The sequence below is a fragment of the Lacerta agilis genome, chromosome Z, assembly GCF_009819535.1.
Source record: "Lacerta agilis isolate rLacAgi1 chromosome Z, rLacAgi1.pri, whole genome shotgun sequence".
Classification (NCBI taxonomy): Eukaryota; Metazoa; Chordata; class Lepidosauria; order Squamata; family Lacertidae; genus Lacerta; species Lacerta agilis.
The window spans coordinates 3007243-3068349 of record NC_046331.1 but is presented as its reverse complement, the minus strand read 5'-3'; the positions used below and the strand labels follow the sequence as shown (position 1 = coordinate 3068349).

The following is a 61107-nucleotide window of genomic DNA, read 5'->3' as shown; positions in this document are numbered from 1 at the left end:
TCCAGTGCCAAATGAGAACAGGTTGGGCTTCAACTCTCCTGCAACTTAGACTTTTTGTGTTTTGGTATCTCCCTGTCTCTCTGTGAATCTGACCTGCAGAATGCAAAGGGTATTCAGTGTAATGGTATTTGTGGTGGGTAGTGAATGAGGCACCTTTTCCCTGTGGGTAATACATTGAGCCTTTGTGAATCGTGCTAATCTCCTGCTGCACTGATGATGGAGATGGGCTCAGTAGAGACCCTGAAGGCTAGAATGGTGGTGAAAGGGATCGGGTAACTGAATTTCACAGTTTGCTCAACACTTTGGGAGGGGCAAAAAGTAGTTATGTACTAAATTCACTTGGCTGTCCCTGGCTGGTTGAGAAGATTTATTTCCTTATTTTAAAAGGCATGGTTTGTTCCTTTGTAAAGAAAGCCCAAGACACCAATGAGTGGTGATTTAAGGTATTGAACATGAGGCTGTGTTTATATTTCATTTTGTGTATTCTTGCCCCCCACCCCACCCCTGCTTAACAACAAAAAACAAACTTTGTGCAGCTGGACTGTGCCCATAATGTGAACCTCTGGAAGGCCCCATACCTGGTACGCATCGCATTAAAGCGCCCATGTTAAATGCACCTCTCCTGGAGAGGGGGAACCACAAGGAGAAGAGCAGATCTCTCCCTTGTAGCTTGGATCTCAGGAGCTGCTAAATGAAACCACTTTTCCTGCTCCCCTCCCTCAAGCTAGCTAAAGAAATATGTGCCATTGTTTCTTTGCCCTGTGGACAGGGCTGCTCTTGATGGGGCCTGATCCACAAACTCTCTGATTAGTAGCAAGTGTTTGTAGGATCTTTAGCCCTCCACATCCCAAGGGCCTTATTCTGCAGATTCCCCTTTGTGGGCTGACTGCATCAGGCCATCCTTTGTCAGGATTGGGAAACATGTGGCCCTCTCAATATTGGTGGACTACAGTTCCCATCAGTCCCGACCAGTGTGGCAAAGGAAGCCACTTTTGTCCTACCCTTTCCCCTTCCCTCTTTGGCTAGTGGAGGGAGATATATTCCCCTTCCCCTGGAGAAGTAAAAGGAACTTGGAACTTAAGAGTAGAGCCTCTGATTCTTTTACTTTGCTTCAAGAGAAAATGTTTGCTAGTTTTGTTTTTTAAGCCCATATTTTTGAGAGGGTTAGAAAAAAAAATGAGAGAGATCATGTTTATTTTCTTGGAAAAGTTATTGAGGCTCAGAAGAGAGCTGCGCTCAGTTTATATTCAGATAATTCTATAGAGAGAAAGAGAGCGCATAGATATTTTTGGAAAGGGAAAATGGGACTATGCAAACTTTTAAAAAAAATGCTTGAAGAGATAGTTTTAACACTTTCTAAACCAGGCATAGGCAAACTCAGCCCTCCAGATGTTTTGGGACTACAACTCCCATCATCCTTGACCACTGGTCCTGTTAGCTAGGGATCATGGGAGTTGTATTCCCAAAACATCTGGAGGGCCGAGTTTGCCTATGCCTGTTCTAAACTAAACACAGATTTAAGTAAAATCTAAAGATTCCATTATCATTAAAAGCAAGTATAGAAGATATGTTAGTTCCACTGCTCTGTTCTTTCAATTATTCTTGTTCAGATTTTGTGGGGCTAGAGGAGAATGGTTTATGAATGTGTCTTTCCCCCCACCCACACCATTTCTAACTTGCTCCACTAGTGTGTTCTGGTTTTTTTGTTTTCTAATGGAATGCTGTGCCGTCTCTGGTTCAACCAATCGTGTTTGTGTTCTCTGATTTTTGCTTCCTAATGTAGAGAAGCCACAAGTATAAATGAGAAAATCACTATAATGTCAAATGTCATTACGGTTTTGGGGGTAATAAAGGTGATCTTCATTCTTTTTCTTTTTGGTACTTCACATCTGATGTGTCTTGACTGTTCTTTTGTGTGGGTTTCCTTTTTGTCTTCAGCCTTTTTCCTGGGCTGCAAAAACCTCTAAATACAGCACTCTGGACTTGCTGAGAATACAAGAGCCCTACTGGATCAGACCATAGGCCCATCTAGTCCAGCTTCCTGTTTCCTACAGTAACCAGACAGATGTCTCCAGGACGCCCATCCAGGAAGCTTATTAAAACCATGTGATTTGCACTTTCTGGCATACCGCCTTGACTCATGGATGTCTATAAACAAACACCACTGTGTCCTCCCTTTCTGTGTAGCATGTAGTAGTTGCAACCTTCACCAACCTATTTTGGGGCTGATGGCAATGGCACTACAAAGAATCTGGAGGGTGCCAAGTTTGAGAAGGCAGTGTATTGAATTCCATATACCACATGGACATTTTTAGAAGGTAGCCGTGTTTCAGCTTCCTGCACCTTTAAAATATGAAACAAAGCTGGCACCTTTAAAATATGAAACAAATTTGTTATGGCATAAGCCCATTTCATCGAAATGTATGAAGTGACATATTAGTGGGCCGGTACATCAATAAGAAAATAGCAATGTGGGAGTTGAATAGCAATGAGATATAAATATTAAGCTAATGATAGTTTTTGAAACAGTGGGCACATTCTGAATTTTGAGAGTGTTTTCGGTCCAGTCACAAAATGGCTGCCATGGGGGTTTGGCATAACAGCAAAACGCCACCATGGGCACCATAACTATGGAGCACAGTCCTGATTGTGGAGATACAGCTGTTAAGAAAGTACAAGAAACCCCCCCCCCCCATGGCAGTCCTAAACCAAAGACTGGGCTGCTTACCTGGGAGAACCACTATTTAAATACAAACATACGTGCTTCTAAAGTAGGCATATATACTATTCCACTGTAAGTGGGATTCTTAATGTACAATGAGTTACAGAATTGTAGAGTTGAAGAATTGAAAGGGAAAAAGAAGAAGAGTTTGAATTTGATATCCCGCTTTGTCACCACGCAAAGGAGTCTCAAAGCAGCTAACATTCTCCTTTCCCTTCCTCCCCCACAACAAACACTCTGCAAGGTGAGTGGGGCTGAGAGACTTCAAAGAAGTGTGACTAGCCCAAGGTCACCCCGGCAGTTGCATGTGGAGGAGCAGAGACGCAAACCCGGTTCCCCAGATTACGAGTACCGCTCTTAACCACTACACCACTGCTGGCTCTCAGGGACCCTGAGGGTCATATAATCCAACCCCTGCAATGTAGGAATCTTAACTAAAGCATTCATGGCAGATGCCCATCTTATTGAGTGTCTGCACATCAACACTTGCATAGCTGGAGACAAGCCTAAGTCCCTCTACAAAGTTTCTGCAGTTGCCTTTTGGGGCTAGGATTCTGTGACATCCATCCACACTTATGTAATACTCAGAAGAGCCCAATACAGTAAAGATATATCCTGGTGCTAGGGGGGAAATGTCAAACTGGAGATCTCAAATTATATTAGTGCACTTTTCCTGCTTCTGCCTTATTTTCTAAGAGGGAGAGGAAAGGTATGTATCCCTGTCTTGGAGTGGTGAGAGACTCCAGGAGTTCCCCCACTTACCCAGGGTGTGGTTACCTTTAGATGGTCAATGGAGTCTGGCTTCTTAACAATACACGGTTTTGTTTACACATATATTCAGCCTGAGCATACGATGGAAGGGCCTTCTGCATTAACACTTCAACAGATACTGGTTTCCCCCTTGGGTTTCTAGGGAAGCCCTAAGCCACAGTTTTGGCGCCAGCACAGAGCAAAATGAGTCTTTGTATCCGTATCCCCAGCATCAGCCAAAACACACCAAACTGACAATAGTACTTCAACCTTGGAAGATGTTGCTTCCAATTGGGGTGGGGGAGGATCACCCCCATTTGTCTTTGGATGTGTAAATGGTGGCACTTAACTGGCCAACTAAGGTCATTATCTTATGAAGAAGAAACTGATCTGACTGTTCAACTGCTGCTACTTGATTCTAAACCTTACTGGATGAAGAACTATAGGCCTAGAAGGGACCACAGATATCATCAAGACTAATACTCCAAACCTATAACACCTATAAATACAGAAAGTGGATGGAGAGTTGTTTTTAAATATGCCTGGGTGGATTGAATATTGTGTTACTTGGTTTGAAAAGAGGGATTTCTGACAATGCAATTTTTATTAAATTGAATTTGTTGCACATTGTTACCAAGGTAACTGAAAGATCTTTACAATATAGAAACAAATACATTTTAAAGTGGCACAAAAGAAGAACAAAAATCTAAAAGGCAATCCTATTTTTAAAGGACAGGAGTGAAACATTCCACCTACTCAAGGAGGCCACAAATAATAACCAAAGACCTGGCGAGAAAAATGATTTTGCCTTGTGCCTAATGCTATGTAGTGCTGGTGGCAGGCAAGCCTCCTGGGGGAGAACATTCTGCAAGAAGGGAGCCACCAGGGTGGGGAACTACTTTCAGCAAAATAGCTGCATACAGGGGCGTAGCGGGGGGGGGGGACATGCCGCCCCGGGCAGCGCCCTGGGGTGGGGGGTGACACTTGGGGTGGGGGGCACAACCCCCCATCCGCTGGCACCTGCTTTCCTTTTTTTTTCTCGCCGCTGCTGGGGCGGAGCTGCCAGGGCAACCAGCGAGGAGGAGGGGTGTCACGCTTGTCACAAGGGTGACGCCCCTTTCTCGCTGGCCCGCCCCGCCCCGCCCCTTGCACCTGTGGGCGGCTGCCCGGCAGCAGGGATAAAAGCCCTTTAAAAAAAGAAAAGGCAAGGCAAGCACCCATGTGTCCTCTCCATCACCAAACACATGGTAGCAAAGAGAGGAGCTTTCTGCTCTGATCCAGGTGTTGCTCAAGTAAAATAGGGGTTGGCAACCTGCAGCCCTACGGTGCAATTAAGGCCTTGTCTTAATTTAATGTAGGTAGCAAGTAGGAAAAATGGAGGAAAAAGTGATTGAATGAGAAAGAAAATGGGGTGGGGGGGGTTAACCCTGAGAAAATGCGGCCCTCAACAGAAAAAGTTGCCCACCTTTCATCAATATACATCCTGTGCAAATTCCGTTGTTTTTGTTTAATTTATATACAACACCATTCAGGTCCAAAATAAGGCTCCTACATGAGGTTTACAGGGGACAAAAATCAGCAACATAAACATCCATAATGAAAATTGCATATTGGAGAAGCCTGGGTCCAGGGGACAGTGGCTGATGACAGCTTTGCCGTGCAGGTCTTCCTGGATATATTACATTGGGCATTGGGCTGAGACAACCCTACAGTGTAGTCTAGTTGTATTACACACTAGTTACAAGTTGGCTGAAGCAGAGAGGGGGGTGCAGGGAGTGGCAGGGAAGAGAGGAGGGGGAACGGATGAACTCAGCAATGTGTTCCAGTGCTCAAATCAGGAAGAGAAGTGGTGCGCACAATATATCTGCAATAGCGTCCAGGGTTGTTGTTAGCAGGTTGGCTGCATTCCCAGAGGAAATGGGTCATAACTCAGGTCACATTCACACCATACGCTTAAAAGCACTGTTATGCTACTTTAACGGTCATGTCAGCCGTGTGATCTGTGTTTGCTAGTGGGGAAAAAGCCTGAGAGCAAAGTGTGGCTGAAGTCAAAATGGAGGGAGAAAACAAAAAGTACTGATGGAGCAGCAAAGCCAGTGGCTTGACCAAATGGAGCAGCAACAGGGCTAGCAGTTTGCTGAAGGGAAGCACCTGCAAGCAGAGTGCATGGGAACCTTCCTTGGGGAGAAAAGTGACTCCATGCGAGGCAGGAGCCCTGCCTGGCAAGATGCTACAACCACTAGGAGTGACCCAGGAGTCCATCTGGAGGCCTAGAGCATGGGTGAGCAACTGGAGGGGAAGATAATTCCTTGAGGAAGGATGAGCTGGCTGGTTGGAGTCATTGGAATCCTGGGAACTTTAGTTTGTTAAGGGTGCTGAACATGTGGAGTTTAAATTCCCAGCAACCTGAAGAATTTACAGTTCCTGGTAGACTCCACCACCATCTGTGAAAGCAGCATTAAGAGTTATTTAAATGTATTGGGTGTGAGTGAGACATTGGTGGTGATAGAACATCTGCTTTGAATGCAGAACATTATTATTATTATTATTATTATTATTATTATTATTATTATTATTATTATTATTATTATTATTATTATTATTTGTTTATTGTTTATACCCTGCCCATCTGGCTGGGTTTCCCAGCCACTTTGGGCGGCTTCCAACAAAATATTAAAAATACAACCAAACATCAATCAAACATTAAAAACTTCCCTAAACAGGGCTACCTTCCTAAACAGGGATATCTTCTAAAAGTCAGATAGTTGTTTATTTCCTTGACATCTGAAGGGAGGATGTTCCGCAGGGCGGGCACCACTACCAAGAAGGACCTCTGCCTGGTTCCCTGTAACCTCACTTCTCGCAGTGAGGGAACTGTCAGAAGGCCCTCTGCGCTGGATCTCAGTGTCCAGGCTGAACGATGGGGGTGGAGACACTCCTTCAGGTATACTGGGCCGAGGCTGCTGAGGGCTTTAAAGGTCAGCACCAACACTTTGAATTGTTTTTGGAAATGTACTGGGAGCCACTGTAGGTCTTTCACGACTGGTGTTATGCGGTCTCAGCAGCCACTCCCAGTCACCAGTCTAGCTGCCACATTCTGGATTAGTTGTAGTTTCCGGGTCACCTTCAAAGGTAGCCCCATGTACAGTGCATTGCAGTAGTCCAAGCGCGAGATAACCAGAGCATGCACCACTCTGACGAGAAAGTCTGTGGGCAGGGAGGGTCTCAGCCTGCGTACCAGATGGAGCTGGTAGACAGCCGCCCTGGACACAGAGTTAACCTGCGCCTCCATGGACAGCTGTGAGTCCAAAATGTCTCCCAGGCTGCGCACCTGGTCCTTCAGGGGCACAGTTACCCCATTCAGGACCAGGGAGTCCTCCACACCAGCCCAACCCCTGTCCCCCCAAAACAGTACTTCTGTCTTGTCAGGATTCAACCTCAATCCGTTAGCTGCCATCCATCCTCCAACCGCATCCAGGCACTCACACAGGACCTTCACCGCCTTCACTGGTTCCGATTTGAAAGAGAGGTAGACCTGACTGGGTGTAAGGAAGCTCCCTAAGATCCAGACTCACTTACAGGGCAGAAAGCCCCATTCCAATAATCAGCGTTTTACTTCTGGGAAGACATTTGCAGGACTGCACTGCAAATGGCCAGCAAGACTTAACATTTCACACAAAAACAGCATGTGGTTGGGAAAAGGCTTTTTCTTTGGTGGTCCCTCTTCTTGATGCTTTTTTGGGGGAGGGGGAGGGACACTTGCCCCCTCCTCCCCAGTTACAGCTACCTCCACTGGTTAGTGTGAACAGCCTGTCAGTTAGAATGAAATAAATATTATTTCGAAAAATAAAAAATATATATACACACATATAGTGTCCGTGGTTCCGTCTGTTTATTTAGTAACTCTATGGTGGAGTTTCGACGTTCCCGAAAGTCGAGCTGCAGACGCACTCGCTAGTGTAGTCTTTTCCTCCTTCTCCTATCTCTATGGTTGGGTGGCTCCCGGATGCTTTTTTACGTCCTGAGTTCTGGTTGGACAGCCTGGCCGGAAGTGAACCCTTTCAACCCGCCTTGGAGAGGGAGAGGCAGGACTGGCCGCGCTTACTATGGTGAGTCCGTTCCCCCAGCTGGTTGAGGGTCTCGCTGCAGGGAAAAGGGCGTTTTGGTGCCTCTCTTTCGCTGGGACTCAGATTGGAGGGGCTGGGCGTTGCTGGGGCTGCCGCCTCCCTACAGCCCCAGGTCACCCGGGAGCTTATTTGTTTCCTTGTTTAGAACAGGCATGGCCAAACTCGGCCCTCCAGATGTTTTGAGACTACAACTCCCATCATCCCTGACCACTGGTCCTGTTAGCCAGGGATGATGGGAGTTGTAGTTCCAGAACATCTGGAGGGCCGAGTTTGCCCATGCCTAGTTTAGAACCACCTGTAGATCGGCCAGAGAGCAGCGTTCTCGTACGGACCTTTTCTCAGGACCTCTCCGAAGCATGGTTGTCACACGATGATAGGGCACATAAGTTTTATGAATAAGCTGGCGAAGAGAACCCCAAACTGCCTTTGGGGTGGGTGGGGTGGGGTGGGGGGTGTTGGACCTTGTTATACGACATGGGTCGGTTCTCATGGGCAACTGTGGAACGATACATTGGTTTGATCTGTTTTCTCTGTACAGCATAACGTCAAGTATTGGGTTTCAATATATTATTCTTTGATGCTATCTACTCTTTTTTTTTGAAAATCGTTTACTTAAAGAAAGAAGAAGCAAGGGTGTAAAAAAAGGTCCTCTGGGTTGTTCGCACTGAGCTAAAATAATATGCAATTACAAACAAAAACAACCTAGCACATATAGCATAACATTTAAATCCTGGCTCTCTAAATGGAATGAGAGACTTTCCGCATGGTCCACTACCACCTGAGCAGAGAGTATATGAGTGCGGACTCGGCCTCCATACCCAAGAGATTATCCTCCAGGCCATCCACAGCTACCTCTGCAAGGATTAAGGGACTACTCCCCTCCTCCTGCCAGAGACTTGCCACCTTCAGGACCCAATAACTACCTAGGAAGTCCTTTCGGTCCCCTATCCCCAGCTAGATCACAGGACTCGGCACATCATGCTGAAGAGAAAACATGACTTTGGATTTCTGGACTGATTTCCATCATGTTTCATGTGGGGAGGATTCCAGTGGCTTCAGAACCAACTTTTCTTTCTTTCTCTGGACTTGGTTTCTATGTAGTTTTCTTTTCTTTTTCTTTTTGCTTTCTTTCTTTCTCCTTTGCAGAAATAATTTCTCTAGCAACGTGCACTCAATCACCTTTAAAGAGGACTTGTTCATCCTCTTGGGATGCACATATAATTTTTCGGTGATGAACCTGAAGCCTGCTTTTACAGCAGTGGCTGACCAGCTCTCAATGTGCAATATATGAAAATACCTGTGTGGTTAGTTTTTAACTAATGTATCCTATGTAATATGTTGGTGAATGATTTCTTAATAAAGTAATAAATAAAAAAAGAAAGAAAGAAGAAGCAAGTGTGTAAAAAAAAGTCCTCTGGGTTGTTTGCACTGAGCTAAAATAATATACAATTCTAACAGTATAACAGTAATTTTGAACATTTCTATCAGTAAAAAAAATCAACCATTTCAATGCCCTGCCAAAAAAACCCTAGCACATATAGCATAACATTTAAATTTCTGATTTTGTTCATATTTTTGTAACGTTTTATGTGAGCTTGTCTTTAATGTTTGCTTCTTATCTCTATTTTGTTAACAAATGTTTTACATTGTGTTCTGTAAACCACTTGGAAGTTTTATGTTGAGTAAACAGTATACTGTATATGCTGGTGTATGTTATATCTTGACTGCCTTTCATTGAGATGACCCTAATTTTTCTAATACCTCTGGCTTTGTTTTAGGCCACTGCTACTGACCAGTTGGTTGGGTATGGCTTGGTAGCCTTCAGTCTCATTCTCTTTGCTTACTATACTGTCTGGATTATCATTCTGGTATGTTATTTATTATTATTATTATTTAAAAAAATCTTATTTTAGTACATTTATACCCAACCTTTCCTCCAAGGCAAGGGTAGGAAAACTGAGGCCTGGGGGTGGAATGTGGCCCTTAAGGCCTTTCTATTTGGCCCTCAGAACTGCCCCCCAGAGCTCACCCGTCACCTGCCTGAATGGAAGGTAGAGAGGTGTGTGGGCAGAAATTAGCCTGTTGTACAAGGTTGGGATGCGGGTGGCACTGTGGGTTAAACCACAGAGCCTAGGGCTTGCCGATCAGAAGGTCGGCAGTTCGAATCCCCGCAACTGGGTGAGCTCCCGTTGCTCTGTCCCTGCTCCTGCCAACCTAGCAGTTCAAAAGCACATCAAAGTGCAAGTAGATAAATAGGTAGCACTCTGGTGGGAAGGTAAACAGCATTTCCGTGCACAGCTCTGGTTCGCCAGAAGCGGCTTAGTCATGCTGCCCACATGACCCAGAAGTTGTGCACCAGCTCCCTTGGCCAGTAAAGCGAGATGAGTGCCCCAAATTCGTCTGCGACTGGACCTAATGGTCAGGGGTCCCTTTACCTTACAAGGGTGAAATGTTACATTCCTTGATTGGCCCACTTTTGCTTCTGGCCCCACCCGCCATTAGCATGTGCACAACACCGGTTCTTGCAAATTCAATTGCGGCACAATCGTGATAGCAGCTCTCCCAAGGTTTTGGACAGGGATTTCCCCCTGTCTTACCAAGAGGTGCTGGAGATTGAACCTGGGACCTTCTGCATGCCAAGCAGATGCTCAACACTGAGCCACAGACCTTCCCAAAGAGGAACATGAGAAGCTGCCTTATTCAAAGTCACACAAATAGCCCATCTAGCTCAGTATTGTTAACACAGACCAGCAGTGGGTCCCCAGGTTTTAGATTGGGGACTTTTCCAGCCCTACGAGGAGATGCTGACGATTGAACCTGTGGCCTTCTGCATTTCAAGCAGATGCTCTGCCACTTAGCTACAGGACTTCTGTAGGAAAGTCTTTCCCATCACCTGCTCTGCAATCCTATTTACTGGAGGTTTCAGGGGTTAAATCCAGGAAATTCCAGATGCAAAGTGTGAGCTCCCTAACCATTGAGTTTGTGGTCCCTTTGACCTTCACAAACTCTCTGTGCAAAAAAGGTGGTGGGGTGTTGGAATCTGGTCTACTGCTGAGGGTACAAGCAGAAACCTTTCCCCATTTCCACTCACTGATATATGCACCTGTTCCTTCAGCCCTTCATTGAAATTGACCATCTGATTCACAAGTATTTTTTGCCACGAGAGTATTCGGTGATCATCCCTGTGGTTGCGGGGCTTGTGTTGCTGCTCTTCATAGGTAAGTCAAATCTCCATGTCTTCATGTTGTGTTATTTTTTTTACAGATGGAAACTTGTGATAATTATGTAGCAAGGAATCTCTGTATTGATTCATAATATGGGTGTAAAGGTAAAGGTAAAGGGGCAGGTAGAGACATGGCTGCAGAAAGCAGGATTGAATAGCACATCAACTGGTGACCAGAGAGTGAAATCCTGCCTGTTTCAGGCATGCCAGCAAGTTCTTACTAGAAACTGACTGGTGTAGCCAAACCCTGAAGAAAGCAGGACCAAACCCCCCATGCATCAGCTGATGTATATGGGGGGTGGTAATCCTGCTTGGGCAGTATTTCCCCACAACTGACTGGAATGGGAAACTGTTCAAGGAAAGGAGTCAGAAATTGCTGATCTCTTTGCAGAGCCAATGGAGTAGCCCTGCTTACCTTCTTTCCCTCTGCTGCAGCCTGATGGAATAGCTGCTGGAAGATGACAGTCGCGCGAGGGAGGTGCCTGATAGAACTGGCTTCTCAGCAGAACCTGTCTTATTTGTGTTGCCTGTTCTTCCTTTGCACATAACCTGAAATGCGAAATGTAAAGCCTAGGGGGTGAGGCAAAGAGGTTTCTTCCTCACTTCGATATATAGAGAAGAGTTCTTCCAATGCACTAATGGTTCTATTGCCGTAGAACAGCTTTGTTTCTTGAATAACTTAATGGCCGAGAGTCTGACGTTGCTCAGGGCAGCACAGCAGTGCCTTAAAACAGATTTCCCTCCCTTTGTGTTTCGCTAGGAATGTTCATAGCCACCATCACATGGAAGAATCGGAGGACTGGGAAGAAATCTGCATGAAGGTGGCAAGAAGGAAGGAGGACACAGGAAATCCTGCAGGCACTTTTGACAGCAACAACGTGTGTGGGTTTTTTCAACCAAAACATTTTTATTGAACAGCAACACATTTTCTGGGGCAGCCCAGCCCACAATAACTAGCAGACACCAGCAGCAGATGCTAGGAAGGGCACAGGGACTTGGCTGCTACTCTCATCAACTATGTCCCAATCTGGGTATGGACCAAAGGGACTCAAAGCCAGATGCACCACAAACAATGCTGCTCTGTGCCATCCTTTTGGAATGCATAGATCAGCGCCCCAATGTCCTCTTGGCTACCCCACTAAAGAGCCTAAATCTGGGGTAGCCAGAAAGACGCTCTCCAGATGTTGTCACACTCACCCCCCATCATCCCATAACCATTGGCCATCCAATGGTTGCAACTCTACCCCAAAGTGAAGGGCACCAGGTTCCCTATCCCTTTTCAGATAGGGAGGCCTTGTCCAAACAGAGGTCTTCCTCCATCTCTCAAATGCTGTAGGGGATGTCTTGGAGTACAGATGGAGAACCTGTGGCCCTTCCAGATGTTGTTAGGCTACATCTCCTGCCATCCCTGAACCATTGGAGGCTGATGGGAGCTAGAGTCCAACAGCATCTGCAAGGTGCCATATTGGCTACCTCTGGTTGCACCGCAACCTCTTTTTGTTGACACACTTTATCCTCTTCCCCTGCTTCCCCCCTCCTTCAATTCCATCTCCCTGTCGCCGCCACCAATCTCACTCCCCTTTCAGCTCTTTGGACCATGTTTTCCTTCAGTTCAGCCTCCCCTAGTACAGTGCCCTGCAGTCGCTGTGGATTACTACTCCCAGAAGCCCCAGCCAGCTCTGCTCCATCCTGTGAGCCCCTTTGCTTGTCAAAATTGCAAAAGAGGTCCTAGGAACACTTTCACATGTTCACTGGCAGCATTTGGACAGCATGGCTTTTGAAGCAGGGTCATATAGCTGAAACCGGCACTCTTACTGCTGTGCTGACCCAGAGTTGTCTGATGAGTAAACAGGCCCCACATGAGAGCAGAGCTTTGATTACAGCTGTGGCATGTTTGTATGTGTGCAGTTATGGCCCTGCCAGTGTTGCTGTTCGACTCCTTATTTCCATCATCCCTAAGCATTGGCTGTGCTGACTGAGGCTGATGGGAGTTGGAGTCTTCCAATGGTGGGAGGGCCACAAATTCCTCACCCCGGCTTAGAGCTTGTCTGAGGCTGCCTGGCTGGCCTGGTTTTTCAAGGAGTTCAAGAATCGTACAAGTGCCCACTTTTGTTGTCCTGGAGTATTAATTCAGTTTTGTAATTTTATTAACCCAGAGGCGGGGGAAGTTAACCCACTAGCTGGGCTTGGCATTTGCTCTGGGGCTCAAGACTGCACATCTGTTAAATGGAGGTATAAACACCAAGGGGGGTTGGTGGTTCCACTCACAGCATGGGGATTCGCAAGTAGGAATAACCTTTTTTTGAAACCACCCTGTCTTTTGAATGTTAAAAAGAGAAAGAGGAGAGGAAAACCTGGAAGCAGTGCCCAAAAAGCAGTGCAAAAGAATATCCAAGCCAGTCCTACTCAGAGTAGACCCATTGAAATGATTGGGCATGACTAACTTAGCCCCATTCATTTTAGTGGGTCTACTGTGAAATAGGACTAGCACTGGACAACCCTCTGTATGGCTCTTTGAGCTGAAAACAGGTTTCCTGCTCAAAGTGTATTGAGCTTATCAGAATAAACGGTTAAGGGCCCCTCTTCTTCTAGTTTTGGTTATTGCTCTTATTTCCTCTGTCTATGTATGTATTGGAGGCTCTGCTCCTCAGAATTGTCTCCCCAGCCTCTTGCCCTGTAATCCCAGCAGCTCTGGTAATAAAGCATGTGCTGGTTTCTTCCATGGGTACAGTTTTGCAGGCTCCATCTCTTTTCTTTATTTTTTTCAGCTTTATAGAGCCATATTTTGGCAGGGGTGAGGCGGCACCTTCCTGTTTTGCCTCAGGTAGCATCTTCCCATTTTACCTCAGGCAGCAAAATGGGACGCACCACCCCTGCCTTCCTCAAACAAAGAACCATTGTGGTTGGTGGCGAGTGAGGAGTGGGGAAGAGGTTCTGAATCTGGTGTCTCCAATTAAAAGAAGCAGGGGATGGTCTCTCTCTGAAGTCCTGAAGAGGCGCTGCCAGGCAGAAGAGAGAAGACTGGGCTGGTTATAGACAGTGACCTGGCATAAGACAGATTATGTTCCAGTCCGGATGTTCCTCCAGAAGCCCTGTTAATTCAGCCTTCATCCTGATTTGCTTGAATGAAGCTTATGTGGTGATTGGATTGTGGGGTCATGTCCACATCTTACATTTAAAACCATATATTAAGCACGTGGCTTCCCTCAGAGAACAGTAGTTCATCCACCACAGAGCTGCAAGTCATAGCATCCTTAACAAACTGCAATTCCTAGGATTCCGGGGGGGGGGGTGTCACATGTTTTGAATGTATGGTGTGAATGTGACCCAAAACGTGGTCTTTATCGAGCATTAATTTTTGTTCGTTTACAGGGCAGTTATATGACATAGAGGATTCATCCTGTTATTAACCCACCTTTGATTGCAGTGTGTTTACATGTCTTCCCATTATTTGTTCCACACTTTCCAATGCATTTCCCATCAGTTTTTTAGCTGCAAAAAGTCAGATTCTTTTTTTTAAAGTGGATGTGTTGTGCTAGGCCAACAGAATGGTTTAATTGACTCTGATTGTGCCATCCTAAAGTCCTGATGACACAACCGTGATGGCAGAAAGTGAGGAGGAATTAAAGAACCTTTTAATGAGGGTGAAAGAGGAGAGCATAAAATATGGTCTGAAGCTCAACATCAAAAAAACTAAGATCATGGCCACTGGTCCCATCACCTCCTGGCAAATAGAAGGGGAAGAAATGGAGGCAGTGAGAGATTTTACTTTTTTGGGTTCCATGATCACTGCAGACGGTGACAGCAGTCATGAAATTAGAAGACGCCTGCTTCTTGGGAGAAAAGCAATGACAAACCTAGACAGCATCTTAAAAAGCAGAGACATCACCTTGCCGACAAAGGTCCGTATAGTTAAAGCCATGGTTTTCCCAGTAGTGATGTATGGAAGGGAGAGCTGGACCATAAAGAAGACTGAATCTGGTGAACCGGGTTCGCGTCTCCGCTCCTCCACATGCAGCTGCTGAGTGACCTTGGGCTAGTCACGTTTCTTTGAAGTCTCTCAGCCCCACTCACCTCACAGAGTGTTTGTTGTGGGGGGAGGAAGGGAAAGGAGAATGTTAGCCGCTTTGAGACTCTTTCGGGTAGTGAAAAGCAGGATATCAAATCCAAAGTTGTCTTCTACTACTACTACTACTACTACTACTACTACTACGGTAACTTCAAACTGCAACAATTGTTCTTATTTCTTTATTTTCCGAATAGATCTTGTGATACTTGCTTTCCCATTCTAAAGCTTCCATCTCCTTTTCTTGTACCTCTCTATGGCTGCTGCTGCCAATCTCCTCCCTTGGGCAGCTCATATCAGCTGCTGGAGAGGAGAGCAGGTGAGGAGGAGGAGGAGAGGCTGTTGCTACCCCCGTGTGACACACCAGCTCTGAGGGGAGAAAGGGGGAGTGGAGTGAAAGTAGTTTTTTATGCTTTCTCATCTGATCTTTCCCCTTTGTAAAATTTATTTATTGGGGTGTGCATTCTTTTTCGTAAATCTACCAAAAAATAAAATCTGGATTAAGGGGTTTTCTCAAGACTTTGGAGGGCATGTGTTCTGTGTCCCATAGGAGTAGTGGCGGTGGCACTTGCCCTTCTTCTGGTAGGAAATGCTCAGTGTGGGTGGGATGAAATATTGGGGGGGGGCACGGTCGGGGGGGGAGTGAGAAATGTCCCTATTTTCATCTGTGGAATGTTGGAGGATATGTCGGTGCCCATGATGGCCAGACGGCTGGCTGAGGGCAGAGTGCGGTTGGTGGAGGCAGTGCCACAGTCACCCGTATGGACCGGCCTCCTCTGTCATTTGGCCCAAGAACCCGATCCAATTTCTCCTCATGCAATGGAACTCCCACGTGGCCCTCTGAAAGGCCACAAGACAAGGTGACTGAACTGCCATTCTTGGAAAGGAACCTCCAAGTGGTTCTGTGGTTTCTAGGGAGATTAGAACCCACCTGGTCGTCACCAGCTTGTTTCTCTCAGAAGTGGTTGTGCGACCCATCCGTTTATCATGAGTACCAAAAGTCAGGTATGTAGGAAACTTGCCCCCCACTTGCTTTGTGATCCTTCCTCGTACCCCTTGCTCCAGCTCACAAAGTTGGCATTTATTGGAGCATTAGGAAGGCTAGGCTGCCCCACATCATAAACCATCCCAATAATGGACTCGTATTCAGACACCCTTCCTTGGAATGAGACCTCACGGCAATGCCATTTTTTTATCCAACCTGGATGGCTGTGTGGCTGGGGAGTAGACCTCCCTAGATGTGCGTATGGTATTTATTTGATGGCACAGGTAAAGGGAAAGGACTCCTGGACAGTTAAGTCCAGTTGAAGGTGACTATGGGGTGTGGTACCCTTCCCCAATCTGGTACCCTCCAGGTATGTCCCAGTTTCAAACAAACAAACACAAACTAACTAACTAACTAACTAACTAACTAATATCAAGATAGCACAGAAGCTAAAACTAAGGGATGTACGCATTAGTTTTCAAGGCAGGACCCACTGAAATAAAATACTGTGGGGCTAAGTTAGTCATGGCCACTATTTTTAATGTGCCTGAGTTGAACTAAAACTGGAGCCAACCCAGGCATTTCCTATAAGAGCCACTTTTCTGTGAGATAAACTCATTTACAACAATTGGCAAAATATTTCCCTTTTTAATGGGGTTTAACCATTCACACTGTTCACAACTTAGCAACTTAGAGGTTTTTGTTTTTAAATGAAAATGGCATCTCGGATTCACACATTTCATGAGCAAGTGTAGATGCCTTTGAAGACTTATGGTATGCTATCCCACTGATAAAGAATATCCACAATTTTATCGGCCACTGTTGCTTCCTTACATTTCCAGTGATTGGTCTTGCATTTAGTCCTTCTGAGGACTGAATCTGGGATAAAATCAAGACAGACAATAGAATTCTGCATTGATCTACAGAGCTGCCACTTACAGGTGCCCCAGAATATTCACTCTGCGCTTGTGAGTAACAGACCTTGTAATGTGGCAACAGCTGCACTTTGGAACTCCCTGCCTGTCGACACCTGACAGGTTCTTTCGCTATACACTTTTCGGCACCTGCTTAAAACATTTTTGTTTAGGCAAGCTGATCCAGACATCTTGATGTGCTTAATCCCTTATACCATTAAATATATATTTTAAATTTAAATTTTTTAATTGATAAATTTAATATTTAAAAAAAACTGCGTAGAGGTTTTACTGCATTCAAGTGGTATATAGATATTGTTAAATTAATAAATTCATTGCTACGTTAACATTAGCAAAGGATGTTACATCTTAGACTATCATTTGGAATCCATTCAACAACATATGCAGTAGAAATTACTGGCCAACAGTCTTACAAAAAAAAATCAGATAATTGGCAAACCATGAAGACAGTTGTGATGTGGTGAATCAGATATTTCCAAGGAATTTATTCTTACCTTATATACCTTTCAAGCCCCAGAAAAATAATGTTTGGAGATCCATAGATTGGAGAAAGCTGTAGTGGATTTTCTTCAATTTATGATGTTTAAGACAGCTTTAGTTTGTTCAGAACAAGAGCGGCCACTGAGGAACTCACAAAAGCAGATTCCACAGGCCTAAAAGTTACACACGCTTATATAAAGGCAAAACCCCACCTAAGTTTTATACATGCAGGGGCATAACTAGGGATTGGCTAGGTTGCCCCCCACCAACAGCACAGACCCAGGGGATGCAAAAATTGTACAGGAAGAGCCAGTGATTGCCAAGGGTGTAAGGGACTGGGGGGGGGCACTGTTAAATCGCCTTGCCAATGGCACAAGGGAGTCTAGGTATGCTTCTGTACACATGCATATAAATTCACATTATCAGAGGAAAAGCACGCCTGCATTATCAGAGCTGGTTGCCTGATTTAGCAGCAATAATTCAGTGTCTACCTTCTACAAAACTGGTCCAAGGTTGCATTCTTTTCCTGCACAAACATTCTTGACACATACACTGAGCAGATTATCCTAACAATATCCTTTCACACAGACTTTTTTTTTTTTTGCACCTCTTCACATGTAGGCTACCTGCCAATGTATACATCAATACGATCACAGATTCTGGACCTGGGCCATTTGATAGAAACGAATTTCCAGCCCTTTTCTCCAAGCACTGAGCAACACTCAGCTGCATCATACTCTGTCAGACATCACCCAGTGAATACCAGCAGTGGGGGAGAAATCTGTTTCAGTTTGCATTTAAACCATGCACTTTCTGAAACTATGCAAAACACAAAATTGCTTACAAAAATACATATACTGGTAGAAATTCACACTAAAAAGCTGGTGACCCTTCAGGATTAATTCATTTTGCATTACTTTCTATGGGAAACCACGCCTTGGTTTTGGAACTGACTTCCAGAATGGATTGCTGTAAGTATGAGAACTAAGGCACCACTGTACATTGATTTTGCTGTGTCTGCTCTGAGTGCAACTTATTCTGATTCCACCCGCTGTGCCTCTCCCCACCCACTCCCTCCTTCCTTCCTTCCTTCCTTCCTTCCTTCCTTCCTTCCTTCCTTCCTTCCTTCCTTCCTCTGCCTTCCCTTTTAGCATGGCGAGATTCCACCTAAACGTCTTCGAAGTCGGAGGATTAACCCATTCGTGTATCGGATCCTCTGGAGAATCCGCCAGCAGTGGAACCTTTTGGGCTTCTTTGAGATCAACGAGGATCACCCGCTCTATGAGTTCACCACTATGATAAAGAAGGGGCTCAGGGCTTCTGTCCACCATGCTATCAATAACCCAGTAACCTCAGTGAGTTTGGGCTGCAGGATGTGGGGGGCAGGTTCTACTCCCACCTTTGTTGCCTCCTTGGCCACTGTGAAACAGGAGCCTTCTGGGGACAGGGATGGGCCGACTTTGTGTTTGGGGAATCAACTTTTCCTCCCACTTCCCCCTTGAATCCCAAGGTTGACCACCTGGAGCCAGGTGTAGAAGAGTAAGAGGAGGCAGTAGTGTAGTGGGGGGGGGGGGACCAGGTGCAGAATCCTGAAAGGGATTCAACCCAGGGGTCAGCAAACTTTTTCAGCAGGGGGCTGGTCCACTGTCCCTCAGACCTTGTGGGGGGTCGGACTATATTTTGAAAAAAAATATATGAATGAATTCCTATGCCCCACAAATAACCCAGAGATTCATTTTAAATAAAAGCACACATTCTACTCATGTAAAAACACGCTGATTCCCAGACTGTCCACAGGCCAGATTGAGAAGACGATTGGGCCAGATCCGGCCCCTGGGCCTTAGTTTGCCTACCCATCAACTAGGTGCTCCCATGACAGGCTCTCTGCTGAGCTACCTGCTACCTTCTGGAGACGCAGGGAAGGAAGTCGCGCCCAGGCTGGGGCACTGCTTCCTCCTCCTCAGATGCCCCCCCGCACACGGCTCCTGCACTGGCCAAGAGGTGAGGGCTAGCTCGCTTGGCCTGCAAGGTGTCGAGGGTGGAGGTGGCAGGGCCAGGGGAGCGCAAGGCACAAGTGGAAGCAGTGGTTGAGACCCAGTCCAAGGAGTACTCTGCTTCCACTGAGGGCGAGAGGGAGGCTACGGCAGAGGCTGAGTTGGGGTTGTTGTGTGCAGAGCGGTGGCACCTCCATTCAGTGGTCGTGGCGTTGGCCTTGCTGGCGGTGGGAGGCCATGGTTGGCAGGCAACAGCAGAGTGCATGAGGACAGCAGCCCTCAGTTCTCCTACTGCCACCCACATGCTGCTTGGCCTGGCTGAGAGGGATGGAGTGGGAGGGTGGCGGCGCCACCCACCAAGGAGGGAGAAAGCCTCTTCCCTCAGGTGCACACCTCCACTCCAGCTGCCCAGTCCACGGGAGGGTGGGGACAACTCTTGTCCTGACCCAGGCGCTGGCAACCCAACGCTATGCCATGGGCAGGAGGAAGGAGAGGGCAGAGAGACCCACATCAGGGATGGAGAAGCTGTGGCCCCTCAGGTGTTGTTGGATTCCCAAGGTCCATCGGCCCTGGCCAATTGAGTTACAGTTACAAGGATGGTGAGAGTTACAAATAGTAGTAGTAGTAGTAGTAATAATAATAATAATAATAATAATAATAATAATAATAATAATAATATTTATACCCCGCCCATCTGGCTGGGTTTCCCTAAACAGGGCTGCCTTCAGGTGTTTTCTAAAGGTCAGATAGTTGTTTATTTCCTTGACATCTGATGGGAGGGTGTTCCACAGGGCAGGTGCCACTATTAAGAAGGCCCTCTGCCTGGTCCCCTTTAATCCCACTTCTCGTAGTGAGGGAACCGCCAGAAGGCCCTCAGCGCTGGACCCCAGTGTTCAGGCTGAACAATGGGGGTGGAGATGCTCCTTTAGATATATAGGGCCAGGTCCGTTTAGGGCTTTAAAGGTCAGCACCAACACTTTGAATTGTTCTCGGAAACGTACTGGGAGCCAATGTACGGTAGGTCTTTCACGACTGGTGTTATGTGGTCTTGGCAGCCGCTCCCAGGCACCAGTCTAGCTGCCGCATTCTGGATTTGCTGTAGTTTCCAGGTCACCTTCAAAAGTAGCCCCACATTGCAGTAGTCAAAGCGGGAGATAACCAGAGCATACACCACTCTGGCGAGACAAGAGCTCAAGAGTGGCACCACACCTTCTGAGGGTCACTGACATAAATCATAAGATCCAAAATAGAGACACATAAAACCAACGGCAACAACCCAGCATGCAATACCCCCTAACAACAACCCAGTGCAAGAGTCTGTTCAGCGGCCTCAGCATTTGAGAAATACCTGAGAGTTTCAAGTTTTTTATTGCATGTAAAGAGATGTATTTTATTGGTGACAAGCACATGAGGAATTTGCTGGGAAATTCTGAGGAATTTGCTGGGAGTTCTGAGGACAAGAAGGGGGAAAGGCTGGGTGTTTTGACTCTCTTTCTCTCTGCAGGACGTCCGGAGGGAGGATCAGGTTAAGGCAGTGCTTAGGCAGATGCACGAGGTAGGCATCCTGGCGTCCTGTGGGTGGGGGTCCCCAAAGGGAACTTCCCAAGCACAAGTTGGATTTGGGCAGGGCAGATCTGTACAACAATTCCAGATTCTCTCCGCTTCTCCTTTTTCCAGCATTTCTCCTTATTTATTTATTATTTCATAACGTTTGTTGTGAAACCACCCTGAGACCTACGGGTATAGGGAGGAATGCAAATTAGCAGTAAAAAAACAACACAGTTTTAGAAAGCTATTTATAACATTAAAAATCAGCAGTAAGGTAAACACAAATTGAAGCACATGTCAGCATTATGCATATCTGGGTAAGCAAGAATATATTTAGAAGGCACCAAAAAGAGTACAGCGAAGGTGTCTGCCTGGTGTCAATAGGCAGGGAGTTCCAAAGTGTGAGTTCTGCTAGACTAAAAGAAAGATTTCTTACAAATGCTGAATGAATATTATGTGGCCCATGTAACACTGCCAATTCCAGAGACTGAAGTAGACTGAAGTGAGCACATATGTGTCTATGTATGTAATTTCCCCTAATAAACACATTTTATGCTAAGCAATTTCCTCCTAAAATAATGTATGTTGTGTCTATTATCACTAATATGTGCATTTTAAGCGCACTTTTAGTGCCCATTTTTTCACACGTTACTTGGCTGGAGAACTTAGCAATGGACGATTTGGATGAGTACACATTTTGAAGGCCTCCTGTGTTTCAGCTCCCATATATTGCTTTGAAAAGTGCTAAGCAGATATATTTGCCTTGAAATGGGAACTGAATTGAAGCATTCCATCCCTATCAGGGACTTTGCTCAGCTGTAAAGTTTCTCCACCAGAGGGGCAGCATTTTGGCCCCCTGAGCATTCTGGTTGCCCCTTTCTCTGCCTCTGCACTGACCTCAGTTCTGCTTCCCGGCAGGGCTTTGAGATGAGGACATACGCTGCTCCTGCTTTTACCCGGTTCCGAAAATTTCTTGGCATGGTGGATGTCGATTACCAACAGTCACTGACTTGTGACAGCTCATACTTGCAGTTCATCAGCAACTCCAAAAGCACGGCTGACTTCTTCCTCAGGTCAGAGAACTACCTTGTCCCCAGCAAGAAAAGACACAAGTGAGACCTGCAACGAAGAGCTGCAGTGTGTCCTGCTGCTGTTCAGCATATCTCCAGTGTGGTGTAGTGGTTAAGAGCAGTGGACTTATAATCTGGTGAACCAGGTTTGCGTCTCCGCTCCTCCACATGCAGCTGCTGGGGTGACCTTGGGCTAGTCACACTTCTTTGAAGTCTCTCAACCCCACTCACCTCACAGAGTGTTTGTTGTGGGAGAGGAAGGGAAAGGAGAATGTTAGCTGCTTTGAGGCTACTTCGGGTAGTGATAAAGCGGGATATCAAATCCAAACGCTTCTTCTTCTTCCCCTGCCCTGCTTCCCTGGCTTTTGGTTGCCCCTCCGTACAACAATCAGTGAGCCTTCCATGCACTCTGAGCATGCTCAGTTCTCACTGGACTACTTTGAGTTCGTCTCTTCACTACCCTCACCCTCATTTAGGCTTCTCCCCCCCCCCAAAAAAAGCATTTTTTGGTACATCAGCAAACTTTGGGATTCTCCCAAACCTGCTTGTGAATGGGTGGTTCTGTTCTAGATACATAAGCATCAGCACACAGCCTTAAATACATGGAAATACAGGGAATAATGTGAATATATTCATATGAACCCGCTTTGTACTGTGTCCAGCCTAGCATTATCCTGACTGCATTCAATAGTGCAAATCAATAGTACAAACAGCTCATTTGTATAAAAAATGTTGCATTAATACATGGCTGTTGTTGGCATCCAGATCTGTCTCAGGTGACAATGGAGGAGTGTGTCTTTGGGGTTGAAGTCAAACCATTGGAGAGTTTCAGCGCATGCTGTGGAGACTGATATGGGAGAGACATGTTTTGTTGCCTCTAGGGCAGAGGAAGGCATCCAGCTGTGCTGCTGCAGGTGCACCCGGGCATCTCTTCTCTCTGTGCTCCTCCCAGTGATCATTCCTCCTCTGGTCACTGCTATGGAAGCACACATGACCCGTGTGCCTCCAGGCACTGCAGTCGCCTGCAAGGAATTCCCACATGGGGCGGGGTTAATGTTGCCAGCCTTCATGTCCAGTGTTTGCACACATCTTTGCAATGAGGAGTTGGTCTGCCAATAGGCCTGGTGCCTTAAGCCAGCTCCCTGTAAATCAGTATCAGTTCATTTCCCTTCTGGCACACCCTCCCTCTCAGCATCTGGGTTCTCATCTGGGTAAGTGTTCCAGTTTGCAAAAAAAAAAAAAAAAAAAAAATCGGGAGCTGAACGTCCGGCGTGGCTTCTGCTTGAGTGCAGGAAGCTCCTGCAGCCAATCAGAAGCCGTGCCTTGGTTTTCGAACGGTTCCGGGAGTCGAACAGACTCCTGGAACGGATTAAGTTCCAGAACCTCTGCTCCTTTGCAGCTTGTTAGCTGGAGTAGGAACAATGTGCTACCCAATATGTATTTCTTATAATAAACTAAGTTTTCCACACTCAGTGCGATTGTTTTACCACTAGATCGTGTTCAGCAACATGTATTCAGTATACAGCCAGCTTCCAAGTTGTGTGCTAACTCTACTAAAAATTGCATGCATTCTAAATTTTTAGCCTCTCTACATACGCTGGCTAAGAATCACTGTTTATGAATGATATATATTGCAAATAAAGAAAAGCAAAAGAACAAAAATTTATGGACTTTGTTAATTTTTCTACCATTCAATACAGTTCTTGCCAGGCATTTACTGCTGGTTATATTACCATTGGCATGCAATCACATTGGAATGTTAATTACATTTTGCATTAATTGTTCTATTTTAATGGCTGATAGTTTGCTAGATGATGACTTTGAAATGTTATGGTGTTCATATAAACAACCTGAGTTATTTGTTGCATTGTTTGGGGGGGGGTTGGGGGAGTTCTTTTTACCTCATTGAACTGTAGAGTTGGAAGTCACCCTAAGGGTCATCTAGTCCAACCCCCTTTGTTGTAATGATGTATTGATTTGCAGTTTCATTCTGTTGAAAGCTGATTACATGGGAAAGTGGCATGTAAATTTAAACAAATAAGTGAATTCCTGCTTCCCTCCCTGTCTTAAACAGCAATGATAAGCGCTTCTTCCTGAAGACTCAGAGTAAGCAAGAAATCCAGTTCCTTCTCACAAACCTCCTCAAGTATCTTGAGCACATGGAGAGATACCCTCATTCCATCCTTGTCAAATTCCTGGGTAAGACATGCTTGTAGCACATGAATGAAAACAAGCCTTGAAAGCCAGCAGCAGTAATAGGTTTCTTACGATCAGGTCTGTGATGTGTTTTTTCTCCCTCCCTCCCAACAGGTGTTCACAGTATTGTCGTCCCTCGGGAAAAGAAGGTAAGGTTTTACGTGAGCTATTGCTATTAGTAGTTAATGCACAGTACCTGCGAGGAGATTTTGCAGGGCTTCAAAGCTCCCTTACTGGGATATTTCTGTCTGGGCTCCAGCCTTGCCATCCTCCAGGGTGCAAGAAGCTAGTTAGGGGGCTCAAACAGGGCAGTTCACTCTTCACCCCCCCTCCCCAGGGCATTTTGTGGAGGTTGGGAAGAAATGGTTCACCTCTTGCTTTCAGCTAACCCTGTTACCCTACACTCCAACATTTCTCTGATGAAAATAGGGACATCCCATTCCATGATGATATTTTTACTATTATAGGCCAACCCCACATATCTTAATGGGTCGCCCCAGCCCGCTCTGGGCAGCTTCCAACATAATAAAACATTAAACATTAAAAAAAAAAAACTTCCCTGTACAGAATTCCCTTCAGAAGGCTCGGGGGTCTGGTAACTCCATACCCCCCCCCAACATTTCTCCAATGAAAATAGGGACATCCTAAGGAAAAGCAGGACATTCCGGGATCACATCAGAAGCTGGGATGGCTTCTCTAAATCAGGGACGTCCATGGGACACTTGGAGGGTCTGTGTTGCAGCTTCTGCACACCTACAAATACCTTCCCTCTTGTTCCTCAATATCCCTGTTTTGGAGACAATCCTGTTGGCACTCAAACACTTGAGTTTGCTGTTAGAGGGAATGTTAGATAATTTCCACAACAGAAACATCTATAAATAAGGCCTGGAAGGGGGGGGCGTCTATATCATCACCCCTCCTCTCCTAGCACCTTCATTTTTATTTTGAAAAGCTTGAGGGGTTGTACCCAGTGTTAGCCCTGCTCAGAGTAGACCCATCAAAACTGGCAAGCATGGCTTACGTAGGCCCATTAATTCCACTGGTTCTACTCTGAATATATTTGGCTACAAGCCATTACTGTATGTTTATTATCTAATTTGGGAAGAACTGACACCTACATTTGCTTGTTTTCTTGTCCCCAACTCACTTTTTGCAGGGCCTGTCTTGCTTTTGGGGGGGGGGGGAGTTTAAATGTTATCCAGAGATTTTCAGGTGCTGTACAAAAATAACAATAATAATAATAATATAATTTTTTTAACTGAACACATTTTTAGGGGCCTTGTTTACATCTCAGCATCACAGCAGGAAACCCTGAAAATGAGGGGTGGGAAATAGTTTTTTTTAAATGGACAAATTTTGAAAGCTTTGTGGGGCACAAAAAAGACTTTGGCATCACAGTTGGGGTGGTCAATTATTTTTTTATTACCAAAAGGGGGGAACACTTTTTAAAAACTCATTTTTCGTCTTAGAAATGACAAATTTGGGGAGTCTTTGGGAACTCACAATTTTTTGGGGGGGCGGGCTGAATATGACCCACCACCCATGGCTTAACACCCCCCCCTCTACTGTAGGTGCTTTATTAAAAATAACAACAGTGCTGAGTAGCATTCAGAAGTTGTTCTTGTTGTTTACCCACCGTTCACCCTCTGATCCCAGAGCAAGGTTAAAATGATTAAAACACAATATTAAAAATAGTTTACAACAAGTTGAAATTACAGAAGTAAAGTGGGTCCTAAAAATATACACCTTGAGTGTCAAAAGCCAGGGTAAAGAGGTGTGTTCTTAGGGGTCTTTCCCTTCCCCACCCATTGAGGAAGGCCCTTCCACACATCTTTCTGTCTCAGCATTAAGCATCCTGAAAATGTCCTATGGGAGGATTGCCATGAGTGCTGCATGCTTGAACGGTCTTAGCCCTGGACTGACCTGCTGCTGTTTTATGCTTGTGCCTCTAGAGATACTTCATCATCATGCAGAGTATCTTCTACCCTCACGATAAGATTGTCGAGCGGTGAGTTCCTTGCATGGTTTTTTTTAAAGTATATAAAAGGAGTTTACTCACATCATCAGTTCACAGCTGGATCCCTGAAGGCAGGCTTAGTTACAAAGAGAGGAATGGCACCATTTTTAGCTGGGGAGTGGGGGTGGATCTGAGTTGACGATAGAGGCCTTCCTCCACTCCTGGGACTAGGCTTCCATATGCCCCTGGGAGTAAGCGCCGTTGAACAAAGGGGGGGGGGGGTTACTTCTGAAAGAACGTGCACAGGCTTGTGCTGTGGAGGAAGACCTTATTCCCTATCAAATACTGTCTACTGACTGGGCTGTTTGAAGCAAGGCTTACCATCCATCTCCCTGACATGCTATGTTTCTGTGTGCAGGGATTTATTATTTTTGTTTCTAGCATGTGTGAATTGCCACAGCTTAGATGCAGGTACCTGGCCTCAGCAAGACCTGGCCCCAACTGCACACACCCCGGGACATGTCTGGTGCGCGCACACACACACACACACACCCCTGAAGTTGTGTGTTGCCAGGGAATGAGAGGAGGTCTAGCAGTGGGCAAGAGAAGCTTGTCCACTGTCACCAAATTTTATTGAGTCTCCCTCATAAACCTCTGAAGGGAACCTAGCATTGCTTGGACTGCAGATTGGAAGCCACTGTTCTCACCAGAAAAAAATTGTTCTCTGGCCTGCTACTCTAAAGGGAAGTGGGTTGCTGAAAGAACAAAAGAACCCTGAAAGGCCACTTTGGTGCAGCAAGTTGGGAGTGTTGATCCAGCAGGCCCAGGTTCGAATCCCTGCTCAGCCAGGAAGCTCACTGGGGTGGTCTTAGGTGTCACCCTCTCTTGTGTCTGACCTACCTCATGGGGATGTTGTTGCTGAGATGCCCCAGGCCTTCTTGGGCGACAGGTGGGGGTATGAAGACCACCCCTCTGGCACTTACCTGCCCTCCTTTTCCCTCACAGGTATGATATTAAAGGGTGTGATGTGGGCCGCTGGACAGATCCGGCCCCGAAGGGCAGCGAAATCATTGTGGTTTTTAAGGATCAAAACTTTGCTGATAAGACCATCTGCCTTGGTAGGTCTTCCCAACCCCACCCCACCCCACCCTGAGCAGGACCTGAAGGAGATGCTCACATTCCTGGCCCATCCCTACAAAGGTCACACTTTGTGCTAAAGCAGGGGAGGCAGTCCAGGGGTGTGTGTCATTCACTCTTTATTTATTTATAAATAAATTGACTGCTTAATGTTTATTTTTCCACTAGAAAACAGCATCAGTGCAAGAAGCAGGATGTATGAACCAGATGTTTTGGTCAGATAACAGCAAATTTGCTGCTCCTTACATTCCTAGGCACCACCTAACCACAATACTGTGCACTCATCTTTGTGCATTAACCAATTCAAGTCCTTTGTACACTGTTGTGTTGGACCACCCTTTCCAGAATTCTGCTCCCAACGGTGACTATTTCGTTGGCATCCACTTCTTCCTTAAATGCGGGGTCAGGGATATATGTGTGCTGTGCATGTACAGGCAACATTTCAGTGCAAGTGACCCAAGGAATCTCTGGGGGATCTACACTTTCCGCAAAAATGAAACCAAACCAAAGTACTGAAAATCTGTTCTCTCCCACATTGTTCAGGCATTCTACAGAGTGGCAGTGTGTGTGAAACAACGGGTGTCTTAGGCGGAAAGTGCAAATATCAGGGGTTCTATAGCGCACCTGTGCATCCCCCAAAGGGTTGTCATTGCAGCCTGTTGCCACAGAGCAATTAGTTATTTTAGAATGCTGCAGCACGATTGCTTATAGGAGTGGGACCTTGTCAGCATATATAACACCTCTTCTCAGAGATCTGCACTGGTTGCTGATCTGCTATCATGCCCAGTTCAAGGGGCTGCTATTAGGATACAAAGCCCTTCACCACTTGGTACCAGTTTACCTACTAGATCGCCTACCCCACATGTGCCCACTTGGCTGCTTAAATTGACAGAACTGGTACTGCTACAGATGCCACATGGTACTCATTCCACACATGTAAGAACTCCAGTGTGGCAGCACCTGCACTTTGGAACTCCCTGCCTATTGATAGCAATCATGTGCCTTCATTGAACTCTTTCTGATGCCTGCTAAAATAATTCATATTTAGACAAGATACTTAGATGTGCTGGAGTGAGTTTTAATCTATTCTGCTATTCACTTCTTCAACGTTTAATGTATTGTAAGTTTTTTCCTGATTTCATGGATTTATCTTTCTGTAAACAGCTTTGATGTTCCTTACAATCTGGTAGCATATAAATTTTATGAAATAAGTAAATAATTTTAAATAAATAATAGCAACACGTAAAGCCACAACCTCTGAAATGAAAGCTACTGTCCCTCCAGACTGATGTTTTTGTGTGGAGGAGGGCCATATCCTGCAATATGCTACAGATGCAATAATTCTAATGGACTGTCCACACAAACATCATTCTGCTTTATCAGTTGCTCTGCAATGCTTCCCTGGGGTTACCACATTATTGCCACCTGGGGGTGCGCTCTTGTGTTGTAGCTCAGCAAAAGCAGGACAAAATTCCTCTAACGAGGGCTGCTCAGAGTTGGGAGAGATCTCGGAGGCCAAATAGTTTGCTTTTCTGTTCAGGACAGGAGATATTGCAACCTCTTCACCCCTGGCTGGCAGCCTCCTGGCCGAATATGCCCATCTCTCTTACATGCAGGTCCACAGCGTGCCTGGATGCTGACTCAGATGGAGCTGGACACACAATTCCTGAAGGATTTGGGCGTGATAGACTACAGCCTTCTGGTGGGCTTGCAGCCCCTTCATGAGGATGAGAGGCTCCTGAGCCACGCACTTGCCAACATCATTGCCAACAGCATGTGAGGCCCTATGGTGGGGTTGTTGGTATTGTTGGTGGGGGGTATCTGTCATAGGGGAAGCCAGTCCAGCAGGGCCCTTATGTTCTCCCTACCCTCTGCTAGCCAACTCAACCTTCTACAAGCCCTGAAAGCTCCCAGGTACTTCTCACACCACCTTCACACACACACACACACACAGTTTTTATTCTGAAGTCAGAATGATGCTTGGTAATTTGGGAGAGTTTGTATTTATTGGAAAAATAAAGAAATTATTTATGTGGTGGAACAAAACCATTTGAGCACTTTTTCAGAACAACAACAACAACAACAACAACAACAACAACAACAACAACAACAACAACATGATAATGCATCAAGACTGTTCAGTCCACATATTTTCCAAGAATATCTCTAAATATGAACAACTAGTCCTTGCCATCCAGTCCAACTATTTCTCCATCATTGTCCAGTAGCAGAAACTTCTCACCAACTTTTAAACTAACCGGATGAGTATCTTCCTCCTTGCCTTTAGAGCCTGTTCCAATTGCCATAACAGTGGCTTGTAGAGTCACAATACCTGCTTTGTTACAGTCTCAGCTGCACACACCTTTCAACCAATACACGGTCAAAGAGGGGAAGAATTTTTTTTAATGCCTGCCTCGCCATGGTACACACTTACAAGGCCACCTGTTCTGGCTACCTGCTCCCACTGCAAGGACTTGAGATTTTTTTAAAAAATAAATAAATAAAACATTTTCTTTTAATTTACAAACTTGTATACCCCTACATACAAGTTTGCATGTCCTCCTGTGCGTGTGTGTGGAGGAGAACATATGCAGTACTGTATACTATAATAAATATGAATTATTTATTCTATACTATCTTATTTTTGGATGGCCCCAAAAGTTCCTCCCAGTTGCTCCGTGTGTGAAAGACATTTTGTTGTTGTTCAGTCATTCAGTCGTGTCCGACTCTTCGTGACCCCATGGACCATGAAAGACATGTTGTTGTTGTTGTTGTTCAGTCGTTCAGTCGTGTCCGACTCTTCGTGACCCCGTGGACCAGAGTACGCCAGGCACGCCTATCCTTCACTGCCTCTCGCAGTTTGGCCAAACTCATGTTAGTAGCTTCAAGAAAGACATAGCAGGGCACTATTACTGCAGTCAGTGACTTGTTGCAGACTTTTTTTTTGCAGGTCACTGATGCAATAATATTGCAATTGTGGTGGACCATCCACATGTCATTTTGCTTTGTAAGTTGTTCTGTGATGTGCTACTGTATTATTGTTGGCCAGAGGGGCTCTCTTGAGCTATAAAGTGCAAGTTAAGGGGGACAACTCCCCCTCCCCATAACATTTAGATGGAATTAGGCGAGTGCAACTGGTTTGGTCACACTAGTGTGAAGCCTTACGGGCCCCGCAGGGGACACCGCAGCTATGATGTTGAATGGACATCTAGAGGCGTGGGGGCACTGAATTTTGGCATCGTACAGGGCTCCCCTGAAATTTGAGACACCATGGTCCACCAGTAAATAACACTTGTCATATTAAAAAGTTACCTGGTTTCACCTGGAAGTTAGGGGGCACTGGTTGGAAGTGTAGGAGTATGTCTGCCTCGACAGCTTTGCAGGCACAAACAATACTGAATACAGTATTGCATATAACTGCCCCCCTACTATCATGAATCGCCCAAAAAGGGCATCTGGAAGGAACCACTATGCAAACAGGATGTTGGACTGAATGGGCCTTGGCCTGACCCAGCAAGGCTCTTCAAATGTGCTTATGTTCCCCTGACAGGTCGATTGACACTGACAGTGATCACCATAACCAGAATGTGGGGGCTGCCTTGCAGGAGTCTCACATGTCTCATGGCTATACTTCTAGTGTGGACCAGTTCTACAAGCTCTCTCCCGAAAGCAGGTACACCATCCAGAACATGCTGGCACTGTACCTGAAGAGGAAAGTGAACTCAGACAAGGAGGCAGAGACTTCTAGGGGAAGTGAGACCTTCATGCGGGAAGTCTTGGCTCCTTACATGCTCCACGGGATCAGCTTCGACCCGACCGCCCAGTCTTCTCTTGCAACAGAGGACGATGGGCATTCCTCCACCTTCAGCCATCTGGCGGAGTCGCTCTTCCACCTGGCCCAGAACAGGCGGTTCCTTCCCAACACGCGGAATGCATTGCACGTGATTGATGGGCCTGACTATCGCTATTACATAGGTATCGTTGACCTGTTCACGGTCTACAACTTCCGCAAGAAGATGGAGCATTTCTGGAAGACCCTTCGGTTCCGGGATAAAAGTTTCTCCACAGTTGGCCCCGTCTATTATGCCAGGAGGCTTTGCAAATGGGTGCAAGACCATACCGCATGAACGCAGGGAGGGGAGCAGTTGCAGGAGGGTTGAGGGAAACACCCCCCGAGTGTCCCCAGAGTCTTGTCCCCTACATGCCTTGCAGAGAAAACAACAAGTACACAAGAACAAGCTTTGAAGTGACTGCTCCGGGGAGTTGAAGTCATTGTGGGAACTTTTTGGTGTCCAGGGACGGGGACAGCATCTGCAGGAAACTGAAATTCCCCTGTATCCTGGTAGCTGGGTTATGCCATAGGGCCAGAAGGGAAAGCAGGTTTTTTCTGCAGGAGTGGAGTGTATTTTTGTGGGGGGTGGGGAGACTTGTGTCCTGAAAAGCTGAGACACTGCAACTGCTGGGATTTAGATCTGAATCTTGGACATTGTAAACAGCATTGCTGCATCCTGGAGATGAGGGTGTTGACAATACAGGAATCTACAAACGTGTTTGTGTGTGTTTCTGCATCCCAGCTTGTTACTGAGCATAGTTATATACAAAGGCATTAATGAGGCCAGGTGGAGTTAAAGGTGAGGGGAGAAGAGACATCAGACATGCAGTGACAGCAACCCACTGCTGGCAAACAATTAAAAAAACAAATAGCTATAAGCATACTTTGTTTCCCCTTCAGGAAGCTGACAAGAAGGTTGCACTGATATTCATTAAAATTGGGAATATTTTTTGGCACTTTCAGTAATACGGAATAAAGCATTCCTTTAAAAAAAAATATTAGCAGAATTCCCAGGAGTTCTTAACAAGGGAAGAATCAACTTCTCCCCCACTCATAATGCACAAACACCCCAATCTCTGAGCAGTGCGAAATTCCAGGGGTTCTTGGTGTTCACCCAGGGCTCATGTTTCTTTTTGGAAACAAGGCACAGCGGAGACGGTGCTGCCTTTAGGATATATGGTTTATTTGTACATATGTACAACCTAAGCCTATGATGGAGGGGTTCATAGAGTTAAAACCCCAAAAGGGTCTTGCTTCTCTCATAAGTGCAGTCTTGGATCCAAACAGATACCAACCATTGCTCTGTCTCTCTGGCTTTCCAGTTTGCTGCTTTTCTTCTTTGTGACACCCCATCACTTTCAACACTAAATCCTGGCTTTATCTTTCATCAGAAAGCTAGCCTGGCTTATATTTTAACACATGCTGGATCCAGGGATTAGAGGGATCTGGAAGCCCTTGTTAACACCCCAAACTCATAATACAAACTGGAATGCAAAAGGTCAAGATCAACAGGCTCTATTGCTCCAGCTCCACACAGAGAGCTGGATATTGCATATCATTTGCATATTGTCCTCTGGCAGTACAGAAGGCATTGCACTGAAATGGGTGGGCACAAATGCTCTCTCTCTCTCTCTCTCTCTCTCTCTCTCTCTCTCTCTCTCTCACACACACACACACACACACACACATATATATATCTGTAGGTAAAGGGACCCCTGACCATTAGGTCCAGTCATGGACGACTCTGGGGTTGTGGCACTCATCTCACTTTACTGGTCAAGGGAGCTGGCATACAGCTTCCGGGTCATGTGGCCAGCATGACTAAGCCGCTTCTGGCGAACCAGAGCAGCGCACAGAAACGCCGTTTACCTTCCCGCCGGAGTGGTACCTATTTATCTACTTGCACTTTGACGTGCTTTCGAACTGCTAGGTTGGCAGGAGCTGGGAGCGAGCAACAGGAGCTTACCCCGTTGCGGGGATTCGAACTGCCGACCTTCTGATCGGCAAGCCCTAGGCTCTGTGGTTTAACCCAGTGTTTTTCAACCTTTTTTGGGCAAAGGCACACTTGTTTCATGAAAAAAATCACGAGGCACACCACCATTAGAAAATGTTAAAAAAATTAACTCTGTGCCTATATTGACTATATATAAAGTAATTTTTCAATTTTTCCCACGGCACACCAGGCAACATCTCGCGGCACACTAGTGTGCCGCGGAACAGTGGTTGAAAAACACTGGTTTAACCCACAGCGCCACCTGTGTCCCTATATACTGTGTCTGTGTGCGTGTGTGTGTACACACATATAATTTTTATTAAATTTTTCTGTTTTACAATTTAAAAAAAAACTCCTTTTACATCCTTAAGATAGCAATGAATTCCCTTCTTGTCTTTCCATGGTTCATTTTACATATCGTAAATCCCTGCAAATTCTACAGAAACTATACCAATCAGTATTCCATTATTGCAGCCACCAAACCTTATTTACACTGTTGAATTTATCTTAACTCTGCCAGCGTTTTCAGCTGTACACAATTATTTCCCATATATTTAATAAATATATGCTCTCCTATATTTGAAGACAGTTAATGCATGCAACAATAGTTATCCAACTATTCCATAATTCTGAGAACTGCTAAGGCAGTGGTTCTCAAAAGTGTGCGCTGCACCACCCTGGTGTGACAAAAGAGGATGGCAACTGTAGCAGGAAGGTTCAATCAAAGAAACATTTAAACATTTCAGTGTATTTTGATAACAAAGTTTATATATATTTATTCACAGAATATGGATGGATATCTTTTCAAAATGAAAGCAAGAGCTCCAAGTAATACTGAATACAATCCTGGTTGTATTTCCAAGGTTATTATCAATAAAAACTTTGCGCAAGCAAATTTTAATCTGAAAGTGTGGGCCAAAGGAAAAAGTTTGAGAAACCACTGTATTAAGGAGAAATTGAGAAAAGAAGTTCTCAGTGACAGTTCTCAGAAGGTTCAGTTTACAGAGGTGAGGAATCTGTGACCCTCCAGATCAGGGGTCAGCAAACTTTTTTCAGCAGAGGGCCGGTCCACTGTCCCTCAGACCTTTTGGGGAGCCGGACTATATTTTGAAAAATAAATAAATGAATGAATTCCTATACCCCACAAATAACCCAGAGATGCATTTTAAATAAAGGGATACATTCTACTCATGTAAAAACACGCTGATTCCTGGACCGTCCATGGGCTGGATTGAGAAGGTGATTGGGCCGCATCCAGCCCCCGGGCCTTAGTTTGGGGACCCCTGCTCCAGATGATGATGGACTACAATTCTCTTCATCCTTGGCTCATTGGCCATTCTGGCTGGGGCTGATGGGATAGCAGGTTTTTGAGCTGGGAAAGAATGTTGGATGGGGAAAGGGAGAACAGGGACAGGAGAACAAGCAGTGCAGTTGTTTGAAACAAGACTTAATGGGAACATCTGTGGCCCTCCATATAATGTTTGACTCCAGCTCCCAGCAAGGCCGTCTTAAGTAAATCTGGCGCCCTGGCGTGAAGATCCCTCCGGCGCCCCTCACGCTCCGCCGGGCAGGGCCAGGCACAGTGGGCAGCCGGAGGGCGCGGCGCGGCAGGCAGGTACGTCGAACTTGCATTCTGCCGGGCAGGCCCAGGTGCAGTGGGTAGCCAGAGGGCATGGAGGGACGGGTGGAGACGCTGCCAGCTGTGCTCCACCTCTGCCTCTGCCTGCTCGGCCGAAGTGGTGGCGCAGTGCTGCCGTCCAGGAAGCCCTGGCTGCAGCGCCAATGGGAGGCTCGCCAATGGCCTCCCAGCATCCGCAGCCCGAGAAGAGGTGGGCGAGAGCGGTGCTGCTGTCGGGGCTGGAGGGTGCAAGTACCCTCCTCAGACCGTGGCGCCTTGCACCAGTAGCCTCAGTGGCTAAGACGTCCCTGGCTCCCAGCCCCAGCCAGTGGGGCCAAAGGCTAGAGATGATGGGAACTGGAATCACAACTACATGGCAAGGGCTACAGGTTTCCCATCCCTGCTGTATATCTAAGTCATGTGTAGGCAAACTAAGGCTTGGGGGCCGGATCCAGCCCAATCGCCTTCTAAATATCCGGTCCGTGGACGGTCCAGGAATCAACGTGTTTTTACATGAGTAGAATGTTTCCTTTCATTTAAAACGCATCTCTGGATTATTTGTGGCCTGCCTGGTGTTTTTACATGAGTAGAATGTGTGCTTTTATTTAAAATGCACCTCTGGGTTATTTGTGGGGCATAGGAATTCGATATTTTTTTTCCCTTTCAAAATATAATCCGACCCCCCAATAAGGGCTGAGGTACGGTGGACCGGCCCCCTGCTGAAAAAGTTTGCTGACCCCTGATCTAAGTCTAGTAAACAGATTTGGGCCTTCTTTAAACAAACAAACAAACAAACTGCCTAAAATTTCAGGAAATAAACCCAGCCTAAAAGTCTTAAGAAGCTGCCTTATAATTGAGTCAGACCTTTGGTTCATCTTTCCTGAGGCTGATAGGCAGCAGCTCTCCGGGGCAGCAGTGAGGGAATCTTTCCCAGCCCTACCCATAGATGCCGGTGGCTGAACCTGGAATCTTCTGTGTGCAAAGCAGATCCTCTAACAATGACCTCAAAATCGCTCTCTCCATCTCCTTCTCCATCTGTCTCCAGTCTCTAGAGCAGATGGGGAACCTGTGACCCACCCACCATATGCTGTTGGACTCTAAGTTCTAAGTAGGAAGCCCGACAGGAAGCCACTGGTTCTAATGGACCAGCAGCCGCTGTTCTTAGTATGCCACAGCGCCAAATGACCCGCGGGTCTGGAAGGCAAGAGATGTACAGTATAGACAAGGCTTGCTGAAGGTTGCCCTTGATCTTGGGTCAGGGCTCTGCAATGCGCAGCCTCGAGGGCAGGGTTTTCCGAGGGCAAATTCCCAATTGTAAGTTGCGCTTTGGATCGCAGCCCCTAGGAAGGGGCGCTAAAGCACAAGATTTCCCCCTTCAATTTTTCTTTTATTTTGTTCCCCCCTACCCCAAAGGTCCGAGGTGGAGCATCTCTAGCTAGGCATGGGAAGAACCCACTTTGCCTGAAACCCTAGAGCAGGCTTCCTCAACCTCGGCCCTCCAGATGTTTTGAGACTACAATTCCCATCATCCCTGACAGCTGGTCCTGCTAACTAGGGATCATGGGAGTTGTAGGCCAAAAACATCTGGAGGACCGAGTTAAAGGAAGCCTGCACAAGGGAACCTATCTATCATTCAGGGAGCCGGCGGCCCGGGCCTGAGGCTGAGCTGAAAGGAGAGGTGGTGCTGTTGGGCACAAGGCAGCTGGCCTGGAATCGTTACCCGCGCACTGCGAAAGGGGACAGCGGCGGTCGCGCGAACCCTCGGGCGGTGGGAGGGGATAGGGAGGAGTCGTAGTCTGTTAAGGAAGGCCGAGCGGTTGCGCGCCTCGTTGCGCTTTTGGAAAGCGGGCGGCGGCTAGATGATGAGCGCAGACCTCGGCTGAGGCTGCGAAACGCCGGGCGAGGCCCGTCCCTCGGAACCCGCAAGCAAACAGCTAGGCTGGGAAGTCCCAGTCCCAGTCCCAGTCGCCGCCTCCGCCTCCCGCCGCGCCTTTTGGCACGTCAAAGTCTAGTTGCGGAGCGCCCCTTGGGAAGGATCCCTCCTCGCCAAGCGGCCGCCCTCGGGGGCCATGCGCGCCTCTCCTCCCGGCCCTCTGCAGCGCTGTGGGAGTCGCGCACGTCTCCTCTTCCCAGACCGAGTCGCCGAGAGAGCAGCGGTGGCCCCAATTCCTCTTGCGCCTGCACTCTCGTCGAGCTTCGTGAAGTCAGCGGTCTGAATTTGAGCCGGGGAGGTTGGAGCAGCAAACGGGCTCTCACCACCTCGCTCTCAGCCCAGTCTTGTTTTTACGTGTGGAAGGAAGAACACCCATCGCCTCCGCCCCCTGCTTGAGTTCAGGTACAGAGCAGGTATGATGAATGTTCTGTTGAGCATGTGCAGAACGCCCTCCTCCTCTTTGATCAACTGTGCCCCCGCCCTAGGCTCTGTGGTTTAACCCACAGTGCCACTCACGACCCTTGTATATATACATACATATGTGCATATACTACACCTCTCTAGAATCTTCTGCAAGCAGAGCCTGTGCTTCCCACACTCCTCCTGGGGGCTGGAAAGGGGTTAGTTTAACCTCCAGTTTGCTAGTAAAACTAAATTTAACTGTCTAAAAAGTGTGTCAGCAACATGACAAGTTTGAAAGTTCTGACTTAGTTTTGATTTGGGGCAAAGCAGAGACACAGACTATTTTACTGCTATTTTGGGGGATGGGTGGCTACACTGCCTCCCTCCTTAGTCTCAGCAGGGAGGTGGATGGGGACAAAAGCAGAATTAGCTGGCTCTGTCTGCACATATTATTTGGACCCCTTCCACCCTACGAGTCTCAGTGGCATTTCCCCGTCTCCTGAATCTAGTTGCATAGGTCTTCCTGGATATTTGTTCTCCCTCTTCCCACCTGAAGAGGATGGGATACTAGCTTGCCTCATCAGGGATGATGAGGAATTGTGGTCCAACATAATATGGAGGGCCATAAGCTCACGGGTTTCGTGAAACAGTCTTCTCACCACACCCACTGAACATACATACGGACACAAACAAACAGTGGCATATTGGACTTTTGTTAGGTTCTTCACTTCCATAGAACTGAGCATGCCCAGCACAAAGGATAATATCCAAGTATGAAAAATGTCTTCATGTGGTGGAGATGTCCTAAGAAGTAGTCTCTTGAATAATCGGTTTTATTTTTTTCAGGGCATTGTCCTCAAGGCCCAAAGCAGATACATGGCTGATAAGACCTGAAAAGGATGCAGGTGATTGTAAGTATGCAATTGGGGAGAAGGTGTGTATGGGATCTGAGTTTGCACTCATATGCTCCTTTCACTATGGGAGTATTCCTTCCATTTAACATTATTCACGTGCCTCCTTTCCTTCTGCTCATTTGACTGGCATAGCAACACCTTCCCAGTGGGTTGTTTGCTTTCAAAACGCTGCCTGGTGGGTTCCTTTTGCCCAGCAGATGCAGCCGCTTTAGCAACAGAGGAATGTGCCTTAAGTCAAGTCAGATCGTTTGTCTACAGGCTAGCAGGCAGGGGCTCTCCAGCATTTCAGACAGGAGTTGTTTCCCAGCACTTTCTGAGAGATGCCAGGGATTGAACTGGGGACCATCTGCTTGCAAACCATACAGGTACACTCTGCTACTGAGCTGTTGTTCTTCACCTAAATAGAAAGTAAGATTCTAGTACTCGTGGTTCTCAGCAAAGAGCTGAACTTGAGAGCCAGTGTGGTGTAGTGGTTAAGAGCGGTAGACTTGTAATCTGGGGAACCGGGTTCGCGTCTCCACTCCTCCACATGCAGCTGCTGGGTGACCTTGGGCTAGTCACACTTCTCTGAAGTCTCTCAGCCCCACTCACCTCACAGAGGGTTTGTTGTGGGGGAGGAAGGGAAAGGAGAATGTTAGCCGCATTGAGACTCCTTCGGGTAGTGAAAAGCGGGATATCAAATCCAAACTCTTCTTCCTCCTCCTCTTCTTCTTCTTCTTCTGCATGCCAAGCTGATTCTCTGACACTGAAGCTATGGCTGTTCCCCTGAAGATGGGAATTGTAGTCCAGCAACATTTGACCTTGAGGAACATAGGAAGCTGCCTTAAACCAGTCCTTTGCTTGAGGATCGCAGGGTGGGATCTTTTCCAGCCATACTGGGAAATGCCAGCAATTGAACCTGAGAACTTCTGCATGTAAATCTGATCCTCTGTTGCTGAGCTACAGCACCTGCCCCATCCATGATGGTTTATTTTAGATCCAGTGTAACCTTAAGATCAACCTCCTTGCTCCCCAAAACCTGCTGTGGGCACCTACCTAATTCTGTTCCACGTTTGGCCACTCGGCTGCTCACCTGCGTGGGGTGGGGAGGAATTTAACCTGCAACCAGTTAAACCAGGGGTCAGCAAACTTTTTCAGCAGGGGGCTGGTCAACTGTCCCTCAGACCTTGTGGGGGTGGGCCGGACTATATTTTGAAAAATAAAAATAAATGAACGAATTCCTATGCCCCACAAATAACCCAGAGATGCATTTTAAATAAAAGCAAAAAAAAAAAAAATCCTTCCAGTAGCACCATAGAGACCAACTAATTTTGTTCTTGGCATGAGCTTTCGTGTACATGCACACTTCTTCAGATAGGTAACAAGAAGTGTGCATGCACACGAAAGCTCATACCAAGAACAAACTTAGTTGGTCTCTAAGGTGCTACTGGAATGAATTTTTTCATTTTTCCGGCAGACCAACACGGCTACCTACCTGTAACTAAATAAAAGCACACATTCTAATCATGTAAAAACACCAGGCAGGCCCCACAAATAACCCAGAGATGCATTTTAAATAAAAGGACACATGCTACTCATGTAAAATCACGCTTATTCCCAGTCCGTCCATGGGCCAGATTTAGAAGGCGATTGGGCCAGATCCAGGCCCCGGGCCTTAGTTTGCCTACCCATGAGTTAAACCAAAGCTCTGTTTCTTTTAAGCTTCTTTGCAGTTAGATCTCGCGCCATGTAGGCCTAAGCCAATTAGGGCATCTAAAACAAGCCTCTTAAAAGCACAGTGATCTCCATCCACTTAGCTCATGGAACGAAGGGCAGGTGGGACTATCGGTGGACCTGTGAAGTCTGTGTGGGATAGAGGTTTGGTGAAGAGCAGCTGATGTAAGGCTGAGTTGCATGCCCTGTTCAGATACAGCCCTAAACCATGGGTGGCTAACCTGTGGCCCTTTGGAAGGTGATGTTGGACCCCAGCTCCATTGACCATTGGGTCCTGCTGGGGCTAATGGGATTTGGAGTCCAGCGGCGACTGCGTGGGGCACTGGTGGGCCCCTTGTGCTGAAGTGGGCTGTAGCGTGGTGTGCGCAAACCTTAGCCTGTGGCGCTTGCCCTTCGTTCTTTAGTGTGACTGCAAGTAAAACATTTGGAAATATTTGGATGTAAGTTGCCCTGGGCAAGTACAAGTGGCTGACTAATTAATTAATTAATATAAATAATACCTCATAGACACATAGAATTGCAGAGTTGGAAGGAACCAGGAGGGAACCCTCCACTCCAACCCTCTGCAATGCAGGACTCTCTTGCCCAATGCGCGGCTCGAACCCGTGACCCTGAGATTAAGAGTCTCAGGCTCTACCCAGTGAGCTAGCCAGCTGCTTTCATACTGAGCCCATCTCCGCATTAAGACACAACTCAGAATGTTGTTTAGTGGTTCTTAAGCCACAGTTTGATCCTGGCTTGTTTGAACTAACCATAGTTTAAACCCGGTGTGGGGAATCATAGGCCCAGGGGCCTGATAGGGCCTTCCAAACCTCTCTACCTGGCCTCCTGGATTCTCCCCAGGCCACACCCCTCACTGCCCCAGCTTCATGCCCTACTTTTGGTTTTGCTTGGATACATTGTGTCCGCAAACTCTGCCTTTTATTCATCTGCATGGACAGTAGAGGGGAAATACGGAGAATCTCATCTACCATACAAAAGTAGACATTTGCATTCATTGCTCTGCTCACTTTTTGCCTCTGTCCCCTCCCCCCACCGCCAAATCACTGGCATGCTTGCCTCTGAAAGGTTCCCTGGAAAGAAATATAAATCCTCCATATCTCTGGAAATGGAGAACCATGTCCCTTTCTGGGAAACTATGACTTCCACAGCGGCAGACTTTGGGCTTTCAAATTTCAGAAGTGCCCTGTGTGACAGTAAAATTCGGACTCCCCCCCCCTGTGCTTGTGCTCCATTTTACAGCATTAATTGTGGCGCTACCCTAAAACCACCTCTGACTTCCATCACCACTGTCAATTGACTGTGCTTGCTAGGGCTTATGGGAGTTGTAGTCTGGCAACATCTGGAGGGCCACAGGTTCTCCATCATTGGTTTAAAACTAAGAGTTCCCCCCCATCCCTCCGAGTCTGGACACAACAGGGAACTCTGGTTAGCCCACTTGGGCAAAAGATTCCTGTGTTGCAAGAGATTGGACTAGGTGACCCTCGTGATCCCTTCCAACTCTCCAGTTCTATGATTCTGTAATTCTAAAAGTGGAAGTGAAATTCTCCAGTTCCCTTGCACGCTTGCCAGTAACCCGAGAGGCAGATATGTGGGGCAACTCTGGTATATCTGTTTCCTCACTTGATCTGACCTTGGAATTCTCTCCCTCCTGGCGAGTTGCCAGACCTCAAATTTACTCCTCTTCTGAAAATGGTGTGAGGTGGGCTTTGTTTTGTTCAAATTGACTCCTTCGGGGTTACCCGCAGCAAAGTTGTTTGCCATCGAGCTGTTTGCTGTCATTTCCACAATATGCACTTGGGCAAGTATCCTTAAGCACCCTGTAGAACAATTAACGTGGCACTGCTTTCCCAGAGTCCTTAGAGTGCCAGGGTTTCTACAGAGCAGGAACCCAGCTGCGCAGCAGAGCACGACCTGTGCATGTGCGAAAGTTCAATCCCTGTTTGCAGGTTCAGTTGAAAGATCGCTTTCTGCCTAATGCAGGCATAGGCAACCTTGGGCCTCCAGATGTTTTGGGACTACAATTCCCATCATCCCTGACCACTGGTACTGTTAGCTAGGAATCATAGGAGTTGTAGCCCCAAAACGTCTGGAGGGCCAAGGTTGCCTATGCCTGGCCTAATGCAATGATGGGGAACCTTGCACCTGGGAGCCAAATGCCCCCCTCTCTGGCCCTGGGGATGTCCCTGGGCCACACTCCTCCTCAGCCAGGTCCGTCTCCCCAGGCCACATCTCTCACCAGCCCCGCTTGCACTGCCTTTGAGTGTTTATGTCTGGTTGGAATGTGTCCTTCAACTCTGGTGGCATCTCCTGCTTTTGTGGAAGGAGGCTAGAGAGGGGAGTGCGTACAAACTAGCCTTGGTACAAACATAAAATTTAACATTTGCCCAGAGTGGCTGGGGCAACCCTGTCAGATGGACGGGGTACAAATAATGAATTGTTGTTGTTGTTGCTGCTGCTGCTGCTGCACCCGCTTTTACCTCTGAGGTCACCTGCATGTGGCCCTTGGAAAGTTGCCCAGAAGAGAACGTGGCCCTCGGACTAGGATGGGCACCTGCCTTTCTGTCTGCCAAGAGGAAGCTCAGACCCTCCTCTCTATTTTTCTTCAGTCTCGGCTGTTCTTAACTCTGGTCATCCTGTGCGCCTGCTCCATCCTGTACATCTTGCTCTGCCCTCACTTCTGTGTCTCGTTGTGTTGGCTTGGCTGCCGTCACCTGGAAGAGCAAGAAGGAGTCGTCCCAGCTGTGCCTGGAGCTGCCCAGTTTGAGGGTTACATCAGCGTCCCTGATGGGAAGGTAAGTCATGCCTCCCGGTTATGAAAAGTGAGCATTGTCAAACCATGGAGTTGGTCAGTTGAGAGGCACCAATTCAGGTTGCATTTTGGGGTGTCATTTTCATCACCCATGAAGAAGAGAGAAAAGAAACCCTCCCCATAAGCAAAAGGCGGAGGGAGGGTTCTATCTCCTCCCTGGTGTGCTTGTTTTCTACTTGCAGGGTGTTTTTTAATATATATTTTTAAAGCAAAACATATGGGGTGAGGAGCATTCAGAAATGTGACCTCCTCCTCCCCACACTAGTGCAGACTATTCTGCCTCCTTGTTGTGCTCTGTGTGGAAACCCAGACAAGTATGTTCAGGGTTTAGAAAGGGATCCAGAAATCCTCTGAAAAGGTCATTTGGATCTGCATTATGAAGCACTCCTGTTCAGGGTTCCAGCCAGCCATGCCCTTCTTTCAGACACTCCATTCCCACTTGCCCCACAGCCAGCAGCCAGCCCTTCTTAGGGCCCAGACCTGTTTGGTAGGTTTCACTCCACCTTGCGTCTTTTTGTGACAGTTCTTTGTAGCTATGGTTCTCTCCACCCCCAAAAGTTTGCTTATACTTCCTCCTTGGGCCTGGATGGTGCTGTTTTGGCTGCATAAGCAATGGCATTTACTTCTGAACATCAGAAATAGAGGAAATAATACAAACACCTAGGCCAGGTGGAAAGGGCCTTAAAGGGAGCGGCCTCCACACTCACAGCCGGGTGATGTTCCTCCGGCCTCATGAGGAACCTCTTCAGTGGGGCTGGTGAGTGTGGGCCCTGCCCCCTAGGCCAGGTGGAAAGGGCCTTACAGGGAGCGGCCTCCACACTCACAGCCGGGTGATGTTCCTCCGGCCTCATGAGGAGCCTCTTTTGTAGGGCTGGTGAGTCTGGGCCCTGCCCCCTAGGCTAGGTGGAAAGGGTCTTGCAGGGAGCGGCCTTCGCACTCACAGCCCAGACTCACCAGCCCCACTGAAGAAGCTCCTCATGAGGCCGGAGGAACATCGCCCAGCTGTGAGTGTGGAGGCCGCTCCCTGTAAGGCCCTTTCCACCTGGCCTAGGGGGCAGGGCCCAGACTCACCAGCCCCATTGAAGAGGCTCCTCATGAGGCCGGAGGAACATCGCCCAGCTGTGAGTGTGGAGGCCGCTCCCTGTAAGGCCCTTTCCACCTGGCCTAGGGGGTTGGGCCCACACTCACCAGCCCCATTGAAGAGGCTCCTCATGAGGCCGGAGGAACATCGCCCAGCTGTGAGTGTGGAGGCCGCTCCCTGTAAGGCCCTTTCCACCTGGCCTAGGGGGCAGGGCCCAGACTCACCAGCCCCATTGAAGAGGCTCCTCATGAGGCCGGAGGAACATCGCCCAGCTGTGAGTGTGGAGGCCGCTCCCTGTAAGGCCCTTTCCACCTGGCCTAGGGGGTTGGGCCCACACTCACCAGCCCCATTGAAGAGGCTCCTCATGAGGCCGGAGGAACATCGCCCAGCTGTGAGTGTGGAGGCCGCTCCCTGTAAGGCCCTTTCCACCTGGCCTAGGGGGCAGGGCCCAGACTCACCAGCCCTACAAAAGAGGCTCCTCATGAGGCCGGAGGAACATCGCCTGACTGTTGTTTTATTGATTTAATATGCTGTAAAGCACTATGAGATTGTTATTAAAAATATAAGGCGGTATAGAAATTAAAAACAACAACCACCAATCCCTTGCTTGCCCAAAGGGTTTTCGTAGTTCTCACTGGGATGGCAGTATAAACCTTGGATGAATAAAAACCAAAGGGCATGGATAGGCTGAGACGTGAGAGATGGGTCCTGAAATATCTCTCTCTCAGATGTCAAACACCAGAGTAATGATGCATTAATTTAATTTTCACCAAAAATAAAACCATGCTTTAATAGCATACAAAATTGCTCTGTTTACTCCTCCTCACAGTTCACCTTTCCTGTGGGCTATTATTTGCCTAATTGGCAGGACCACGTCAGACTCCTTTTTCTCCTTCCTTTTCTTTTAAGCTGGCCTCATAATGCGCCACCAGTCAATTGGATATTACCCAGTGAACATGATGACACCACATTACCAGAAGACAGCCAATTAGATCTGGCTGTGTGTCAGTGTGTCACAAAGCCAGTTCAGAGTGAGAGCAGGAAGTGTTACCCTCACTCTGGATGGGGGAATCCCCTCCCTTTTCTTGGTCCCGTTTTCAGATGCACGTTGAATTTCCGAAAGAGGGTGCTCTTTGTAGAGGCAAAACCCAATTTTGTTTTAAAAGTCTCTCTTCTACTTTGGCGTGGTTCCTAGATTTAATGGGGAAAAGGAAGCAGTGCAGCCAAGGTAGCCTTAGCCACTGCCTCTGGTCTTCGAGAAGCTCCCTCCAGGCTCAATTCTCTTCTACCTTTAGCCATTGGCTCGAGTGCCATGTCGCCAGTGTGCTGTGGTATCAAGCTCTGGGCAGATGCTGGGTTCGCGTTCTGGGAAGGAGATTGACGAGAAGGAGTGTGTCCTGCGCATGAACCAGGCCCCCACCCAGGGTTACGAGGAGGATGTGGGTGGCAGGAGCACCATCCGGGTCGTTTCTCATACCAGCATCCCCTTGCTCTTGCGGAACCAGAGCTATTTCTTCAAGCAGTCCCGGGACACAGTCTATGTTATCTGGGGTCCCACCAGGCTGATGAGCCGGGAGAAGGTGGGCTTGGTCTACCGGACCCTCCTAAAGGTGAAAGAGATGTACCCGAGCCTGCACCTCTACACGCTGACTGACCGGATGATGGTGCACTGTGATGAGCTCTTCCTGCTGGAGACAGGGAAGAACAGGTGAGAGGTGGCTAGAGTGGGTTATCACCAGGCAGGGACCATAATGGTAAAGCATATGTGCCAAGGGCATAAGGAGAGCCTGTTGGACCCAGCCAAGGGGGCCTGTCCAGCTGTCATGGACTGGTTGGACACAGAGGAATGGTGGGAGGAATCAGCTGTGGAAGCCTCCAGGGAAGAGCCCTTGGAGTGGTGGTGGGAAGACAATGAGTGGTCAGAGAAAGACTGGAGGAGGTGTCAGAAGCAGAAGAGGTAACAGGATTTAGTGAGAAAGGAGAGTGTGTAACAGAGAGCAGTCCAGAATCAGAGGCAGAAGCTGAAGGTGGGAGGAGAGAGGGCAAGAGGCAAGGATGAGTGTGGCCGGTGAAGAGGCACAAGTGTCACCCCCTCCAGTTGCGACAAGCTCTCCTCCACCCTGGTCTCCCAGAACCAGGAGAGGCATGAAGAGGAGGTGGGCTTCTCACAGGCGCAGTCTCAAATTGCTTAGGAAAATCCGTGGAGAGGAAGGGACTTAGGCAGCTGTGGGGAGGGAGGGAGACAAGGACCTTTAGTTTTGGCAGCTGCTTCATGGGGACAAGAACTGCTGGAGATGAGTAGCTGTGCTCATTAGGGCCTGACAGTTCCTGGTTTTGCTAATAAAGAGTTAACTCCAATGTGCTCTGGTGTATTTTACTGCTGGCTAGCTACAGTCTCTATCCCAGCATCCTGTCTCACTCGTCAACCCAATGTCCCAGTGGGAAGGCCACAAGCAGGACCTAAACACAACACCAACTCTCCCTGCTTGTAATTCCAGCAATTGGTGCTCAGGGGCACACTGCCTCTGACAGTGGGGACACAGAGCCTAAACATTGTGGCTAGTAGCTGTTGGTGGCCATGTCCTCCATGAATTGGTCTGATCTGCCCTGCATGCAGGAAGTCCTAGGTTTCCGTACAGCAAGCTGAGGTTCGAGCTTTGGTGGCCTAGGAGTCATCCCCCAGCCCTTTATGATTCTACGCAGAACAAATGCTAGCCAAAATGATATACATTGGGGGGGGGATGCTTTGCAAAAAAATGTGTATTTCAGGCAGAATTGCACACGGAAATATGCACGTTTGGAGAAATCGGCACTGAAAGCCCTATGAATTCCCATGGTGACTTTTTTAAAAAGTCGGGAAAGTGAGAAACAGAGAGAAGCTGCAATTGACAGATTTGCCCGTCTCTATGTTAGTGTTTGCCCTGTCTCTCCCAAATCCACAGGATGAAATCTGGCTCCTTCCTGAGCACAGGCTGGTTCACAATGGTTTTGGCGATGGAGTTATGTGAGGAGATCTTCGTCTTTGGCATGGTCAGCGAGAACTATTGCAGGTATGGCACAGGAAGGTGGGGTATGAAACAATATGTAAGCAGAGAGAACACACACATTATTTAAGAGTAATAATAAACATAATAACTGTACCCTGCCCATCTGACTGGGTTGCAACAGCCACTCTGGGCAGCTGTGTACAAAAACAACAGAACATTAAGCATTAAAAACTTCCCTATACAGAGCTGCTTTCATGTGTCTTCTAGCTCCTTGACATCTGATGGAGGGTGCATTCCACACGGTGGGCGCCACCACCGAGAAGGCCCTCTGCCTAGTTCCCTGTAACTTCACTTCTTGTAGTGAGGGAACCACCAGAAGGCCTTTGGAGGTGGACCTCAACGTCTGGCCTAGAGACACTCCTTCAGGTATACAGGGCTGAGGCCATTTAGGGGTTTAAAGGTCAGCACCAGCACTTTGCATTGCGCTCAGAAATTTAGTGGGAGCCAGTGAAGATCGTTTAGGATCGTTGTTTCATGGTCCTGGACGCTGTTCCCAGTCACCAGTCTAGCTGCCACATTCTGGATTACAGTAGTTGTACCTTCAAAGGTAGTGCATAAGCAGGAGATAATCACTCTGGCAAGACAGTCTGCAAGCAGGAGGTGGTAGACAGCTGCCCTGGACATAGAATTTACCTGCATCACCATGGAGAGTCCATTTGATTCCCAGGCTGTGCACCTGGTCCTTTAGGAGCAGTCATTCCATTCAGGACCAGCAAATCCCCCACACCTGCCATCCCCCCCCATCCCCCAGAAACAATACTTCTGTCTTTTTAGGATTCAGCCTCAATCCTTTGACTGCCATCCACCCCCCAACCGCCTCCAGACTCCCACACAGGACGTTCACCCCTGCACTGGTTCCAATTTAAACAAGAGGTAGAGCTGAGTATCACCTGCATATTGGTGAACCCCCTGATGATCCCTCCCGGCAGTTTCATATAGATGTTAAAATGCATGGCGGAGAAGACGGAACCCTGAGGCACCCCACAAGTGAGAGCCCAGGAGTCTGAACGCTCATCCCCAACACCACTTTCTGGACACGGCCCAGGAGGAAGGAGTGGAACCACTGCATGACAGTGCCCTCAGCCCCCAACCTGCCTAGATGGTCCAGAAGGATACCGTGGTCAGATGGGAGGATGCATGGGTTTAAAGTAGGCGGAGCCACATGGTAGCCCAGCTCTTAACCTGTCAGACGGTTTGGTCCAGGCCACTTTAAGCATGCAGCAACCTGGTTTTCATCTTTCTCTGTGTTTTTGTCATCCTTTTGATTGGCAGAGACAGAAGCCAGCCCATTGTGCCTTACCACTACTTTGAAAAGGGCAGGCTAGATGAATGCAAGATGTACCTGGCCCATGAAAGAGCCCCCCATGGTGGGCATCGTTTCATCACAGAGAAGGCCGTCTTTTCTCGCTGGGCAAAGAAAAGGAACATTGTCTTCACTCACCCTTCGTGGCCAGATGGGTAGGTGAGGCGAGCGGCAGGCCACCCATGGTGCTCTTGTTTTGGTGTTTTCTACAAATTCGATCTTCAGATGTTTGTGACGGAAGCCATATTTGTCACTGTTTGGTTCTGCACAAAGTGCTGGCTCCTGCGATCGTGGTTTTCAAAGGGGAATGAGGCATCAGGATGCAGAGCAGACAACGCAGGGCCTCTTCCATTTCCCTTGACCATGTATTTCTAAACTTCCGGTCAAGAGGCAAGGAGTTTTTCTCCTCTTTCTGAACACGTGAGTGGAAAGTACTTGTCATTGGTAGGTGGGAAACACTTTGGAATTATTATTATTTTTGCAAAAGTGGACGGATGGAAACATTTCAAATATTATAGTGTATATTTAAGCAATCCTCACAAGTGTTGGATTGTTACGGCCTACTTCACCGAATTATGTATTCTGTGCTTGACACATCGTGTGATGAGAAGCATACCTGGATTAGACAGCAACGTTCTCTAATGCTGGAGATCCCAGGTAGTTTACCTGATAAAAGCCCCACCCCCTGAGTTAATGGGATCTTGGGAAGCAGGTGAGGGGGAAGTAGGCAATCTGTTTTGGCGATAACTGTTCCTTTGTTTTGTGCACTGTACTGAGAGATTGTTAAACACCAAGTGGTTTGGAAATAAAATGAAATGAAATAAAAGACCCCTCTCTGCCTGAGACTCTCAGCCAGGGAAAGAAGGCTGGTTGCAGGGCTCAGTTGCAAAAACAGCCTTGGCTGTCATGTGGCTGCTTGCTGTGTTTGTGGGCCACGTGGCTCTGTGGGCCTCTCCACCATGTCGCCCTCCTTCCCCACCCCGTCAGCTGCTTCCTGTTATCTCCACCGCCTTCCGTGCTTCTGTTTCCCTTCAGCTGTTTGCAAGAGATTATCAAACATTTTAGAAACCTGAGCATGGGAACGGCTGACAGTGCATGGCGTTTGTGTGCGTCAGGCGCAGCTACTTGAGAAATACACTGCTGTGCTTCACGCATCTTGGCTGTTGGAAAACAGGGGTGGGATGTGTACCTTGTCAACCGCAGATGGCCCCCCCCCAGACTAAATTCATGTGGCCCTCAGCTTTATTTTACGCAGGTGACGAGGAGGGGGGAAGTGGGGAAGTGGGTGGCAGCAAGAGAGAGAAAGCCTTAGTTTAGAAGCAGAGAGTGGAGTTCCTCACCATGGATGCTGCCCCCCCCCCTCACTGGCAGACAGGGCCCCCAACAGGGAGAGAAAATGTGCCTACTCCTGTTCCTGAAGAAATAGCAGGTGCTGCTGGAATTGTGAGAATAGTCTATTAAACATTAAAAGCTTCCCTAAACAGGGCTGCCTTCAGATGTCTTCTAAACGTCTGGTAGTTGTTTATCTCTTTGACATCTGGTGGGAGGGTGTTCCACAGGGTGGGCGCCACTACCGAGAAGGCCCTCTACCTGGTTCCCTGTAGCTTTGCTTCTTGCAGTCAGGGAACCGCCAGAAGGGCCTCGGCACCGGACCTCAGTGTCCGGGCAGAACAGTGGGGGTGGAGACGCTCCTTCAGGCCCAGTGTGGGGGTGGGGAGGGCATTCTTCAAGATTTAGGCTTTCAACGAATCAGACCATTTTTTTTTTAGCAACAACGAAGGGATCAGCGGCACAGTTGCAGGTTGGTTTAAATGGTTTGCTGGTAGTGGTGTTCAGCCAATGGGCATGGAGGAAGGAGGAGGGAACTGGACCGGCGCTGTTTTTTTAAAATCTGGAACATAGCTTGGAGGAAGGGCTTAGCCCTCCTCAGTGGGAGCTGGTTCCCGTTGGGAGTGGTAGGGCAGGGAGGCCAACAGCAGGTGGGGCCAGAGCCAATGGCAAGCAAAGGCAATTAATTCTAGATTTGCGCCCCCCCCGCGCCCCCCTGCTGAGTTCTAAAAAGGCAACACTGAGATGGCGAGAAAGAGGAGAGTGACAGCCCAAGTTGCAGGGTCACACCACTTACCTAGGGTGCTTACTGTTCAATTTCTGTATGCTTCCTGAGCAGCTGTAAATCCTGACCCTCTTGTTTCCTGATGTCCAGCCAAATCCCTATGTGTTTCTGCATAGCCATTTAAGTTACAAGCCTCTCTGGCTTTGTAAAAGTGCCATGTGCATTAATGGCTCTATCTCAGCAATGATGATAATGACAATTGGAGACCCAAAGAGGGCCTCAACCAAGCTATGGCCCTGGGCTCCTTTGGGAGGAAAGATGGGATATAATAATAATAATAATAATAATAATAATAATAATAATAATAATAGGTTGTTATGTAGGGCATGTCATTCTCTCTTCCGTGAGGGGGGTCTTAAAGATATTTTCGGTTGTGAGGACTTCAAATCTGCTATTATTTTTGTGATTTGACAACATTTGGCTGGGTAAGTTTACGTTTGATGAAGCACATAAACTGGTTTCAGAAAACCGAATAATTTTAATTTTATCTTCTGAAAATGTCAGATAATGCTAAACAACAGTAATATGTATAAATACATAATAATAAAACAAAAAATATAAAATTCCTTCCAGTAGCACCTTAGAGACCAACTAAGTTTGTTCTTGGTATGAGCTTTCGGTATCTGAAGAAGTGTGCACGCACACGAAAGCTCATACCAAGAACAAAATTAGTTGGTCTCTAAGGTGCTACTGGAAGGAATTTTTCTTATTTTTTATTTTGTTTTGACTATGGCAGACCAACACGGCTACCTACCTGTAACTGGTACATAATAATATTATTTAATATGCAGTTAAAGTACATGGCAATCATTTTTAATTTTTAATTTTTAATTATTACTATCCAATTTTACACACACTTTATTTACGAAGCAAAACTAAATTATATTAACTTAACCAAAGTGGTGCATGCTCTGGTTATCTCCCGCTTGGACTACTGCAATGCGCTCTATGTGGGGCTGCCTTTGAAGGTGACCCGGAAACTGCAATTAATCCAAAATGCGGCAGCTAGACTGGTGACTGGGAGTGGCCGCCGAGACCACATAACACCGGTCCTGAGAGATCTGCATTGGCTCCCAGTACGTTTCCGAGCACAATTCAAAGTGTTGGTGCTGACCTTTAAAGCCCTAAACGGCCTCGGTCCTGTATACCTGAAGGAGCGTCTCCACCCCCATCATTCAGCCCGGACACTGAGATCCAGCGCCGAGGGCCTTCTGTCTGTTCCCTCACTGCGAGAAGCAAAACTACAGGGAACCAGGCAGAGGGCCTTCTCGGTAGTGGCGCCCGCCCTGTGGAACGCCCTCCCATCACAGGTCAGGGAAATAAACAACTACCTGACATTCAGAAAAAACCTGAAGGCAGCCCTTTTTAGGGAAGTTTTTAATGTTTGATATTGTTGTATTTGGTTTCTGTTGGAAGCCGCCCAGAGTGGCTGGGGAAATCCAGCCAGATGGGCGGGGTACAAATAATAAATATTATTATTATTATTATTATTATTATTATTATTATTATTATTATTATTATTATTATTATTATCTTTTGAGTTGCCAAGTCATGTAACAAATTTTTAGCATCCCTCATTTTTGGGAATTTGAAAGTTGAAAAATTCAGCACACCCATCATGCTATGGTAAATGAGGAATTGGAATGGGGAATAGATCAGCCTTCTAACATTTGGTAAGATTATTGTTTATTTTGTTAAATGCATTTCTCACAGCCAAGTATCTCACTGCTGCGAAGCAGTACATTAAAGATAAAAAATAATGTTGGTGTCAGAAACTAAAGTCCTGAACTGCAAATTATTTCAATCCAATTCCTCTCCCCGCAATGAAAGCATTACAGCTCTTCTTTCTGAGAAGACTAGAAAATAAGACAGCCATTATCACAATGTCTTTATGGCACTAACACTCAGAATATGGTGATCAGTTCTGGTCACCACACCTGAAAACGATATTGTAGAATGGGAAAACTTCCAGAAAATGGGAACTAAAACAATTGAGGGCTGGAGTAACTCCCCTAGGAGGAAAGGTTGTCATGATTGGAACTTTTTATTTCAGAAAGGAAGGTCAATAAACTGAGGAGGCAGGGAACATGATAGAGGCAGATAAAATTATGCATGAAGAAAGTGGCTAACAGTATTTCTCTCATGATGCTAGAACTCGTACTTTTTCACACAGCACAGAGTTGAACTAAGGAATTCACTCCCACAAGATTGGATGGCCACTATCTTGGATAGCTTTAAAAGAGGGCTGAAGGAGTTCATGAAGGTGGTGATGATAATAATAATAATAATAATAATAATAATAATAATAATAATTATTATTATTATTATTATTATTATTATTATTATTATTATTATTATTATTATTTATTTATACCCCACCCATCTGGCTGGGTTTCCCCAGCCACTCTGGGCGGCTTCCAGCAGAGTGTTAAAATACAATAATCTATTAAACATTAAAAGCTTCCCTAAACAGGACTGCTTTCAGATGTCTCCTAAAAGTCTGGTAGTTGTTTATCTCTTTGACATCTAGTTGGGAGGGCGTTCCACAGGGTGGGTGCCACTACCGAGAAGGCCCTCTGCCTGGTTCCCTGTAGCTTTGTTTCTCGCAGTGAGGGAACTGCCAGAAGGCCCTCGGTGCTGGACCTCAGTGTCCGGGCAGAACGATGGGGGTGGAGACGCTCCTTCAGGTCTACTGGGCCGAGGCCGTTTAGGGCTTTAAAGGTCAGCACCAACACTAATCATGACGGGAAACAGGGTGTTTGCAGTTGAAGCCAGCTTCTTTAGAGAAGAATCGCTGTATCACTGGGGCCCCAGCTGAAAAGGTCCTGCTCTGTGTTTGCATTTCCACTCTCCAACAATTTGCTCTGCCAAATGGAGGGAGTCATGAAAATAGCTGGTGGGAAACTCATACACAAAGAGGGGCAGGTGATCTTATTGGATTCCAACTCCCATCAGCCACAGCCAGCATGACCAATGGTCAGGGATGAGGGGAGTTGCAATCCAACAACACATGGAGAGCCATGGTTTCCCCATACCAGCTCTTAAGAAGAGGCATTCCCAATTGCATGCAAGAGGTGGAGAAATGTGTCTTTAGGTGCAGCGTGTGGGGAGCGCGTGGGGTGGGGAGACTACAATTCCCATCAGCCCCAACTACTAGGGCCAAGTCATAGTCTGGCAACAGGCTCATCCATATTGTTGCTTGACATTGGTAGTAAGCTTTCTTACCTCCAATCTTCCTCCACTGCTCATATGACACCCTTCAAATCGCTGCCTTCCTACACTTTCCCCTTCCTCTTTATGAGTTTTCTCATGTCAGGGATGCTCTGAAAATGAGAAGGTATGAGAAAATCCAGGTTGAGGGAGGGGAAAGTGCAGAAAGGCAGTGATTTAGAGGGTGTCATATGGATAACGGGAAATAAATGGAGGTACAGGAAGCTCGCTATTCACATTAAATGGCAGTGTTTCATGATCCCAAGACCCTGGGAACCACAGGCTCTCTGTTCCTGCTTTGCAGGCTCATCCTCCTAGGGCAGTGGCAGAGAAGGGTTAAAAGCTCTGTGAAGCAGAAACTATGGAAGCTCAGCTCTCTTCTGCCCTCCCCCCATGATAGTTATCTTAGAGAGAAGTTTTGAAAAGTACTTTTAAAATTATCTTCTGTGGCAACAATAAACTAGACGAACATTAACCAATATCGGCGTCCTGGTGTTTTTGTCACATTGTCCATTTTCCTTGCCAAGTTCATATCCCTGGTTTAAGTCGCCAAAGCATGAACAAATCTATGGATGCCCATCTCTCCATAGTGCCCCTTGAGCTGCTGACAAAAAGAATGTTGAGTCTCTCATGGCGTCTGCTGCACTCAGCACTCCCCCCCCCCCCGCCGCCCATGATAGTATGACAGGAACAATGCCCTCTTTGTTCTGAGGGGAGAGGGGAAGAACAAATAACCCACTGAAAGTTTGGAATTTATTGGGGACTAGGCTCCTCAATTGACCTGAGCCAGGGTGCCTCCAGACAGCCAGTATTTTGTGGGAGGGATCCAAGCGCATACTGGAACTTAAGGAGAGGCCTATAGCTCAGTGGTAGGTCATCTGCTTTGCATGCAGAAGGTCCCAGATTCAATCCCAGGCATTTCCTGGCGGAATATCCCCTGCCTGAAACCCTGGAGAGCTGCTCCCAACCAGTGAGCAATACTGAGCTAGATGAACCAGTGGTCTGACTCAGTATGTGACAGCAGCTCCCCATATTCCTTATTGAGGTTTGCACACTTAAAGTGAATATTAAGGAGCTCTGCTGCCCTAGTGCAACAAATCAGCTTTTTAAAAGCCTCAGGACTTTTTGCAGTTTGGAAAGGATAATGCAAAAAAAAGATCTAGGGGTCTTCAGCAGACCACGAATCCAGAGTGTGATGCAGCAGCAAAAAACAAACAAACAAAAAAAAACACAACCCACAACCCTAATGTTATTCAAATCAGCATTTGATAGAAATCAGCCCTGAGTGCTCACTGGAAGGACAGATCCTGAAATTGAGGCTCCAGTACTTTGGCCACCTCATGAGAAGAGAAGACTCCCTGGAAAAGACCCTGATGTTGGGAAAGATGGAGGGCACAAGGAGAAGGGGATGACAGAGGATGAGATGGTTAGACAGTGTTCTCGAAGCGACTGGCATGAGTTTGGCCAAACTGCGGGAGGCAGTGGAGGATAGGGGTGCCTAGCGTCCTCTGGTCTATGGGGTCACGAAGAGTCGGACACGAATGAACGACTGAACAACAACAAGGCTATTCTAGGCTGCATCAACAGAAGTCTAGCGTCCAGATCAAAGGAAGTAATAGTCCCACTCTATTCTGCCTTGATCAGATCACACCTGGAATACTGTGTCCAATTCTGGGCACCAAAGTTTAAGAAAGATACTGAAAAGCTGGAACGTGTGCAGAGGAGGGCAACAAAGATGATCAAGGGTCTAGAAGCCAAGCCATATGAGGAGCGCTTGAAGGAGCTGGGTATGTTTAGCCTGGAGAAGAGGAGATATGATAGCCATCTTCAAATATCTCAAGGGCTGTCACATTGAAAATGGAGCAAGCTTGCATTCTCGTGCTCTGGAGGGTGGGCCTCGATCCAATGGCTTCAAGTTACAAGAAAGGAGATTCTGACTAAACACCAGGAATAACTTTCTGACAGTAAGAGATGTTCAACAGTGGAGCAGTCTCCCTCAGGGGGTTGTAGACTCTCCTTCCTTTAAGGTTTGGAAGCAGAGGTTGGATGGTCATCTCTCATGGAGGCTTTAGCTGAGATTCCTGCATTGCAGGGGGTTGGACTACATGGCCCTGCATCATACTGTTGACTCGTGTTAAGCTTGTGTTCCACCAAGACCCCTAGATCCTTTTCACATGTACTGCTAGTAAGCCAGGTGTCCCCCATCCTATATTGGTGCATTTGGTTCTTCCTGCCTAAGTGCAGAACCTTACATTTGCTCCTGATGAAATTCATTTTATTGGCTTGCGCCCAGTTCTCCAATCTGTTAAGGTCATTTTGAATTCTGATTCTGTATTCTGTGGCATTAGCTACGCCTCCAGTTTGGTGTCACCTGCAAATTTCATAAGCATCCCCTCAAATCACACAGATGACTAAAGTGTTTAAAATACCCACCCACCCCACACTAAGAAAATTAGAGCTAGGACCACCACACCCACCACACCAGCATATAAAAGCCAAATGCTTGTTTGCATCGAAAGCAAGGGTGCATTAAATGTTGGCTGAGCAGTGTTCAAAATGGAGGGGGCTTTCCTTGCCCCCATGCAAAGAGCCTCCTTCTCCGGAAATGTTGAGAAACCGAAATCTGTGAGACAGAGTTGCTATGACGACTGTACTTCGAGAGCATGGTAACCATGGGGAACAACCGTCTGACGCACCCGGCCACCAGCAACTACGGTTGAGGATTTGCCCTCATGTCTAGCGCACGCCCCGACTGTATACTATATCCTGCTTTAACAAATACCACCCTAAGTGGCTTTCAGTGAGTTTCAAATAAACACAGTTCCAGGCCAGAGAAACATTCTAGAAGGGGGCATGCACACCTCTTAAGGACCAGGTTTGCTGCTTCGTGATGCAAGTCCTGGCCATGATTAAAATGCATCTTATGCATTTAAGCATGATTTTAGTAAGTTGGCAACCCTAATAAACAGAAGCACTTGTGTAGTTGGCTACTGAGTACATTTATGCTTAATGTATATTTACACATATATATTTATATTTTTAAAAGTGTATCAAACCTCTTTATTCTATCCCTTTCGAAGTTAAGTAGGCTGTGTTTTAACCCAGTTGGACTGAAATATTGAGTTGCGAGTTTTGCAAGGCAGAATGTATCAGCTTTGATGAGAAATAACTCAAGCCTTAGTGACTGCAGAGCAACCAGAACTGAATGGTTGCATTTGTGTGTGTTTGTGTGTGTGTGTGTGAATGAATGAGAGAGAGAGAGAGAGAGAGAGAGAGAGAATGGATTTTGCTTACAGGAGGGCAAAGAAGCAGGTTTGGTCTAGCAGATGAGCAAGCTGGCAATATCTGAAGTGTCAGCAATCTGGACTCTTTGCTGCTTTCTAAAAGTTCCCATGAATGCATGAGAGGACAATACTGAGGTAATTCAAACCAGGATCTTGGCAGAGAAGAATGCTGTTTCCATAAGCCAATTGCCATTATAGATTCTATAGGAAAGAACTTTTGTTTGCTGGGAGATGCAACCAGGCCCAGCCCAAGATATTTTGGCACCTGAGGTGAACCACAAAATGGTGTCTCCCATCCCGCCAGGGAAGAAGGGGTGAGTGAAGATCTACATCAGAATCTGCTGTCCCTGTGGATTCTGCTGCCCAAGGCAATCACCTCACCTTGCCTTATGGGTGGGCCGGCCCTTGATGTGACCATGTACACAGTTCCCTCCCAATTCCAATTTAGAGAAGACAATATGGGGCAGAGAAGCCAGTGGTAGAGAAGACCCAAGTGGAACTTAGAAGACCAATTGGGAAATAGAGTACAGTTAGAAGAATTACAATTCAGCGGTGACTTGCTGCTGTACCAGAGGGTCAGGTCTGAACTAGTGGCTTCAAATTATAACAAAGGAGATTTCAGCTAAACAGGAAGAGCTTTCTGGTGGCAAGAGCTGTTCAACAGTGGAACGGATGTGTGAGAGAGTTTCCTCCATCCTCTGTGTGCATGAATTTCGGGCTAGTGTGCAAGGCAGGGCCATATATTCACTCCAACTTCCATTTCTCTTTTCCTCCAGGGTCAATCTTTGCAGGGGAGAGAACACCTTGCTGTGTAAATATTTTTTAGATAATTAAAATTGGAACCTTCATTTTTCATCTGGTTATTTTTCCCTTAAACACTTTCAAAGGAAGTCCTCAAAGGAAGTAGTCTGATTGTCCAGCCTTGCAACCTTACATTCCTTTCTGCAAAGAATAATTCCTGAACCGTGTGTCTCGGGCCTGTGTGTGTTGCACACTGCACAAAAATGGGGGGAAAATAAAAGATTCCCCCTCCACACACACACTCCAAGCATAACTGACTGGGTGAAGGAAAATGGCATCCTCTATCATAACAATGAAAATAAATTTATTGAGAAGCTGGTGTTGTTTTTGCATTTCTGGAACAACAACGTAAACAACAATATTATTCACTTTTGATTTATTCATGATACTGTAGAGTTTTTGTTACATTGTCCCTTCTGCCCCCCAATGCAGTTTTCTAGTCTTGCCTTTCTTCCTTTTTATTTCATCCCCCCCCCCCAGTGTGAGAAGCATAAGGTGTTTGATGCATAAATGGTTTTGGCTGCAAAATATAATTACATAGCTTTATTTAACAAACAAACAAACAAATCAAAAAGCAGAACCCAAGTGCAACAGGAACTCTCCCCACATGTGATACTTGGAAGCAGACAGCCTCCAGCTGTAGAGGCAGAACATATAGCCATCATGCCTAGTGGTCACTGACAGCCATGTCCTCCAAGAATTTGTCTAAGATTTCCTCAGCAAACCTGCCTCCTGGGGACAAGGCCTTCAGTGGCAGCAGCTAAATAACGGAATTCCCAGCATAAACTTGTTATTGCCTCTTAATTATGTCTTGCAAAGCCTGCCCTAATCTTTTGGACTTTAAAGTTTAATGTTAATTGTTATCCCATTCACATCCTACATTTCTCGAGATGGTGTGCATGATGGTGTACCCTTCTCCATTTTCTCCCTTATAACAACCCTGCATGGTAGGTCAGGCTGAGAGACAATCATCGGTCTGAGGCCACCCAGTGAGATTCATGGCTGAGTCAGGATTTGAACTCGGGTCTCCCAGGTCCTAACCTGGCACTCCAACTACTACACCACTCTGGCTCTAATTTAATCTGTCTTTTGGTATATTTGCTTCCCCCTCCCCCTCCCCATTTTTATTTTTATTTTAATTGACATCCGGTTTGTGTCATTGATTCTGCTCCTGTTTTTATTGTTGTACTTCTTTTTGTATCTGATTGTTAACTGTCTTGAAACTCTGCAAGAAGGCAGACTGTAAATACATAAATAAATATTTTACCATGCACCAAAGAGGAAATCAATTTAAAAGACAACAGGCCCACATTGCATTTGTTCCAAACAGTTAATGTGCTTTTGGTGCCTGTTGTGCCTGTGTGCGTATGCTCTTTAAACACTTAAAATGTGAACTGGAATCTACTGTCTTCCCTTTCAGAGATGTAGCTTCAGAGTGCCCTGAAGCTACCCCTACCCAACCCCCATCAGGGATATTCAAGGACCCCCCTCACTTAGAAATTTTGGCCATCGTTTTAAAAAGCAAGTCTCTCGTCTCTTTTACTCGTGGTGAAATAACAGCAACTGTACAGACAGATTTCTTCCCAGTAGCTCATTAAGAAACAATGCAAGTAAATAGCATTTAGACTATGGTAAGCTACCTAGGGTAAAGGGTAAAGGGACCGCTGACCATTAGGTCCAGTCGTGTCCAACTCTGGGGTTACAGCGCTCATCTTGCTTTATTGGCCGAGGGAGCCGGCATACAGCTTCCAGGTCATGTGGCCAGCATGACTAAGCCGCTTCTGGCGAACCACAGCAGCGCACAGAAACGCCGTTTACTTTCCCGCCAGAGCGGTACCTATTTATCTACTTGCACTTTGACATGCTTTTGAACTGCTAGGTTGGCCGACCTTCTGATTGGCAAGCCCTAGGCTCTGTGGTTTAACCTGCAGCGCCACCCGTGTCCCGGACCCATAGTATAGAATATACACCTGCCAAAAACAAAATCAGTTTGTGGTTATCCCTCTGGCCCTATCAATCAGGACTAAGGATTGCTGGTTTGCGTGTGTGTGTGCGCGCGCGCCTGCCTTTGAGAGAGAGATACAGAGAGTTACATAGACAGAGTTTTACGGGGTTTTTTGTATCATTGTAACCTGTTGCTTATATGATCACTTTGGGAACTATTTGATTGGAAGGGAATAGTGTAAAGCTCACAAACAATAAATAAAAAATAGATCGCTTGGATTTGCTCCTCGCCCCCCCCCCCTTGGTGTCAGATCTCTCTTTCCCACACCTCACTAACTGCGCACAGCGAGAGACAGAGACAGAGAGCGAGCTGAAATCCGATCAGGAGAGAGGAGGAGGAGGAGGGAAAGGGTGCCCCTGATTTGCTGTTCGGAGCATGAATGCAGACGGGAGAAAGCGAGACGTGCTAGGACCCAGAGGCTTGCAAAATCCAAGAGAGTCATCTTTTCGTCTGGATCCCAGAGGTTTAGCAGCTTCTTCTGGTGGTGGGATGTGCAAGCGAAGCTGGTACCAGCCCAGAGGAGAGATCCTTTCCTGGTGAAATCTAGAACTGGATCGAGGGCGCACCGGAAGATCAAGAAGGTGGCATGCATGGCTTTTGGGGGGTTTTTTTGGGGGGGGTTGCGTGGAGAAGCTGCCAAACCTTAAGATATAGTGCTGGTTTCTGTCTGGTTGCCCCTAGATCTGTTTCGTGGGTTTGGGCTGCCTGACAGCAAGGCGACTGAGTTTCTAACAACAAACAGGCCTCCCTTGGAAATGCATCATTATATTTTTGTTTGGGGAAAGGTCTTGGGGCTCCTCCAAAAGGACCCAGGTGTCCGTACAATCAGTTACACTTGGCTAAGCTTTTTATGTGTGTGCATGCTCACGATTTATTTGACAAATCTCCAAAGGATAGGGGTAGGTTTAGAGAGAAGGATGGTGGGTTTCGGGGCAGGGTGGTTGTGTGTGTTATTCATATATATATATATATATATATATATATATATATATATATATATATATATATATATATACCTATAGTACACATATAACTGCTAAGAAGACTCCCCCAATAATATTTTTTTTAAAGCATAGCAATGCAGAAGGAAGTGGTAAATGAAAAGAGGAAGCTGTCAAAACTGAGTCAGTGCACTGGTCCACTGAGCTCAGCATTGTTTACAGTACAACTAGTAGTGGCTCTCCAGGAATTTGGATGGGGGTCTCATTGAACCCTGCCTGGAGATCCTGGAGATTGAATCTGGGACTGTCTGCATGCCAAGCAGGTGCTCTGCCACTGAGCTATGGCCCTTCCTCACACACAAGAAAAGGGGCACAGAAGGCAGGGTGGAATGTATTTTTAGTGGGCGGGGGGGGGGGTGTATTACTTGTAAAGTTTCTTGACTGTATGGGATGGAAGGATTTACTTGGGTCAGTGAAGCATAACTGCTCAGCTTTCTTTGATAAACTTCCTTGAACCCACCCACCACTCCTAAGAATATATATATATATATATATATATATATATATATATATATATATTACTTATTTACATCATTGTGCACTGCACTTTCGCATAAAGCTTTGCAAGGCAGTGCAAGTTATAAAATATCCAGGGAACAAGATGTCAGATTGTGATTGTATTGCACAATCGAAAAACTATCTCTGGTTGGCAGATGTTGTATTAACTACGTATACGTCACACATGTAAAGCGCACACACACACACACATGCACACACACACACACCCCACTTCCCAAAGAATTATGAAAACTGTTATTTGTTAAGGGTGCTGGGAACTGTAGCTCTGAGAGCAGCAAACAACAGTCCCAAGGATTCATGGGGAGTGGGGGGGGGGGGAAACTGTGCATTAAATGC

The 61107-nt window shown here is 46.8% G+C and overlaps 4 protein-coding genes and 1 pseudogene across 10 annotated transcripts in view; 4 read left to right on the top strand and 1 right to left on the bottom strand.

The window, feature by feature from the left end:
• The first annotated feature begins 7517 nt into the window (after positions 1 to 7517).
• Positions 7518 to 13550, top strand: DPM2 (dolichyl-phosphate mannosyltransferase subunit 2, regulatory). Of its 2 annotated transcripts, none has more exons than XM_033137772.1 (4): positions 7518 to 7581; positions 9378 to 9467; positions 10715 to 10817; positions 11583 to 13550. In XM_033137772.1, the coding sequence occupies exons 1-4, from the start codon at positions 7579 to 7581 to the stop codon at positions 11639 to 11641; spliced, it is 255 nt and encodes an 84-aa protein (XP_032993663.1). In that variant the 5' UTR covers positions 7518 to 7578; the 3' UTR covers positions 11642 to 13550. The 2 variants fall into 2 exon arrangements, with proteins under 2 accessions (XP_032993663.1, XP_032993664.1); XM_033137773.1 differs by lacking the exon at positions 7518 to 7581 and adding an exon at positions 7918 to 7958.
• A 5712-nt stretch (positions 13551 to 19262) lies between these two features.
• PIP5KL1 (phosphatidylinositol-4-phosphate 5-kinase like 1) lies at positions 19263 to 31559 on the top strand. Its single transcript, XM_033138082.1, has 9 exons — positions 19263 to 19289; positions 20787 to 20837; positions 21749 to 21903; positions 23975 to 24099; positions 24211 to 24245; positions 26049 to 26104; positions 27059 to 27171; positions 28807 to 28966; positions 30741 to 31559. Exons 2-9 carry the CDS (start codon positions 20829 to 20831, stop codon positions 31315 to 31317), a joined length of 1230 nt encoding a protein of 409 aa, XP_032993973.1. The 5' UTR covers positions 19263 to 19289; positions 20787 to 20828; the 3' UTR covers positions 31318 to 31559.
• LOC117040359 lies at positions 29329 to 29611 on the bottom strand (annotated as a pseudogene).
• Positions 31560 to 36488: 4929 nt separating the features above from the next.
• On the top strand, positions 36489 to 49109 carry ST6GALNAC4 (ST6 N-acetylgalactosaminide alpha-2,6-sialyltransferase 4). Of its 2 annotated transcripts, none has more exons than XM_033137924.1 (6): positions 36489 to 36968; positions 37815 to 37879; positions 42205 to 42390; positions 44784 to 45196; positions 46431 to 46538; positions 47808 to 49109. In XM_033137924.1, the coding sequence occupies exons 2-6, from the start codon at positions 37868 to 37870 to the stop codon at positions 47995 to 47997; spliced, it is 909 nt and encodes a 302-aa protein (XP_032993815.1). In that variant the 5' UTR covers positions 36489 to 36968; positions 37815 to 37867; the 3' UTR covers positions 47998 to 49109. The 2 variants fall into 2 exon arrangements, with proteins under 2 accessions (XP_032993815.1, XP_032993814.1); XM_033137923.1 differs by having other exon boundaries at positions 36489 to 36979.
• A 10491-nt stretch (positions 49110 to 59600) lies between these two features.
• The window catches only part of ST6GALNAC6 (ST6 N-acetylgalactosaminide alpha-2,6-sialyltransferase 6), a 22160-nt gene continuing 20653 nt past the window's right edge, over positions 59601 to 61107 (top strand). For all 5 annotated transcript variants that reach the window (XM_033137873.1, XM_033137870.1, XM_033137872.1 and 2 more), the window contains exon 1: positions 59601 to 59832. The gene's annotated coding sequence lies outside the window, so the exon portion shown is untranslated. The remainder of the gene's footprint in view (positions 59833 to 61107) is intronic.

Coding starts and splice junctions, on each gene's coding strand:
- DPM2 (XM_033137772.1), top strand. Junction 9,468..10,714: donor CTGTCTGGATTATCATTCTG/GTATGTTATTTA, acceptor CTGTTCCTTCAG/CCCTTCATTGAAATTGACCA. Junction 10,818..11,582: donor TGTGTTGCTGCTCTTCATAG/GTAAGTCAAATC, acceptor GTGTTTCGCTAG/GAATGTTCATAGCCACCATC.
- PIP5KL1 (XM_033138082.1), top strand. Junction 21,904..23,974: donor ACGGCTGACTTCTTCCTCAG/GTCAGAGAACTA, acceptor TGTCTTAAACAG/CAATGATAAGCGCTTCTTCC. Junction 27,172..28,806: donor TGATAAGACCATCTGCCTTG/GTAGGTCTTCCC, acceptor TCTTACATGCAG/GTCCACAGCGTGCCTGGATG.
- ST6GALNAC4 (XM_033137924.1), top strand. Junction 45,197..46,430: donor CTGGAGACAGGGAAGAACAG/GTGAGAGGTGGC, acceptor CCAAATCCACAG/GATGAAATCTGGCTCCTTCC. Junction 46,539..47,807: donor GTCAGCGAGAACTATTGCAG/GTATGGCACAGG, acceptor TTTGATTGGCAG/AGACAGAAGCCAGCCCATTG.